At 33.4% G+C, this 69,349-nt stretch overlaps 10 protein-coding genes, 2 long non-coding RNA genes and 1 pseudogene across 14 annotated transcripts in view; 6 read left to right on the forward strand and 7 right to left on the reverse strand.

The window, feature by feature from the left end:
- Positions 1–1,218: 1,218 nt before the first annotated feature.
- LOC104706705 (G-type lectin S-receptor-like serine/threonine-protein kinase At5g24080) lies at positions 1,219–4,475 on the reverse strand. 2 transcript variants are annotated; one of them, XM_010422915.3, is made up of 5 exons: positions 4,158–4,475; positions 2,650–4,010; positions 2,383–2,563; positions 1,836–2,286; positions 1,219–1,742 (listed from the first exon to the last, which is right to left on the reverse strand). In XM_010422915.3, the coding sequence occupies exons 1-5, from the start codon at positions 4,433–4,435 to the stop codon at positions 1,371–1,373; spliced, it is 2,643 nt and encodes an 880-aa protein (XP_010421217.1). In that variant the 5' UTR covers positions 4,436–4,475; the 3' UTR covers positions 1,219–1,370. The 2 variants fall into 2 exon arrangements, with proteins under 2 accessions (XP_010421217.1, XP_087317544.1); XM_087461418.1 differs by having other exon boundaries at positions 2,650–4,050.
- A 2,567-nt stretch (positions 4,476–7,042) lies between these two features.
- On the reverse strand, positions 7,043–8,654 carry LOC104706706 (acidic endochitinase-like). Its single transcript, XM_010422916.2, has 3 exons — positions 8,280–8,654; positions 7,945–8,141; positions 7,043–7,685 (listed from the first exon to the last, which is right to left on the reverse strand). The coding sequence occupies exons 1-3, from the start codon at positions 8,583–8,585 to the stop codon at positions 7,280–7,282; spliced, it is 909 nt and encodes a 302-aa protein (XP_010421218.1). The 5' UTR covers positions 8,586–8,654; the 3' UTR covers positions 7,043–7,279.
- A 2,114-nt stretch (positions 8,655–10,768) lies between these two features.
- Positions 10,769–12,996, forward strand: LOC147939785 (uncharacterized; annotated as a pseudogene).
- An 8,087-nt stretch (positions 12,997–21,083) lies between these two features.
- On the forward strand, positions 21,084–22,487 carry LOC104706707 (F-box protein At1g47810-like). Its single transcript, XM_087461457.1, has 2 exons — positions 21,084–21,916; positions 22,062–22,487. Exons 1-2 carry the CDS (start codon positions 21,108–21,110, stop codon positions 22,315–22,317), a joined length of 1,065 nt encoding a protein of 354 aa, XP_087317583.1. The 5' UTR covers positions 21,084–21,107; the 3' UTR covers positions 22,318–22,487.
- A 2,443-nt stretch (positions 22,488–24,930) lies between these two features.
- Positions 24,931–27,670, forward strand: LOC104706708 (inactive leucine-rich repeat receptor-like serine/threonine-protein kinase At5g24100). Its single transcript, XM_087461423.1, has 3 exons — positions 24,931–25,096; positions 25,366–26,715; positions 26,854–27,670. The coding sequence occupies exons 2-3, from the start codon at positions 25,431–25,433 to the stop codon at positions 27,411–27,413; spliced, it is 1,845 nt and encodes a 614-aa protein (XP_087317549.1). The 5' UTR covers positions 24,931–25,096; positions 25,366–25,430; the 3' UTR covers positions 27,414–27,670.
- A 370-nt stretch (positions 27,671–28,040) lies between these two features.
- LOC147939786 (uncharacterized) lies at positions 28,041–28,792 on the forward strand. The gene is made up of 2 exons (XR_015563820.1): positions 28,041–28,138; positions 28,472–28,792. It is a non-coding gene; the product is annotated as an uncharacterized LOC147939786 (long non-coding RNA).
- Positions 28,793–29,420: 628 nt separating this feature from the next.
- On the reverse strand, positions 29,421–30,699 carry LOC147939787 (uncharacterized). Its single transcript, XR_015564291.1, has 2 exons — positions 30,210–30,699; positions 29,421–30,005 (listed from the first exon to the last, which is right to left on the reverse strand). It is a non-coding gene; the product is annotated as an uncharacterized LOC147939787 (long non-coding RNA).
- A 105-nt stretch (positions 30,700–30,804) lies between these two features.
- On the forward strand, positions 30,805–31,668 carry LOC104706710 (arabinogalactan protein 41-like). The gene is made up of 2 exons (XM_019229174.2): positions 30,805–31,193; positions 31,375–31,668. The coding sequence occupies exons 1-2, from the start codon at positions 31,076–31,078 to the stop codon at positions 31,446–31,448; spliced, it is 192 nt and encodes a 63-aa protein (XP_019084719.1). The 5' UTR covers positions 30,805–31,075; the 3' UTR covers positions 31,449–31,668.
- A 261-nt stretch (positions 31,669–31,929) lies between these two features.
- Positions 31,930–33,656, reverse strand: LOC104706711 (putative WRKY transcription factor 30). Its single transcript, XM_010422919.3, has 3 exons — positions 33,287–33,656; positions 33,037–33,171; positions 31,930–32,712 (listed from the first exon to the last, which is right to left on the reverse strand). The coding sequence occupies exons 1-3, from the start codon at positions 33,556–33,558 to the stop codon at positions 32,199–32,201; spliced, it is 921 nt and encodes a 306-aa protein (XP_010421221.1). The 5' UTR covers positions 33,559–33,656; the 3' UTR covers positions 31,930–32,198.
- Positions 33,657–36,275: 2,619 nt separating this feature from the next.
- On the reverse strand, positions 36,276–39,063 carry LOC104706712 (RNA polymerase sigma factor sigE, chloroplastic/mitochondrial). The gene is made up of 6 exons (XM_010422920.3): positions 38,848–39,063; positions 37,689–38,455; positions 37,447–37,593; positions 37,131–37,367; positions 36,777–37,040; positions 36,276–36,675 (listed from the first exon to the last, which is right to left on the reverse strand). Exons 2-6 carry the CDS (start codon positions 38,400–38,402, stop codon positions 36,478–36,480), a joined length of 1,560 nt encoding a protein of 519 aa, XP_010421222.1. The 5' UTR covers positions 38,403–38,455; positions 38,848–39,063; the 3' UTR covers positions 36,276–36,477.
- A 2,418-nt stretch (positions 39,064–41,481) lies between these two features.
- On the forward strand, positions 41,482–43,461 carry LOC104706713 (uncharacterized). The gene is made up of 4 exons (XM_010422922.3): positions 41,482–41,805; positions 42,047–42,161; positions 42,624–42,875; positions 42,960–43,461. Exons 1-4 carry the CDS (start codon positions 41,618–41,620, stop codon positions 43,296–43,298), a joined length of 894 nt encoding a protein of 297 aa, XP_010421224.1. The 5' UTR covers positions 41,482–41,617; the 3' UTR covers positions 43,299–43,461.
- Positions 43,462–43,620: 159 nt separating this feature from the next.
- On the reverse strand, positions 43,621–47,438 carry LOC104706714 (squalene epoxidase 4). The gene is made up of 8 exons (XM_010422923.2): positions 47,056–47,438; positions 46,353–46,464; positions 46,036–46,213; positions 45,287–45,455; positions 44,950–45,168; positions 44,509–44,796; positions 44,049–44,327; positions 43,621–43,939 (listed from the first exon to the last, which is right to left on the reverse strand). Exons 1-8 carry the CDS (start codon positions 47,251–47,253, stop codon positions 43,826–43,828), a joined length of 1,557 nt encoding a protein of 518 aa, XP_010421225.2. The 5' UTR covers positions 47,254–47,438; the 3' UTR covers positions 43,621–43,825.
- A 20,438-nt stretch (positions 47,439–67,876) lies between these two features.
- Positions 67,877–69,349, reverse strand: part of LOC104706715 (squalene epoxidase 5) — a 3,664-nt gene continuing 2,191 nt past the window's right edge. Inside the window, exons 5-8 of one of the 2 annotated variants that reach the window (XM_010422924.3) lie at positions 69,183–69,349; positions 68,732–69,010; positions 68,346–68,624; positions 67,877–68,210 (exon numbers count right to left, since the gene is read on the reverse strand). The exon at positions 69,183–69,349 is cut by the window's right edge and continues 52 nt beyond it. In XM_010422924.3, coding sequence (XP_010421226.1) covers positions 68,097–68,210; positions 68,346–68,624; positions 68,732–69,010; positions 69,183–69,349 — 839 coding nt within the window. In that variant the 3' untranslated portion in view covers positions 67,877–68,096. The remainder of the gene's footprint in view (positions 68,211–68,345; positions 68,625–68,731; positions 69,011–69,182) is intronic. The other variant, XM_087462634.1, reaches the window with a different exon arrangement.

The following is a 69,349-nucleotide window of genomic DNA, read 5'->3' on the forward strand; positions in this document are numbered from 1 at the left end:
TGTAGCAAAATAACTCTGAATTCAACTATTTCCGTAAATAGTAAAGAGTTAGTTGCCCTTCTGCAATTAATATAGAGAATTTAACAGTAAATTAAAGTAACAGAAAATGTCATTTTCAATTTCCAGTTTCAAATTCTATGATTATTGGTTGATTTCTCATCCGTTGATTACCTACAAGTATTTGAGTAGTAGAATACATTAGACCGTTCAATAATGTCCACCTGACTAGTACTCTATGATATATTCTAATCAATTAAAACACACAAAATGCTGAAGAGGGTAAAGGATCGATCGATAAATTTTACAGAATAATATTATCGAGACCTCAGCGTACGTATATATAGTAAGTAGATTAGGCCTGCATATTAACGCTATTATAAGAAAAATATGTAAAATTTTAAGTTGTATTCAAAATATTAATTTTCTTTAATTTGACTTTTTTTTAACCCGATTTAGAGTTCACACACTCCATCTTGCAATACAATTTCTTTGTATATTTACATGATAATAAAATTAGATTTTAATTCTATTCACTCAATCCCAATGAGTAACATTTATAATTTTCATATAAAAAAATATGCATTATATCATATTTATATCTTACTTAATATTTTTTAAAAACTAAAAGTTAATAAAACATAATTCTCAAAAAAAAAACTGAAAACTAATTTTATCTCATATTTGAAAAAATAACATTATCTTAAATATATTTGTTTCCCATTTTGTAATCTCATACGTAATAGTTTTACTACTTGTCCAACTAATTTTAAATAAAACTATACTAACATTATCATAAATTAATCAAAAATTCGAAGACGTTATCATGAAAAAATTATTTGTTTATGTAAAGAAGGTTAACTACAATCCTTTTTCTTTTAGGATTAATAATTGACAGTATAATTTATTTAATTATGGTATTATAGTAATTAGCTGTATAATTTTTTAATTCTTTTTCTGAGAGAATTAGTCATTTAAAATTAGAATTATTATTATACTAATAATTATTATTATGGTATTCCTATTGAAATTAGTAATTTTAAATTTTTTTTCACACACATCAAAATATTATCGATATACTTGACACACGTGTCGTGATTATATGAATTACTAACTTTGAAAACCCAACTTTATATAATAAGATAGTAGTAGCACTAAGATAATGTTAAGTTGAAGTGTTAACACATAATGTAAAATTATAATCTAACGATCTAACAAACAAAGTTAAAAAGACAAATATTAAGGAGCTGCAGAATAATCTTCCAATCGGATATCTTGCTTTTTAAGATATCTCCCAACATAAATCACATTTTTTATTAACCCTAGAAAAGAGAGATGATCTCAAACTATAAAATGTTGGAAAAAAAAAAAAGCTACCTAGGAGACATTGAAGAATAACTACAAGTAGCATGAGACCGAGAGGAGGAACGATAACTCTGAGAGGTTGTGATGGTGTTGATAGTCAAAGCACTAAGCTGATTATTAAACTCTCTCCTCATCGCTTTATACACATCCTCCAATCCTTCCTCTATAAGTTCTAGAACTGTCTGCGGCATCGGCGGCAAATTAATCTCGTCTGGCGTACCTTCTAGAAGCTTCACTACCTCTCCCATCGATGGCCTCACTGATACTTCGTCTTGTATGCACCAGAAAGCCACTTTAAGAGCTTTAACTACTTCTTCTTCCTCTGCTACTCCTTGTAGCCTCCTATCCACAGCTTTCAAAGCTGTCCCGTTCGTTAGTTCCTATACATTCAAAAGATCGTAATGTTCCAATCAAACTCCTAGCGCCTAGACTATTTGAACCCTTCTTAAGTATGTTATAAATTGTGTACTTACCTTGTAAGCCCATCCAGGGTAAAAGAAATCCTCAGCGTCGAAGGACATATCAAGATTTCTTCTACCACCTACGATCTCAAGAAGAAGCATTCCATAGCTGTACACATCCGCCTTCACCGTGATCGGGCGGTTACTCACCCATTCGGGCGCTAGATACCCTCTCGTACCTCTAATCATCGTGACCACATGCGAATGCTCTCTCCCCATCATCTTGGCCAGTCCAAAATCTGATACCTTAGGACAAAAATTCTCATCCAACAAGATGTTTTCAGGTTTTATGTCGCAATGAATAATCCTGTTCCGACATTGCTCATGAAAATACGCGATCCCTTGCGCAGTTGCAACCGCTATCGCAAAACGTGTACGCCAATCAAGCAGCCTTGCTGTCTGTTCTGAAGAGAATATCCATTTGTCTAACGACCCATTTATCATGAACTCATAAACCAGAAGCCTGTAGAGTCCCCCAAAACAGATTCTCAAATCTTGTTGCGTAAGAAACAGAGTAAATTTTATTTGTAATGTTATAAGGTTAATGTTTTTAGCTTACCGGTGTGAGTCTTCCGAGCAGTAACCACACAAGCGGACAAGGTTCATGTGATGCATTGAACCAATGGTATTGACTTCAGTGATGAACTCTCTCTCGCCATGAGATAATGCTCTGTCTAATCTCTTCACCGCAACTAGTGTTTCACCCGCTACTGTTCCTTTGTATACTGTCCCAAATCCACCTAACCACATCATAAAACCAATAATATAAGATTTCGAATACTTTAAAACTTGTTTTTAAATACATATGAAGACTCTTGATTCCGACCTGATCCAAGAAGTTGGGAGAAATTGTTAGTACAGTTCTGGAGATCGCGGTAAGTGAAACTCACAGGAGAGTCACAAAGGATAAGCGAGTTCTTTGCGGCTCTCTTTAGTGTTCTCTTCCTGTCTATATTATAGTATAATAACATCCCAAGTAGTGCCACAATCACAAGCATCCCCAACACTATAGGAATCACCAGAATCTTTTGTCTTAGTCCATGGCTCTTACCAGATATAGAATTATTATGGTTTGAGTAAGAGGGGTAAGATTCATTAGCTCTAGTCTTCACGAAAAGGGTCGAGCCAGGATCTCTAAAGCCGCCAAAATTCATACTCTTTAGAATCCAACAATAAGGCTTCTCTTCATCTAAACCGTAAACTGAAGCGACACACTTGCAATCTGACAAACACATCTCACCGCAACTCCTCACGTTGCTGATATCGCTGATATTCTCGATAACAGAACGTTCCGAGAAGTAGTAGTTGGTCTCTTGGACAGTGGAGATCTTGTAGGTACCGTTACGATTGATGTTGTGTTCACATTCTTGAACCAAAGATGAGTTGTCTGAACAGAGTTTAGCGTTGTCTTGATCAGGGAGCTTCACCGAACCGGGCAAACATAAACAGTCGGCGTTTTTCTTGGTTCGGTCCAAATTGCATACTCCGTTACCGCAAATCCCAGCTATATCACACGGGTTTGATACAGCTGCCCATTCAGGGACCCATTGGCTTGAACCGTTCATGTCGTTGTCCCATCGGTACAACCGGAGATTACCGTTATTCTCTAATACCAATCTCCGCAAAACCGATTTTTTCGAGAACCGGCCGGAGCTATTACTGTTGTTAAAGTTCCGGTTTTCGTCTACCGGGTTCTTGTAGACGTACACTGCTCCCGTTGAGGATTCTCCATAAACGATCTTGAAGCTTCCGGTATCATCAAGAACCGCAGTAACATCTCCTGTGACATTGGAAATCTCTGGTCCGGACCAGTAGGAGTAGTTTGCGTGAGGGTCAAGGTTGATGTTGTAGGTTAAGCCGAGGCTAAGCGAAGTGTGTTGCTGCAGCATTTTCAGAGAATAATGGCCGTGGCGCGACGGTGAAGGGTTAGAGGTTAGTTCTAAAGAAACGGTTAAGGGTTGGTTTGGGAGGAGTGTGTCGGACGGTTGCGAAAAGCTTTGCCATATGGCTGGACCAGCGGTAACTTCGGTTCCAAGGAGAAGGAAGTTTCCGGATTCGGAGATAACCGCTGCTTCAACGTCGTGGTTTGAGGTGTTTGAAGCCCATACGACGGTGTTTTGGTCGGAGAGTACGAGGTTCCCGGTCACTTCTAGCTCCAACACGGCTTGTTTTGTGACTGGGGAGTTTCTATATTTTAGATATTTGGATTTTGAGTGAAAAAAAAATTCTGATCAAAGGCAAATCAAATGTTCGTTTAATCAAATATTTATATGTATACTACTAATTACATAGATTATTGCAATAACTAAATATTAAAGGATTATATATGTGTACCTATTGGGAGACCAAACGATGGTTGGATCACCAGGAAGTTGTACGAACCAAATGCTGAGTAAGAACCGATCTGTTGGTTTAAACCGAGTAAACCCAATCGCAAAAGTTCCGTTAGCGGAAACCCATGCCCGATTCGGTTCACTAGCTTTTAACTTTGAACCCAAACCGATGTGCTGTTCGGTGGCCAAACCAACTTGAACTACCGAGCTAACTAAGTAGAAGCAAAATAATGAGAATGAGAGACTAAAAGAAGGAAAATAAAATTGAAATGAAGACATAGTGAGAATCTTGTAACAACAGAGAAGAGTCTAAAAAATCGTTATAACATATGCTTTAGTATTCTTTATATATCACCCAACTTTACAATTTGAACGCATTTAGAAAGATGGTTCGGTGGGAGAACCTTGAAGAATGAGAATGTGGCACGTGTCTTTGTGGTTGAGCTAAATTTTGACAAAAGGTCAATGTTTTCGTATATGGTCGGTTCTGAATAATTGACAATGTTGGGGATATTGGATATGGCGGCACCTGTTTTGTGCCTTTTGGTTAATTAGTAAATCTTTTTAAATAGTATGAATTATGAAACTACTCCAGCTACAATGGAAATTGGAAAGATGTGAGTATTTCTATAATTTAATGATAAATTTTATTTTAATACAAATATTTTTATGTTAAAATTTGTGTTCATGGTAAAGAGGTGATCTTGATGCATGAGGGTGGTTTTGGTGACAAAGCAGCTTGACAAGACTTGAGAAATTTATAAATAAATTATTATGGTTCCTACATTTTATTATGTAACATAATACAAACTAATTTAAAAATTATGGTTCTTACTTTTTAGTTCTTAGAGGTTCTCCATCAGTATTTATATCTAAGGCCATCTTTATTGCTACAACACATATTGTGTTCTTAAGGATTTTAAAATAATAAAAATGTTGAATAGTAGGTATAACTGTTCTTAAGTAATTGAAAATTGTTCTTATACAAAAACTGTTGAATGTGTGTTCTTAAGTATAGACTATTAATTAATTATTATAGTTTTTCAAAGATCACTACAACTGATCTACCGTTAAAGATGCCCTAAGAGACGATAACAAAACATTGACCAAAAAAAAAGAGACAATATCAACACAATAAAAAAAGATTAAAAAATAAAAAGAGAAAGTGAGAAACATATTTGCAGTAAGCGTTCTATCTAAAAAAACTTGCTACTTGTCAATTAACTATAAGACTATCTATTCAAACTCAACTAAAATAGATTATATAACTAAAATAATAATTTTTTTGAGATGCTCTCTTTCGTATGTGGCGATGAATATGCTCTTTTAATCTTTGGTTCGTATATTACAATAACTAAATATTAAAGGATAACTCCGATTTTAAAAGAAATATTATGGTTTTTATAGTTCATATTTTATGATTTAATTATGGAAATTATAAAATGAGGTTATAGTTGCTTTCATTTCATTATGTAAATTATAAATCGATGATTTTATGGTTTGTATTTTATCATTTAATTTCGTTATCTTACCAAAACTCAAAGACTCTATGAAACCACTCACTCATGATCATGATCATATAAAACTATTGGATTGATCTTAGAATTATGATTAGAGATTGTAGATAAGAGATTTAGAAACTAAACTTTGATATTCGACTCAAATAACCAAAATTCAATTTGAAAATTAGAAGGAAACCAATCATACCACAAAGACCTTTGAATAACTCCAATGTAGCAGCAAGACAATAAATATAGTGTAGATCATTGATAGGAAATGTGATGTGATGAGATATTGTATATTATGTTATATGATTATTCTTAGGATACAAATTTTGTACAATTGAAACTAGATGATTGTCAATGTGATGTGATGTATGCATTGCGTATTAATTTCTTTGTATTATTTATGAAAGATTAATTATGAGTATGTTTTTTTGTATGATTTATAATTTATAAGAAAGAATGTTATGTAACTATAGACATCAATTTTTCTTTAAAAAATCAACAAATTTAAGTTCTTAAGTTTGAATAGAAAATATATTAATTCTAATAAGAACTTAGATGGTCCTATCATGATTAAATATTTAGTGGGAAGACACTTAAATATTTAATCATGATAGGACCATCTAAATTATTATCTTTAAGTGTCTTCCCAAATATTTAAATATCATGAGTTGATCGGGTTATATAATATAGCCGTTGCTGATCTAGTTCTTTTAGAAGTGTTATGTTTCCTTTTCTATTTAGAACTTGGTATTGGCAATTTTACTTTTAGTTAGGCTATTAAGTCGGTTGTAAATGATCTATAAATAGGTCCCTAAAACATCAATAAGAATCAACTTCCAACATTAACCTAATTCTCTAGCAAGAGACTTGGGTTAAAGGAAGCTACTTTTAAGCATCAATAAGAATCAATTTCCAACATTAAGGTTCTCTACTTTTAAGCAACTTATGACGGGTCGTCTAGTTACTAGGTCAGTGGCAAAGGTTCAATAACAGATTCTTTTCTCCTCATAGACGGAAAAAGAAGGTTTTGATTTCGAATGCGGAAAGCCAAAGCGTGTGAATATTTAAATTAGCCCCCTTCGTTGATGGTGTTGGACATCTTCAGTGATTAATAGTCTTTTTCAATCACGGTAATACTTGTCATAAAACAAAATGTTTTCTACATGGCGAAATCATCCCAGTGTCTAGGAAAGCCAAGCTCGATACTGAAATCGAAGATACCATCATGAACAACATCACATGAGAGGCCAGGTAACCGAGTACAGTTTCCAATTCCGCCGCCAAGAAACATTACAACCTTAATACAAATTTGACAAAAGCATCAAAATAAATGTGATTTCATTAACTAAATAATAGGATCAAATTTGGAGGAAAAAGATAAAAAAAGTAACCATTATTTTATATCTCAGCAGAAAAAGTGCATGTAAACCAACCTTGATGCAGCTACATGTGTATCCTTGCATACTAAAAGCAAATCCTTAGTTTCATCAATTTGAATGTTGATGAAGTATATTGATAACATTCCAAATTAGAATACTAACACCACACAGACACAACAATTCTTCAAAAGGTAAACATGAGAGAAATTGATATACAATAGTCACTACGATTCCTTTCACACACTATCCAATATAGATGAACTGTATCCATTTTTATCATCCCAGAATTTAGACCAAAGCATTACACCTCCATACTTTCTAGACTTCTTTAGCATCAGAAGAATCTGCGAAGTAAGTACATCTGGTGGGATATACCCACTTCCCACGGCTTCAGGAGCTGCCGGAAGACCCAAGAAGATTTTTTGGGCTGTAATTGAAGTGGTCCACTTGTTCCACGAATCAAAGAGGTTTTGAGTATTACCAGAAGTGTATGAACATGGTGGATTGTTGTAGAATTGGATCCAAACATAGTCAAAAAGTTTAGTGTTGAGAGCAGTTCCCATTAATCTGTCTGGAAATGGACATTGAGGAGCTCCTGTTAGATATACTTTTCTTCCTCTGTGATTAAACTTTGAGAGAGACCTATCCAAACAAAATTAACAATAATAATTAAAATCTAGTTAATTTGTTATTTTCACACAAAAAAAATAGTCAAGACAGATGAGGAATTTAAACACCTATTATTACCTATATATCATATCTTTATCAAACTTTTTTTATATTGTAACCAAGAAGTTCGAATATATCCATAATCTTCTTATCATAAATATTTTTTTTCCAGTAACGATATTACTTGTCATAAAATATTTATTCAAAATGTTTCCGTAATTAATTACTATACCTGGCGAGATCATCCCAGTGTTGAGGAGAGCCAAGTTCAATATTGAAATCGATACCATCAAGAACAGCATCACCTAACGGACGTGACGATGATTTCCCTCCCAAGAAGTTGTTCCACAGGTACTTCGCGACCACTTTTGCGTCCTCTCTAGACCCAATGGAGTAGTTTCCGATTCCGCCGCCGAGAGACAACATAACCTTACAAAAGAATTGAAAAAATAAATGTGATTTCATTACCTGAATAATAGGATCAAATTTTGGGAAAGTAAATAAAAACCATTTATTTTCTATCTCAGAAATCAAATTTTTATTTTCTATAAAGTCATCTAAACCAACCTTGATGCCACGAGACTGACAATCTTTAACCTGAGAACCAATACGAGTACAAGTGTTGGCCGCAGGGTTGCAGTGGCCAGCGAGGTTGAGCTCCGGTGTTTGGCCATTGCCGAATTTCACAAGAAAGGCAACGTTGACGTAAGCATACCGGCCGGTCGCACACGTGGCTGAGAGATTACCTTCGTTGCCGTTTTGGCCCCAATAGATGGCGATGCCACCTCTGGATGCATCGGAAGGTTTGGTGAAAAAGCAGCTTATGAATAAGAGAAAGTATATAACATGCTTGACAAGATTTATGTTAGTCATGTTTTTTTCGTTAACGATGTTTTGTCTTCTTTGTGGTATGTGTTTGTTTGTTATTGCTTCTGACTTTTGTTTGCTTTTACTTTCTCTTTTATATATCTTATCTACTTATATTATAATGTCTCTCATACACATTGCATGACTTTAATTGGTTGTCTTTTATCGTCAAATTATATCGCTTTAGGACTTTATAGATACAGATCTCAAATTATTAAGCAGCCATCTAGAATCTCTGACCACTAACTGAAACTGTTTAATAAATCATAAAGAATAAGACATTTCCAAAAAAAAAAAAGGACAATCAACGATCAAATTGGTAATAAGAAAAGGGGGATCATGAACCTCACGTTGAGCTCGTTGGCGTCTCTTGTGGTGTCGACTTTGTCGCACGTCTTGCTGGTTTACGTACCATTTGGCACAACAATTCAGTTTATCTATAGACTCGGAAGTATGTAAACCATTATAATTTACTGAATCACATGCAGTATCCTCATTTTTCCCGTATATACAATCTTTTATAAATTAGTATAAAATTAGAGATACGACCAAGAAGTGTTTTAAAAATCTCTCTCTTGCACCGATTACGCCCCGCAAAATCGCGAGGCCCACTCTCTCCGCCTCGATTAATGATTAATCCCTGCCTAGCATCGATTATCCAATTATATCTGTCTAATTTGATTATAACATGTCTAATCCGATTACTTACCGCTTAATTTTATATATAATGATTATTTTTAAAGACAAATATAAATCAAATATGTATTTTTTGTTATTTAGATATTTAACTTAAGTGTTTATGATGTTGTACAATAACTAATATACAAACTTTTAATGAAAATCATAAATTTTCTTTGAAAATTACGTTTTTATGTTTTTGCCGTAATTTCAAAGACAAAACTATAGTGTTATATTTTATTTAATATTTTTATCTTAACATAAACAGAATTATATATATAAATAAAACTATATATATTTTTATTTTATTATTAATTTAATAAAATAACCCTAAAACTAGTCCCCGATTAATCTCCGTTTAATTTTCGATTTTCTCGCTAGGCGCTAGGTCCACCCCGACCGCCCGACTAGCGCCTAGCAATTTCTAAAACAGGGGTTCTCATCCAATGAGTGAGTAACCGTATTATTAATATTTGACTTAAAATATATTGGAAAAGTCTTCATTACAATTATTGATTTGACTCGAAAAGTTTCAAAGTCGAATGACAAATTCTCAGTATATAATATCTAAAAAAACTATCGAGTAATTCAAATATTTGAATTTTGAAGTATAAATGTTATATAGGTAATATGTGAAAAAAAAGTCATGTAATAAAACAAACAGGATAATTCGAATATTGGATGAAAGATATAATTTTTTTCCGTTGAAATACAAATTATGCTTAAATAAAAATCTCTATTATAGTAAAAGAGAAGTACAACTTCCCTTTCAGACGAAAATGCCTCTACGCCAACAACATAAAAACAAGTAGAACAAGGTTAAATATGACTTCACCATTTCTTGGGTCAGGTCAAAATTAAAAAAAATAACCCGAAATAAATAAGTCGGATAATTAGAGCTTCATTACTCGGTTTTGTATGGTTTTTGGATATTGTGTATTGGGTATTAACAATATTAAATGACCCAATAAATGACCCAATACTAATGGACTCCTTATCACGCTAAAATCGAAAATAAATACTTCCCCAAATTTAGCTCCTTATCACGCTAAAACAGCCGATAATTATTGCGATATCCTACTCAACCTCATCAATTAATTTTGTCAATATCAAAATCCTAACAAAAAAAGAATATCTTACTAAACTGCTTCTTTATACACCTACTACATTTCCTAAACAATATACAACCAATATATACAAAATATTCTCCAAGATTTTGCTTAATTATCGGCTAACACAAAATATTCCCAGACTTATACAACTAGAAAATACCTACTTTAGGATACGTCAAGCTATCTCTATAAATACGATGTTACGAAGCAAAGGTGCAATCATCATACCTGCAAATCTTTTCCATTATCTCTTCTATCAACTTTTCTGCAATGACTGTTGTCGTCGATGCTACCACAAATTTACTGTCAATCAAACCATTCAAAACAAGTTGGAGAATACAAGTCAAAATCATTCACTCTTGGAAGCAGACTACAGTCTTCTCGAGAGATACAATAGAAATGGTTTTAGCAGATATTTCTGTAAGCTTACTAAACTCTTTATTGTTTTCTATTCACTTATAGTTTATTGTATTCTAGGATAAATGCAGAAAAGTTTCGAATTCTAATACCTTCATTTGTTTAAATAGGGTACCCTCATCCATGCAACACTTAAAAAACCAGAGTTCGGAAAGTTCCAGAGGCTGATTATCCCTGGATAATGGGTAATCATTGAAACTTTCTCATTGACTAAATCAGTGGGGAAATACAGGGTACAAACCATGTTTATCGCATGTCTCTGCTCAACACGACCTCTATCTTCCCATGTGCGTCGTTGTCTGGTGACATATTCCTGAAACTGGTAGACTTTGAAGATATTAGGGACGATACTACAATGAACGAGAACATTTTGGTTGGTAAGTATGTTTCGATTTAAAAAAATTATATACTCAAATAGATATTAGATATTTATTTTTTATCTTTAACCACTATTATTTTACAGATGTTGTTGGACAAGTTGTTAATGTCGGCGAACTGAAAATCCATCAAGTCAATGAAAAGGACAAGAAGAAAGTTGATTTTGAACTCAGAGACATACAGTAGTTTAAATAACTTACTATAACGACTTATATTGTAAGGAGATTAATGCTTTATTTTCTTATATGTAGCGACGTACGTCTATCATGCACTCTTTGGGATGTATTTGCTGAGAGAATTCTAGCAGCTTGCCAAAACAATGGACAGACTATGGTCATTTGTCTCTTGCGTTTTGCTAAAATCAATTCTTTCAAAGGTAAACATGTTAATAGCTTATCTTACTAGAATACAATTGTAAACTTACACTGCTTTCTGTAATAGGTCAAAGATCTGTCTCTAATGCTTATGACATATCTTTAATGGAAATAAATCCACACTTGCCTTAGATTGTAGAGTTTCGTGAACAGTAAGTTATTATTCTTCTTTTACAAAGTAAGTTATTATTCGTGACATTGTTATTTGGTAATATATGTTTTAAACAACACATTTGGGTTCAATAGGCTGCCTAAAGATGGGCTTGCCTTGACAATCAAAGAAGCTGTACCTAAGGAGGAAAAAGCTGTGTTGAAGGCTGAATTTTACAAACATTTCGAAAGAAGAACAATTGCATAAATCATTGAGTACAATGAGGTATATTTAGTTTCCTTTTTTAATTTAGTTATTACTAGATATGACTTCATATTTATAGTTTGTAATTACTTCTTATGTATTTGTAGGAAGGTAAATTTAAGATTTTTGGATCAATCTATGCGATTGATACAGAGTTTGCGTGGTATTACTTTTCGTGTTTAAAGTGTACTGCCACTGTATACAAAGTTCCAAAAGTTGAGAATGAGGTTGTAAAAAAAAATTAAAAAAAACTTTGTTTTGGTGTGCTGGTTGTAATGAAAGTCATACTAATGTTGAACCCAGGTAAATAGATGACATGTTTTTATATCATAACGATTTCAATGAACCTCTCTAACAACTTATATTTGTTTAAATAGGTATAGGTTGACTGTTTGTGTAATGGATTCAACTTCCCATATTAAGTGTCTTCTTTTAGAGAAGCATGCTAAAATGATACTACAACAGTCTTCTCTTCAGCTTTTGGATGGTCATTTAGATGAGGTATTTTATTTCACACTGTACCATGTTATATAGTTTCAAAAGTTAAAAAAAAAAAAAATATATATATATATATATATATATATATATCATACTTTCATCAAATGTAGATTCAAGATCCAACAAACATCCCCAAAGAACTGAGATCTTTGGTAGGAAAGACCTTTGAGTTTGTTGTGAGTATTGGGAAGGATAACATCCGAGATGGAAGTGATGTTTACAAGGTTGCTCATGTCTGTGTTTGCCTTGATATTGATCAAGAGGACTCTATCGAACAATCTCAAGGTGTCGACGATTTAACAACCATTTTAAGTTGTGATCATGTATCATGAAGTATGAAAACCATTTTAAATTTCTATAAGATGTTTACCTATTTTATTTACTTTGTGTAAATAATTGTTGTAATCCATTGTTAACAGGGAACAATGGTGTTATCCAACAGTTCTGAACAAAATGATGCTTCAGCAACACCTTCCACTACTCCATCTTCTAAAAGGAAAGATGATGTTTCCGGTGAGAGTTCCGATCAATCATCTTCCTCAAAGAAGTTGTGTGTTGGGTCGATCAAGGGGGCTCTTGAAGATGCACATGTTGCGAGTGGCTAAGAAAACACTTTTATAGAAGGATTTATGGATGCTTTATTACCTTTTCTTATCTTAAATTTCAGTTTTACTCTAAATTTTGGTATTATTTATTTTCATATTTTGAATTTCTTTTCCTTTTTCTTATCAAAGGTTTTCATGATTTAAAAAATAAAAAAGCATCCTCATTGGTTATTACTATTTACATGTTTAAATCTCCTATTATCAAACACTAACTATATCAATTCAAATCTAAAAGGAAATATGCCATCTTATTATATATCTTAAATTTACGTTACACTGTAGTATCTAATAAGTTATCACAATACAGTAATGGCCTACGTTGTAAGAAAAAAAAATGAATTAGGAACTCATCTTTCTATTTTCGCTCAAGAAACATGGAATATGTGGTAAGAAACTGGTGTTGATGAAAATACATGTCACTTGATACCCTGAAACGTTTTGGAAAACAAGTAAAGCAATCAGTTTTGCCTCTTACAAATAAAACAAAATTTCCCAATTGAATTCAATACATATAGAAGATTAAGAATCTAAAAGTTAAGCAATTCTGAATGACAGAGAAATTACCAACCCAATCGAATTGATTACCACTTCGGTCTAATACTCATGGTTGAAAACCAAATCCGCCAATTATCGGATTTATCTACCCCAACACAGACATCTTGGATTCGATTCGACTTGGTGGGACTCCTCTTATTTCCCGATTTCGTAAAAACAGCGCGAAACAGGTTCTCGATTTTAGATGTAGACAATTTGATTAGAAGGTATAATTCAAAAATGAAATCTCGCAAATTAAAATCTGGAAATAAAATCAATCGAATGGAAGACTATTGACGACAACAATTGCAGTTGTTTCACTTAAGAAGATAAGTCAAAAGGACAATCTGAAAGGCGTTTTATTTTTTTACAAGAAAAAGGCCAACGAAACCTAACTACTCAATTTGCAGAAAAAACTTCCAAGCCCAATATTTTATACATACACAATTAAACATATAACCCAACTATATTTACTTAGAAGTTATAATATATTTTAAATTACATAAATTAAATTCATAAATTAAAAAATATATATTTACACTATGGTCATGTATATGATGTGTACAAGAACAAATACATATTAGTATATTTCTACTGACTATATTATTAATCTGTGCATAATATTTTCCTCTATTCGTGTTTTGACAACCACCTCTTAAGTTTATTAATTTTTTTGATTGTATTAAAATTCCATCTTATTATATATTTTCGTTTTTGTTCATTTTTCATTGTATATAACCTTCAATACTTATCTCTATATTAGTATTATTCCAAAGACTACAAAACTGTGGTAAAATTTACTCCGGAACAAAATTTGTATTCATTATAGAAATCTCATAGCAGCGGTAAAAGGTAGATTAAAACACAAATAATATAAACACATGATTATATAACACTACAATAATATGCGGTCCTAGTCATCCTGGTAAAACAAACACCAGTAAATTTCTTTTTGTTAACATATTATACAAATATGGCATAACTTTCAAATTTCAATACAATATTAATTTTTTACGAACTGGTGGTCTAAATACAGCAAAATATTTTATGCTAGCGGAAACTAGAAAGTATATATGTAAATCACAAACACTAGGGATTGGTAGTCTCATATCAAAATCCAACCTATAATCTGTAATTAACCTTTGTAAACTTAGATATCTTTTCCATTATTTAAGGTATATTTAAGACGTTGAGAAACTGTTGATCATTGTATTTTGGTGGAATGTGTATTTTGGTTCACGAAACCGAATACTGAACCGAAAGCACCAAGTGAGTTTTCATCTTGATCTATTCTTCTTCTATTTTATTTTATTTTATTTACTTCATAAATTTTTGAATTTCCAGATTTCTAATTAAATAATTGATTTTATTGTGAGATGTTTCGGTTTTGTTTAGTCTGCATCACTAATATATTTGCTATTCTTTTGTTTGGCAATTTAATTTAATTATAAGAGATCATTCATACCAGGTTATCCCTCACTTTCGTCCATCTTTGTTTTTTTTTAATGTGTTTTTTTTTTAACTTACCATATATGCTATTTGTGTATGATGAAAGAAATCATTAATCGAATGGCACCAAGTAAGTTTTTACCTATATTGTTTTTTATTATATTTAATTTTTATTTTCTTTTTATTTCATACATGTTTGAATTTCAAAATTTGTAATTGAATAGTTGTTGATGTTATGAAGCGTTTATTTATTATGATATGTACTTGCTATTTTTTTCAGTTCAATTGTAAGCGACCATTCAAATCAATTAAAAGAATGATACATCACAAAATATTTTTTTAGTATACTTCAATGTTAAATTGGGTTTTAGATACATTATAAATGAATAATATATATTGCCAAGATCACATATACATAAGAGGAGAGACTACCTATTGCCCACTATTTTGTCTGAAAGGAAATAAATCTTTGGAGCATAAGATATTAATGACTGTTTTATATTATATAAACAAAAGTTATTACTCAGTGGAAGGAGAGTGTTTTTTTTTGTGAATTTTTTGAAACTTCAATTTTCAATATTCGATTTATGATGTGTATAAAATTAATTAGTGGAAGTTGAGAGCAACATAATATTTTTATATAAATCTTTAATTTGTATATAATGTTATTATTTTTGTCGTGATTTTATGTAGCAAATATAAATTATTACTTTGTAATAAGATTTATAGAGCATCAAATTAATCTATATATAATTATTATTTTTATGTAAATTATTCTCAGTTATTTCTTATGTAAATTAACATCTCTTAAAAATTTGAGAAAATAGTAATTTTTAATATCTCTAAATAGAAAAGGATATTTAAAACCGATGTCATTTTTGTTTTAGAATAACTATGATTGATTAAGGTAATAAAATATTATCTCATAAAAAAAAGTTAGTACTAAGGAAAAAGTTTAAATTTCAGATACACAATTTTTAAAAATATAAAAATCAGTTGTGTTATAAAATCAAATCTGGTAAAAAAAATCATAAATTTAACTTGACGTCCAGGCGAGACATATCAAACTGATGACCTCACATATCCTAAACCATTTTCTTTGACCACCAGAAAAACGAAACAATTTTATAATCATGAATTTAACTCGTTTTCATATTTAATTGATCGCTACCATCTATGTTTTCGTGTTTTTTATTTAATGTTTTCTTATTTTTCATATTATTTCTTGTCATTTTCATTGTCAAATTTTGTGATAATTGTCATTATTACTTTTACCATATGGTTTTTTGTTATACTCTTTTTCTTCTTCTTCTTCTTTGTCAACTTCATGACATTCTTCCACTGAAAAACCTTTTTTTAGACTACCACACAACTTGTTAACCCATCAAACTCCAATAACAAAATCATTTCTTTTCTTATAAAAGTAAAAAATAAGATAAAAAAAAATAAACGAAATAATATCAACTCATCTATATAATCATACACAAAAATATATTTTACAGCTCATAGGAAATAAAAGCAAAAACGTAGATAAATAAGATAATTTATGTTTTACATCAATATTTATAATACTTTAATCTTTTAAAAGGTTTCGAAATATAAAATTTGAACCTTTTAAAAAGTTTCAATATTTTTAATATTTTAATCTTTTAAAAATTTTAAATATTATAATATATTTTTTTGAAACTTTTTAAAGGGCTAATTTGATCAAATAAAAAATTAGATCAAACCGAATAAAACTTTTAAACGTGGACGCTTGATAAATCAAGCTTTCCTGCTCATTCGTTGTTAGAAGCATATTAATCTTATTTATACTGGTTCTTAACCATTGTCTAAAAAATTTCTAGCCGATTGTACATAGTTCTTTTATTTCCATAAATTTAAAATTTTCGTTTTTCTAAAAAATTCTGGAAATTTAAAAAATGTTAATGAATGACATGTCAAATCCTGATAGGTTGTTTAAAATAATTCTTAATATAGAAAATTCTAGAAATTTTTAAAAAGTTAATTAGTGAAGTATCTAATCCCTATTGGTGGTTTTGAACTCACGCGTAGCGTGGGTTTATTTGATATATTTTGATGAAAATTATATATAATTGATGATGGTAATAACATATTATTTTATAAAAAAATTTAAATTATTATTAAGGAAAAAAAATTAATTTCAGATACACATTTTTAAAAAATATAAAAATCAGTTGTGTTATAAAATCAAATCTAATAAAAAAATCATGAATTCAACTCGACGTCAAGGCGAGGCGAATCAAACTGATGACCTCACATATCCTAAACAATTTTTTTGACCACCAGAAAAACGGAACAATTTTATCATCATGAATTTAACTCGTTTTCATATTTAATTGATCGCTATGACCTATGTTTTCGTGTTTTTTATTCCATGTTTTCTTATTCTTCATATTTTTTCTTGTCATTTTTATTGTTAAATTTTGGGGTAATTGTCATCGTTACTTTTACCGTCTGGTTCTTCGTTATACTCTTTTTATTTTTTTTTCTTGTCAACTTCTTCACATTCTTCCACTGAAAAACATTTTTTTTAGATTACCACACAACTTGTTAACCCATCAAACTCCAAGAACAAAATTATTTCTTTTCTCATAAAAATAAAAAATTAATGAAAGAATATCAACTCATCTATAAAATCATACACAACAATATATTTTACTGATCATAAGAAATAAAAAGCACAAACGTAGATAAATAAGATAATTTATGTATTACATCAGTATTTATAATATTTTAAATTTTTAAAAGGTTTCGAAATATAAAATTTGAACCTTTTAAAAAGTTTCAATATTACAACTTTTAAAAGTTTCAATATTTATAATATTTAAACTTTTAAAAATTTGAAATATTCTAATATATCTTTTGAAACTTTTTAATGTTTTAGTTTGATCAAATAAAAAACTGGATTAAACCGAATAAAATTATTAAACTGGGACGCCTGATAAATCAAGCTTTCCTGCTCAGTCGTTGTTGAAAACATATTAATCTTATTTATAATGGTTCTGAACCATTGTCTAAAAAATTTCTAGCCGATGTGAGAAATTGTACATAGTTCTTTTATTTCCATAAATTTAAAATTTTTCTTTTTCTAAATAATTCTGGAAATTTTTAAAAAATATTAATGAATGGCATGTCAAATCCTGATAGGATGTTTAAAATAATTCTTAATATTGAAAATTCTGAAATTTAAAAAATGTTAATTAGTGAGATGTCTAATCTCTATTGGTGGTTTAAAATCCTAGGTGGACAGCTTAAGAAGCTTATAGCTCTTACTTTTTATTAGTATAGATTTATTTTTATAATGATTTATTTTTTAAATGGTCCATCTTTATTCCCTATATGGACCAACTCTTTCTGACGCTGATCGGTTGTAGGCGAACCGAGAGAAGGATTGCCAACCCTCATGAAATAGATGAAGAAGGAACACTCGCATATGAGAGAGAAAATTTTGAAAAGGTCCGAGATTCGTGGTTAGCTAAATACTTTAGGAGGGTGTGATGCAATTCTGTTGGGTATAAGCAGCTAAATACTTTAGGAGGGGGTGATGCAATTCTATTCTGTTAGATATTAGTAGTCTCTCATGTTTTGTTATGCACTACTTGGTTCGCACCGTATTTTTCTCTCACCCATCACTTTGTTATTTGACTTGAGTAGTTTCGGTTTTTATTGTCTGGATTCAGAGCTTTTCTTGTTTGAGCAATGTGATGTGATGTGATATTGTATAGAACGTTGTCTATATGATTATTCTTAGGATACAAATTTTGTACAATTGAAACTAGACGATTGTCAATGTGATGTGATGTATGCATTGCGTATTAATTTCTTTGTATTATTTATGAAAGATTAATTATGAGTATGAGTTGGGGTTGGGTTTCGACGGTAGGCAGGCCCATAGGAGAAGCCCAATAAAGGTCGATTGTAGTGATCATTGTTGGGTCCGTTATGAGTCCAGGAAAAGGATACGTTTTGGAGGCGCGTCGAGTCAACTGCGAGACTGTGGGGATCACGAGCCAAGATCTTCGGAAGGAATAGTGGAAATAGTTAGAAGACTGTTTTGTGTTTAAATAGGGGAATTTAGGTTGAGCAAAGACATGTAACTTTGATCAATTAGAAGAGAAATATTCAATACAAAAATTCAGTTCGCTGTTCTTCATTGTTTTTATTGATTTAAACTGAAAGTCTGCCCAAATCTCATTTCATTTCCAAATCAATATATTTGTTGTTTATCGCATCAACAATATGTTTTTCGTATGATTTATAATTTATAAAAAGAATGTTATGTGACTATAGACATCAATTTTTTCTTTAAAAAATCAACAAATTTAAGTTCTTAAGTTTGAATAGAAAATATGTAATTCTAATAAGAATTTAAATGGTCCTATCATGATTAAATATTTAAGTGTCTTCCCATTATATATTTAATCATGATAGGACCATCTAAATACCCTTTATAATAAAACGGAAGTACATAACATTGTTTTGTAGACTATATAATTTTAATAAGTTGGTTACAAATAGGTTATACATTAATGATAGATTATTAGTTACAAATATGTTATACCGAAAATCTTAAAGAGAATATTATAAAGAATCATATCATCTAACTTACCATATTAATTTCTTTTATTAAATTATTCATCAAATAAAATCTTTTGATATCTAACTTAACATATTAATTTGTTAACTATCATTATACTTCACCTTTCATTTTTATATATGAGTCTATTATGTGAAATAAATAAATTATCATATTATTTACTATAATTAAAAAATAGTTTTATTTCTGGATATACCATAAGTTGAATTTTTAAAAACAAATATAAATTGTTCAATCTATATTCAAGCTTTAGTAATATTATTCTTTAAATATAATATCTATTGAATTAAAAAATTTACTGAGTAACGAGTCAAAATTTAAATATTTAAATTCAAATTTACAAAATTATGTCTTATAAGGACATCAAGTCATGATGTAGAATATACATTGTTGAAATAATTTCACCTATATAACCTAATACAACATATTAAAATTTTATTTTAAAATATAAAATATACAGATTAGTAGGTTTTGAGTAGAGAGGGCGAGAGACGCAGAGGGTTTTTGATTGATTAGAGTGATGGAGCACAAAGACGTTTTGAAGAAGATGTTCACGAAGCTATCATCGGCCAAATCAGTGGGTCGCTTTAAGTCGATCTTCAGGGCAGTTCGACGTGTGATCGATGCAAGTGTTTTCAAAACGGTGGCGGAGCAGGCGAGAAAACCCAATAAGATTCTGATACACGCTTTGGCATTACGTATCATAAGTGTCTTCCCATAAACGCACTACTTATAATTTAGATGGCACACAAACAAAATGTTTAGCTTTTTTTTTTTTAAGGTTTTTACCAATGTCGGTTAAGATGCCATGTGATCCTCTATCATTACCAATATTTTGTCACCATCACGCCCCAACTAATTGTGTTTTTAATAATAAACCAACTTCCGAATCTTTCATCTGAAACAATGAAGCTCCTTGTCCTTGAACAAAGAAATGTGGTCAAATTAAACGAGTATAAGACTTTATGCATGTATTCTCGGTTTGTAGTTAACCAATCAATGTGTATTTGACTTTCCTAAACCATAGTTATCTTTTATGGCTTCAATGTGACTCATCTTTCTTGGCTATGGCTTCTTGGAAACTGGTTACATTTTCATATTCAGCCACATGCTAAAAAAACCATTCTAATATTTTAAACTAATCGATGAGCCTAATCTTATCCAACTATGGCCCAATATCTATGCTATGTTTTTTTTTTTTTAATTTAAAAAAACGCTGTTTTCTAATAAATACTCTTGCTGTATTAGAATAGAGGATTTTCTAAAATTTTCACTAAAATTAAGAAAATAATCAATGTTTAATCATAAATATATTTTTATTTTTAATAAGTATTTTTTATAATTATTAACCAATAGTAATTCATCAAAGTTTAAATTCTCAATTAATGAATCTTGAAATCTACAATTTCATATCATTAATTAATTAAAAAATATAAAAAATAAATCTTTGTGATACAAGTTAAATTTTATTAATGAAAAAAAAAAAAAAAAAGCGGAGTTGGCTGGCATGTCGAAGAAGAATAAGCAATCTCGGGATCCAATTCCGGTGGACGTGTTGTTCGAGATCCTCTTGAGGTTGCCTGCGAAATATGTAGCTAGGTTCCTTTGCGTATCGAAGTTTTGGGCAACAATCATCGGTGGTCGAGAATTCATCAGATCCTACTCGCTTCAGACTTCCCAGCAGCCTCGCCTCCTCTTCGCTTTCAATAACGAAATAAAGGGTTATCAAGAAAACTGGTACTTCTTCTCCAAATCAACTCATGTTTCTACTCCACTGTGCTCATGTGAGCGTGAGCCCGTGAGACCGGTTTTGCGTAGGGATGCCCGGAATGGCCGGTTTAGACAAGGGCCTGGTGTTGCTGACCTAGTAAATAAAGTTGTTGCTGTTGTGGAGGAACCACCTGAGTTTCTATCAAGTACGGTGTGTCACTTGAAGAAACTACGGTACAACAAGCCTAGTTATGTCCGTGGGTTGATCTGTTTCTTATATGGTGAAGAACAAGTCGTAACTAACCCCGTCACAGGCAAGTCCATAACCTTACCCACTGTCAAATCCACTGAAATGATCGTCAGATCTTTTTTAGGATATGATCCAATCGATGCCCAATACAAAGTGTTGTGCTTGACCAATGTTACTCGGTTTTGTGAACATCAAGTCCTCACATTGGGAGGAGCTCAAAGCTGGAGAATGGTCCAGTGTTGCATTCCTCCTCACTATCCTGGATATGATTCTGTTTGCATAGACGGCATCTTATATTACAGTGCTTCCTCTAGTTATGCCATGAAGAAGCCATTCTTGGTGGGGTTTGATTTGAGGTCTGAAAGTTTAGAAGTTGCTTCCCTTATTCCTGAGAACCTTGGATCATTGAACGAAACAAATTTGATAAACTACCGAGGGAAAGTAGCTCTTGTCACTCAATCTAATGGAGTTGTCTACGATTTCTATTTGTGGGTTTTACAGGACGCCAAGAAACAAGAGTGGTTCAAAGAGCACCTATCTTTTCATACAGGTGTTACTGGGAATCTCCATCGCCGCCTTGAAATCTTGGGCGTTTCTGATATGGGAGAGATTGTATTTGCACCCATCAGGTTTGAAGAGTTGGTTGTTTATTTTCTGGATCACAAAACTAACCGGATTAGAAGAGTTGTCCTTGAAGGAAACCCCAAGCATAAGTTTAGAGATTTTAATCAAGTATTTACTTTTTTGCATAATGTAGAGAGTGTTCTGTTTCTTTAAAGAGAGAGGGAGAGACATTTTTTGTTTGTTGCAAGTGTCTTGTGGCTCTTTTATTTTATTTTTTCCAACTGAAAGAACAATTTAAACTTTATGATTTCTTGTTTTATTCTCTGCTTTGACGTTTGATTCAAACAAAAAGACTTTGTTGTATTCGATTGCTTGCAGCTCTGTTTCACTTGCACTAACAAATCACAGCATTGTAGTCTGCAGGATATGTAATTTTTTTTATCAATCTCTGAATCATTCTGGATATTATATTTCCAGAGATGATAACAAAGAATGAGATGAGAAAAGCGATAGTTTGGTTATGTTTGTGAGGCAATATGAACAAGAAAAAAGGAGAAACAGAAAGATGCACTATTAAACAAAAATCGCACTCATGAATCCTTTTTATATAAAGATGAACAAAAAGGTATATATATATATACATCCGCTATCCACATCACACTCATAGACTTACAGAAACCAAATTCAAGACACTTTGAGGATGAAGAGCTCACATCACGAGCTGTCCGATCATTCCATGAGTCCAAACTGCAATTTCCTTGAGGTGTTCGTCTTCTGATTGAAAACAGTACATTAAACCATTCGCCACATAATGTGAAGTTCGTGAACAATTGCTTTGTGTTTTGTCCCATGCGTCTTCAAGATCTCCCATCGCTGCCAGCCTGCCACCACCGCTTTCACCACGCTCTAGGCCCTTTGGGCATCTTTTCATACGTGCTCAATGAATTGTAAGAAAAGTTGAGCGTATGGCATCATGAGCTCGACCTCTGCATCTTTAAGCCCTTGTAGTATCCTCGAGTAAGCCTCGAAGATGCTCTTTCGAAAATTATAAGTTTTAAAATTTTAATTAATCAGCTTTGATGTTTTCTTTTTGCTAAGTAACTTTGATGTTTGAACTGATTAATTAAAATTTTAAAACTTATAATTTTTCGCATTAGAAATATATCTGAGCGTTTCTGATCAGTTATGAATGTTGTTATAATTTAGTTGCTAAACAAGGATTTATACTTTATTTTTACTTAGCAAAAATAAAATAAAATAAAAACATTTTGTTTACATCGAAATTTTACTCCAAGTCGGGAATCAAGATTATGTAATGCTTCCGTAAATACTCAAGTGTTGTATTGTGACTTGTGAATTTACTGTATTGAGTAAACAAACTTACTAAATATACTTTACCTGTATGAATAATGTTGGTGAAGTTTCTCTAAGATTATTACAATCGCGTACATTAGTAGCAACTCTTGTCACTTTCTCGTCGACGTTTGAAATTTTAATGTTGTATTTTGAGATAAGTTTTTGCTTATTTAAATAGTGCGATGACTGTATTAAGCAACTGGGGACCGAAAAAAAAAACTATTAAGTTCGTAATGAAGATAAATAATAAGCTGCAAAAACAATTCTCCGTTTTTTATGGTTCGTCATCGTTACTTGGCCGCACATGTAACTAATAATAATATATGCACAAACAAACAACATATCTTAATAAGATATACATCAACAACTATTAATCAAGCAAAAACTTTACGTCAATGATTATAAGATGCTCGCAGATCATGTGAAGTTACATTGCGAAAGATATGATTTAATTTATCAATATGTTATATTAATCACTAGATATACAAATGTTTCGTGCAGGTGCAGGTGCATGTGCGTACGGTACATGTATAGACTTTAAATACACTCATATATATTGGCTCATATAGCGAAAAGGTCCTTACCTTAGAAAGTTTTCTACTTTGGTTTCCCCTTAATTTTAATTTGGAAAACATTGCAATTCTAGGGTTAAAACTAAATAAGACATAGCGTAGTGGTTTATCAAAAAATTGAAGAGCTTGTTTGTTCCGTGGTCGCACATACCTGCGACTACAGCAACCGCAAATACGTTTGTTCGTTTGGTTGTCAGAGGACCTGCATCATGACGCGGCATGACCTACGTATAACATTTTAAAACGTTGTTTCAATTCAACGGCCAAAAACGCTGCTGTCATCTATCACAACCAAACGAACAAACAGAGTTAAAAAGATGAACAATGAATTCAAACTCACAAAACATATGTTGTTACGTTGATTATTTTTTTCTTTTGTTTTTGCAGTTTTAGAAAAATTGATATATGCAAATCGAAAATTCTATCTTCGAAAACCTTTATGAATTTATATAATGTGAAGCATTGCAATATGCATGCAAAACTCAAACTACGCAAGTATGTACAATATTGTTTAGGCTTCATATTAGATTTGGGGAAAAGGTTAGAAACTTAAAAATATGAGGGGGTTTATGTGAATTAAAGAAAATGAATTAACAGCTCATATTGCCTTTAATGATTTATAAGTTGTAACAATCCTCTATCATTACCAATATTTTGTCACCATCACGCCCCAACTAATTGTGTTTTCAATAAACCAACTTCCGAATCTTTTAATCTGAAACAACGAAGCTCCTCGAGCCAGAAATGTTACCAAAGCAAACGTCTATTAGCGTTTGTGTATTCCCGGTATGTAATTAACCAATTATTGTGTCTCGATAACCGGTTTGACTTTTCTAAACCATAGTTCTCTTTTATGGCTTTCTTCAATAATCACTAGCTTCCATTGCCTATAGTTTTGCAGACCAAACTTCTTTTCTCTTCTCTACTCTCTTCTCTACTTTCTAAATTGTCATAAGTCATATATATCTTTTACATTCTCTTTTCTCAATTCAGACTAAATAAACCGGAAATTTCAGTTAGTCAATGAGATTCCACATTTGAACGGTAAGTTTTTTTTTACGTACATCTGAATTCTGCTTGGGTCATATATTTGATAAGTTAAACTTTTAGAATGTTTCTATTCAAATGTCATTTTAGCCATGAAAGTAGTTATAAGCATAATGATGGGAAAACAAAATATTGGGAAAACTAAAGGAATGTTTTTATTTATTTGTTTCTTTTGCAACATCTTTAAAAACTCCATTTCTCATCAAATAGTATCATTGATTTTAAAAAAAGATTCATTTTTAACTTCTATAAGTTATTTAATGCAGAAATATACAGAGAAAATTTTCGTCACAAGGGTTGAAATCAATAACTAAGGAAAATTATTAAGAAGATGAGTACAAGATTATCCATCTTTTACTTTATTTTATTGCTCTTCTTTGCATCATCGGCTCTGTTTTCTCCGGTCACCGGTGACCTCGCCGGCGACAGACAAGCCCTTCTCGACTTCCTCAACAACATCACTCACCCACGGTCTCTAACGTGGAACGCAAGCACCCCTGTATGCGCCACATGGCCAGGCGTCACATGCGACAAAGACGGCACACGTGTCACTGCCCTTCACTTGCCCGGAGCGAGTCTTCTAGGAGTGATCCCTCCGGGAACTATCAGCCGTCTATCGGAGCTTCAGATCCTCAGTCTCCGATCCAACGGCCTACGAGGTCCGTTCCCAGTTGATTTCTCGCAGCTTACGAAACTCAAAGCAATTAGTCTCAGCAACAACAGATTCTCCGGCCCACTACCGTCCGATTACCCCACGTGGACGAATCTCACCGTTCTTGACCTTTACGGTAACCGGTTTAACGGTAGTGTTCCCGCGGGATTTGCTAACCTGACCGGACTCGACTCGCTTAACCTAGCTGAAAACTCGTTTTCCGGTGAGATCCCGGATCTTAATCTCCCCGGCCTACGCAGGCTCAACTTTTCCAACAACAATCTCACCGGATCAATCCCAAAGTCTCTGAGAAGATTCGGGAACTCGGCTTTTTCCGGCAACAACTTGGTTTACGAAAATGCCTCTCCTCCTCCGGTGATCCCTCCTATAGAGAAAGAGAAAGAGAAAAAGGGGATCTATATCTCGAAACCTGCGATTCTCGCGATAGCGATAAGCCTTTGCTTCGTTATATTCTTCCTAATCGCGGTTGTGATAATCGTTTGCTATGTGAAAAGGCAGAGGAGGCAAGAGACAGAAACAACACCAGAGAAGTTGAAACCAGCAGCACAAAAGATGCCAAGTGAGAAAGAAGTTTCTAAATTAGGAAAGGAGAAGAATATTGAAGACATGGAGGATAAGAGCGAAATTAACAGAGTTATGTTCTTTGAAGGAAGCAATCTAGCTTTTAACTTGGAAGACTTGTTGATAGCCTCGGCAGAGTTTCTAGGGAAGGGCACTTTTGGTATGACGTATAAAGCGGTTTTAGAAGATTCTAAGGTCATCGCGGTTAAGCGATTAAAGGACGTAGTGGTGTCGCGGAAAGATTTCAAACATCAAATGGAGATCGTTGGAAACATTAGGCATGAGAACGTTGCTCCTTTGAGAGCTTACGTGTGTTCCAAGGAAGAGAAGCTTATGGTCTATGATTATTACTCTGAAGGCAGTCTCTCTCATCTTCTTCATGGTAAGTTCTAAAATGCTCAAACGCAAATAGTATACAAAATAGTTTTGTAAATATAAACGCAAACAAATTTAAAACTTATTAGACAATGTTAGTTTCTTGCATCTGAAGAAAGTTTTTTTTCTTTTTCTTTTCCGGCAGGCAAGAACGGCGAGGAGGGACATGTTCCATTGAACTGGGAAACACGATTAAGATTCATGATTGGAGTAGCAAAAGGACTAGCTCACATACACACATACAAGCTCGCACATGGCAACATCAAATCTTCTAACGTCTTCATGAATTCGGAAGATTATGGATGTATATCAGAAACCGGTTTAGCTGTGTTAACCAACCCGGTTACGAGGGCTAATGCATCAGCCAGACGGTACCGTGCCCCAGAAGCAACCGACACGAGGAGGTCGACGCCTGAATCAGACGTTTACGGGTTTGGAATCTTGATGCTGGAAACTCTAACCGGAAGATCAAGTATGGATGATGCAAAGGAAGGGATAGACCTGGTGGTTTGGGTAAATGAAGTTATTGCAAAACAATGGACAGGTGAAGTGTTTGATTTAGAGCTTGTGAAGACTCCTAACGTTGAAGCAAAGTTGCTTCAGATGTTGCAGTTAGGGACAAGTTGTACCGCTAGGGTTCCGGCAAAGAGACCGGAGATGGTGAAAGTGGTTGAGACTTTGGAGGAGATTGAGAGGAAATTGTAGAATATTTATTTTACGGGGGTTATATAAAATTTTAGCTCCGTTTCTCTACATTTAGATAATTTTAAATTTAAAACGGTGTTTAACATTTAGATGGAACTTAGGAGGACTTGCTCCATCAAAAATTTAGTTCCATAAGTTTCATAATCTTGAAGATTTAAACTTCAACATAATAGAGATGAAGTTATGTTTGGATTTTAAAATGTATTTTTGTAATAATTTGGATTTTTATCTTTATATATTAGTGTTGACAAAAGAAATACTTGAGATGATTCATTTATCAAAACAACCATATATAATAGGGATTTAATTCTGGTGTGCCCCTATCTCAAAAAAAAATTTCTCTATTATCCATTTTAATTCTACATACCTCTGTACTTTCACAATAATTCTAGTTCTCAATTTTGCCCTTTTTATTTTTGTATTATTTAAATAAAAGATTTAATTCTGGTGTGCTCCTATCTCAAAAATTATTTTCTATATTATCCACTTTAATTCTACATACCTTTGTACTTTCATAATAATTCTAATTCTCAGTTTTGCCCTTTTTATTTTTGTATTATTTAAATAAACTAGAGATAAATGGATATATTAAAAAAACAAAAACAAAAAACTAACCAATCACAAGTCATCTATTTTTCTAATTCAAAATCATTCGACCCACAACCCACAAAAGACAAAACTTCCACCATTGAAGCTCCATTGAAGCTCGATCCTTTGCTTATTGGGTAAATCTTGTTAATTCTCTTTTGTTCAAGTCTATTATAGTCAAATTACGTTTATAATTTATGTAGCTATTGGTTGAATCGAACTAGATAGAAATTAGGTTTTCTCGTTTCTGCAGTTATAGATACAACATATATTAACTGGTACAACTAGGACAACTGAAAAAAAGCAAGAACTGGTACTATGAATTTCAAGAGAAGATGTTCGTCACGCTCTTTTGATGAAAGCACTTATTGAACATGTTACTTATTCTGCATTGGCTGATTAAATATATATCTTTGATGATGATGATCTTTTGTGTTATCTATAATGGAATCAAACTGAATTTAATGTAGTGCATATGGAGCTGGATAAAGATGACGAACAAAATCAAGGGTGTGAACAAAATTGAGTTGGTGAAGCTTGTGAAGTTGGAAAAGTTGCAGGAATTTGTAAAATTGGTGACTATGGTGCAAGTAATGCGGAGGAGTTGATTTCAAATGCAAAAACTTGTATTTGTTATGATATCATAACAGTTTTCCTTGATTAGTTTCTATGTAAGTGATGTTCGTAACAGTTTTTGTTTTGTATTTGGTTATAAGACTCGATTGCTCTGTTTTTGGTTGTAAGATTGATTTCTGCAGTTACGGTACAACTAACTGTAACATGTACAACTATAGGGTACACCTACAATTTTTATACTCGTGGTACAACTACGGTACAACTATGAGCTTTATAAATACTACAATTTAAAATTCAACTAAATACATCTATTTATATGTTAGTGAATACAAACATACACAAAACAACTATAGAGCAAATATTATGGTCACTTTGACCATGTAAATTTTATGGTCACTTTGATGGTCCTACATAGAGCAAATATTCCTAATACTTTGATGGTCACTTTGCTATTTTCATCCAAGTAATTATGTCAAAACATGTAAATCAGTTATTTTAGACATAATATCTTCTGAAATTGTATAAAATGTATTATAATTACCTAATATGAAAAGTACCACTATAAAAATTTAATTTATTATAAGGTACTACTAGTAATAAGATAAAAGTAGTAATGTACAACTATGTTCATGCTTGTACAACTATAGGTTTGAAGTACAATTACATGTGTTAAATGAGATTCATTTTATTATTTTTTTCACTTACCATTTAAAACATGGGGTAAATGAGTTAAATGAGATTCATTTTCATCCATATTTAATTTAGTAATTTCATTTTAATTCATTTTTTACACAATTTTTTTAATCCATTCAAAATTCAATTTTAATACACGTTTTAAATAAATTTCGGTAACTCATTTTTATTAAATGGTCTTAGTTGTACCTAAAATATCTCAGTTGTATCTAAAATATCTCAGTTGTACCTAAAAATCTCAGTACCAAAAACATCTAAATAGCATCCAAACATCTAAACTAACGTCAACCAAAAGAAGTACCAACATTAATCCATTACAAAAAATACCAACAGTAATATATCATGCACACACAACTATGATTTACTTTGCAGGTTCACCTTTCTTATTTCCCCTCTTTTCCTTTGTAAACAGACTCTTAAGGTATTTTGAAGGTATGCATGTTCTTCATTTTCTTAGTACAAGTCTTCAGCTTCACCAACGTTTATCCACCGCTTATATTTTCAGTTTCCATCTCATCAGTTTCTTCCCCTGTTTCTGTTTCATCTTTTTCACTAGCCACCTCATAATTTCCTGCTACTGCATTTGTTGAAGCTTCATCAGCTTCTTCTCTAGTTGCTGCTTCATCTTCTTCACCAGCCACCTCGTGATGACTAGTTGTATTGTACCCATAGTTGTATCAATTGTTGTACAAGAAAACTTATTTGTACCAAAACACAAAGGTCTCTGTTCCGCTCCTACACATAAACCAACCAAAATTTCATTCGGGAGGATTGTTCTTTCTCCTTTTCTGACAATTTATATTGTTTCTCGTTTTGGGTGGTATTGATATAGGTGGGATTAACAAAAGAAACACAGAATTTTTAGAGATTTTGACTCTAATTTTGAACTTAAATCATAGTTTACAAACCCTAATTTCAGATGAGATTTTAGAGATTTACCTTTGAAAGAGAGAAGAAAATAGAGAAATAGATCAGATTTAATTAAGATTGTGAGAAAACATATGGGATTTTGACCAGAGAAGAAAGGAGAGATTGTTCAATTTTTTTTTGGTTCACCGGAGAAGAAAGAAAGAATCGAGAGAAAGAAAATTAAAATATAAAATTTAGATCCGATTTTAATGGGTAACGGGTGGATAACCCGAATTAAACTGGTTGGATCAGTAATTAAAGAAATTTTTTCACCAATTTTTAACCAATTAAAGAAATAGATGTGGTAGTCTTTCACCAATTTTTTTCATTAAAATAAAATAGAAAATAAATAAGTTATTATGAAAAAAATTGGTGAAAGACCATAAAACTTGTAGAAATCCTAAAATAAGCATACACTACCACAAAAACAAAGATGAAACGACAAATTATAGATTAACGGCAATAATAGCGAGAATATTATTGCATGTGACCAAGCTGGACATAAAAAGCTGGAAAACAGCTTAATCTTTCTTGTGGACCAACCACAATTTGTGAGTACGAGATGAATTCAATCACATTCACAAGTTTCATTTCCCGTTTCTAAAAGCATCAATAATTGTGAGGCAAAAATGAGTTGTTCCTAGAGATGCGGGTCGTCGACAAAGGAAAGAATAATTTTTCAATAAAATCCCAAAAGAAACTCTCATAATTCTCATTACCTCTTCTATCGCTCTGCCTAGTTTTTTTTTTTTTTCTTGCATTTTCCTCTCTCCCTTGTTCTTCCCTCTCTAAAATCCTTCTCCCACAAATCAGGGAGTTAAAGAGAGGGAAGAACCTTAACAAAAGAAGTTAAGAACTGAAGATATATATTGAGGGAGGAAACAAAAAAAACTGAAATGTCGTTCTCGAGGCTTTTCTTCGTCGTTTCGACAATCGTATGGATAGTTTTCACCATTTTGTTGCCAATGACACATGCTCAATCCGCGGCTCCTGCTCCGGCTCCAACAAGCGACGGTGAGTAGTTTATAACATATTCTTTCGTAATCAATTGTTAAATGCAAACCAATGAGGTTTATATGATGATCATGACTAATGTGAAACTAACATTTAAATAAGGTTTCTTAAAATTTGTTAGATGTGTGACTATAATATTTCTTTCGGAAGATTAATTTTTGTTTCGAACAAAATATTGCAGGAACAGCGATAGACCAAGGCATAGCATATGTCCTCATGTTGGTGGCTTTGGTCCTCACATATCTCATCCTTTAATGATCCTTTTTTCAATTAAATCTTGGTCTCTATTTAGTTTAATTATTTATTTATTTTTTGCATTTTGATTATAACTAAATAGAGAGACCAGAAAAGTTTTTATGTGTGGTAGAGATCATCAAAGAGGTTTTCTAATTTTTTGAGGATACAGTTAAGAAGTTCTTTTGTATAAAGTCGATGTGCATTCAATTGTTGGAAATATATTTCATCGATTTACATCTTTCTTATTCACAGATTCAATATCGTAAATGACATTTTTTTTATATCAATAACATATGTATTATACAAGTTTAAATTCAGATTGTGATATATCAATAACAATAGTACAAAGTACAAACCACTATAATAATCAAATGATATTCTTCCACGTTAAATTTTTTTAACTATAATATCTCCAAGCATTATCAATGCCAGTGTAAAATTTGCAACGCCTGTGAAAACACCACTTGGTGAAATTCAATCTCAAATATAGGCTGATAAATATAATAGCCAAAAGAAGACTCAAATTTGCTATAAAAAAAAAAAAAAAATGTGTTACAACAACATATGGTAAAAAAACCATGGATTATAAGCTAAATAACAAGGATCATACGGAGTATAAATCCATTTATTTCAACATAGACCTGAAAAGAAGGCTTGAATAAGCAAAACCAAAAAAACGTGAATAGAAAAGTAATTAGGATATTTGAATTGGAAATTGATTAGCTATTATGAAAACTCCAGTCACTCCTTTAAGTGGATAACTAAGAATTAATAGAATCCTCCAAACCCTCCTCCGTATGGATGATTAGGATCATAGCTATCAAACGGGGATTCCAAAGGGATGGTGGATGGAGAGTTTGATGTAGAGTGAGAAGCCGAGCCAGACGCAGGAAAATTGTAGTTGATATTAGTTCCTAGATCACTAGAGAAACTCGTAGATCCGAAAAAGTCCATGTTGTGATCTCTCATTTGAAGCATATACGGGTTATCACTCTCAAGATTTGGGGTAGAGGACATAGGATAGTGAAGATTGTGATGCAAATGTCCCCCATGATTGTAGTCGTCTAGACTGTCCTTCACAATGTCAAGATTTTCGTGTTCTTGGGTCTGGTTCGGTTTGGGGTTTTGCACCGGGATGGTTGAACCGACATTTGCAGCTTGAGAGCAAGAATGTATTCCTCGGTAACTGATCTCAAAGAGCATCTGATTTTCATCAGATCTTTGGACATGTTTTGTAGCTTCACATCCTTGAGATTTTCTATACGTGCATCTAAAGTATCCTCTATAGCACACAAAAAAAAAACATTAGTTAAACTTTCTTTTCTTGTATATTTTGTGACTTTTCATACACACACATATATATATATATATAGTTACATATAAGATCTATATTACATCTCCATATAATTTTTTTCCTTTTGTTAAGTAATTTAAATTGGTAAAATAATATATATATATTTAAGATACAAAATAATAAAAATAAACTATAAGTAATAAAACAGGGACTATGTCCCTGTCACATATTTAGTAGAAAATACATAATGAAGGGCTGAAATGAGAACATTGTAATTTAATTTTCGTAATTAATTTACATTACGAGAATAACCTTGGAAATTTGGCTCCGAGGATATCCTTCTGGCCGTACTTTCTCCAACTAAAACCATCGTCAAGTGTTCTGTCGATACCAGCTCCAGGGGTAATTATGACTTTCCGAGTCCACTTTGGCATTGACTTCTTCGAACTATATTTTACATTTTTAAATATTATATGAGTCTATATGCAAAACAAAAACAAAAACAAAAACAAAAACAAAAACGTTATAACGTTACAGTTTATAGATACGGAACAGTGTGTACCTCTTGGTAATGACAAGTGGTTCTTGATCCGAATCATCACTCTTGGGGCTTCCTCCACCACCGTGAGCATGCGGCGAATCTTGCTCGCCGGAGTAGTTCATAATGGTGAGGGACTTGTGGTAAGATTCAAGAATCTTCTTGGCTAAATGTTCACGTGTTTCTTGAGATGAAGCCGATCCGAACTGGTGTGCATAGTCTCTTCCTTCTGTCATTAGCTCGTTGATCTCTTTCTTCATCTTCTCCCAATCTCCATTACTACTCTTCTTCTCCATTACGATCTAAAAAGACTGAAAAAAAATATGGATTATTAAAGTAGTTTAAGGTATTGTTGGTTGTTACTATGTTTTTTTTTTTTTTTTGCATGGCTTCTGGAAACTGCGAAAGAAAGAGAATATAAAGAGGATTATGTGTGAGAGCGAGAGTTTGACTTTTTGACTGAAAAACGAAGAAAGCTGATGTGGAGGAAGTGAGACCGGTCTTTGGTCAATGAATTTGGAAAGTCCAACATGTTGACCAGTTCCTGGCTTCCTGCTTCTCGATCCTCTGTTTTTAAATTTCATATTTTTGGAATTTGTTTTACTTACTCGATCTGATTTTTTTTGTTTTTTAAGATTAGAGTCATAATCATTTATTGAATATTTGTAAAATTATTTTGTTAATAGCTGTCATTTATAATTGAGAAATATACTATTGTTATCTATTGTAGATTTACGTTTTGCTATAAATTAGTATTGAATTTAGAAATTTAAAAAACCAGAATGAGAATCGTATTTAATATGTTGTTTAATTTTCTTGGAGTATTAAATTTAATTGGATTGAGCTTAGTAATATAGATCTATTAGATTTTAATTTGCGATAAATCGCAAGATAATTTTTAATCATTATTAAGAAAAACATATGTTTCGATTAATTTTTAGATTCTATAATTTTAGATGGATAGTATTTTTTGTTTGGTATTGGTTAGGATTGGCGTAATACTTCTCGTTAATTTATTTGATATCAGACTAAAATATTTTGTGTATTTTAGTAGACCAATCCATAAAAATTATAGAAACATATTTATGTAAACTCTAACCCGTTTCATAACATGATTTGTACAAACTTAATTTTTTTTAGCAAGTTAAAAGTATCTAGAATATTTAAATTATTGACACTAATTTCTTTTAGAATTAGTTTGAGTATGATTTTTGAATATTACAAATAATAACTTCAATTTTTTATATTTATTCAAATGGCAAGAGATTAATTATGTAAATCTTACAAAAAATGTTATTTTACCAAATGTACTTCCAAATTAATAATAGGGCAATGATATAATTAAATTTAATCGTCTGTTCCAAATTATAGGATTTTTTTAGCTTTTTTTTCTTGTTTCATTTTACAAGATCTTTTTTCCGATTTCTTTACATCATTTATATTTATTTAGTATGTTATGACAATTTGTATTCACCAATACTTTTTTCTATTGGTTATTTTTTTTTTGAATAAATGTTTAGTAATATATTTTATGTAAAACTAAAAAAACATTATGATTTCTTAAACATTGTGCTTTTTTTTTTTTTTGAGAAAAAAAAAACATTGTGCTTTTAGCGAGAAAATGTAATAAAAAGGACAGATGGAATATTATATCCAATTTTCCGAAGAATAAAACACTAGACTTATATATGAATGATAATCCATAGCTAGTGTCTAGAACACATAATAAAAAATTAGATAACTTTAAATGGTTTAAGAATTTATAATATGAAATATAGTCTAACATATGAAATATAATAATTTATAAATAAGTAAAGTCATATCTTCTACTCCCTCCATTTCCAATTAATTGTCGTTTTATAAGAATTTTTGTTTTTCAAATTAGTTGTCGTTCTATGTATAATACATTTTTTCAATTTTATCCCTATTTTCTTAGTTTATTAATTGATAATATCAACTAAAACAATACATTAATTACAGATAAACAGAAAAATTAAATGTTCTATTAATATGCTTGAAGAAACATTAAAACAACAACTAATTTAAAAGGGAGAGAGTAAATTTAAAATAATGCTAAATACAAACGCAAACTATAAACCGGACCCAAAAGCACATAAATCTTAGTTTAAAAAAAAATAATTAGGTATACAAGTTTTGAGTATGAAAATTATTAGATATGGCCTTGCCTTGGGTCCGAACACAGCTTTATTCTTTGAACTGTTTCTACTCTAAATGCAAATGCTAATTAAGCAAAAACATTAGACACAACCGCTAAAAACTAACTTAAAAAGTAATCTTCAAACACAAACACACCCCTTGATCAAAATACAAACGCTAACCTTAAGAAAATAGATGTCACATTTACATGTTATGACGGCCATTCAATGACATCATTATCATTAGAATGATAATTGGAAGTGTGACTAAGATTTTGTGATGATAATGGCTTGACCATTCTCTAGTGTCACCTAATGAAAATTCTTAATAAATTAGGGGGAGGCAATTGTCTCCCCTCTTCTGCTTAAAAAAAAATAGCTACTGAAAATTCTTTGTATCAAAAATTGCGTGTTAAAAGGACAAACCTATATATTAAATTTATTTTTTAGGTACATTTCACATTTAATATATAAGCTTCACTTCACATTCACCATGACTCGAATAATTAACTTTGTAATTCGAATTGTCTATATATACGGCAGGAATATTATGACTAGACAAGAGCAAAGACCAAAAGGTTCGTTCGTTGCCGTGTAATAGACTTCAAGAAGGCGAGAATCAACGGTGTAACACTATTGTCAACTCTTGTAAGACTCTTTAGCACCGTTCTAAACCGGTTTTAAGTTTAAGCTATTCGAAGTTCAATCAAAGCGGGGTCAAAACTAGTAGAATTGTATCTTTATTTCACACCGGTTCAGTGTTCCTGCAATACTTTTTGAGTAAAATTACTATACAAAACCGGTTCCATTGATTCCGGTTCCATTGATTCTGCTTTCTTAGGAAACAACCGGTTAAGTTTTGTGAAAATAATGCATACCATGTCTCAAACTTTACATGTATAACTTTTCAGTATGGGTAATGTATACTAATGATATAATACAACGATTGTGATTCACTTAACGCAGCTATAAGTAACTCTGATAATACATACACAACTATACAACGGTGATAAGATGGTTTGATTTAAAGTAGCTCGGGGGGGGTGGTTCAGCTTGGTTTCAGACAATGTATTGACGAAGGTAATCAACTCGGGCCTGATGCTTGAGCTTCATCAAGGCCTTGACTTCATGTTTCCTCACCATTTCTCTAGAGATGTTGAGATTTCCAGCTATCTCTCCTAGAGTCCTGTCTCCTTTCCCATCAAGACCGTATCTCTGTCGAATAACCAGACTCTCTTTCGGCTTCAATGAATCAAGCTGAATACGAAATGTAATCAGTTTCCAAGAAACATGAGCCAAATAAACTAACATAAGTCCGGATGATTGTGTAAGTAAGTAGATGAAAGAGTGAAACTTACCACGTCATCGAGAGCAAGCCTGAGAAGAGCAGGTTGTCTCCTGTTATCAGCTCCAACACCATCAACATCTGTGATTCCATTGATGAATTCTTCTTGAGTAACCGCATGTTTTGAATTTAGTGAGAAAACAGGTTTTGCAGCCCTCAATACTTCACGGTATCTCTCAGGTGTTATCTTGAGTTTCTCAACTACCTCTTTCTCTGTAGGGAGTCTCCCCAGCTCAAACAATAGCTCCATCTTCGCTTTATAGATCTCAACTCTAACCTGAATTGGTTTCAACAAAGAAAAATATAAGTAACGTCCCTGCAGAACAATCTGTTTCTGAGAAAGAGCTTAAGAGGGTAACATATATACCGATTCAAGTCCAAATGGAACACGAGTAAAGTTTGAGGTTGTCATAGACCGTATGATGGCATGTCTTATCCAAAACAAACCATAAGTCGATAGACGAAACTTCCTTTTCGGCTCAAAGCGGTCAATTGCTGTGATTAGCCCTTTCATGCCAGCTTGACAAAGGTCTTGAAACTTCGGTCCATTGGTGAAATCTTGAAAATATTTGTTCATAACAAACAAGACAAGTCGGAGATTGTGCTGCAATGTATAGAAACAAAACACGATAAGCTAAAAGAGTTATATCCATAGATAACAATAAGGTATCCAATACACTCACCTTAATAAGTTTGTTTCTTGCAGCTCTACCAATTTCAATTTTCTTTTTAACTTCACCAGTGGTCATTTTGATCTCTTTAGCTATTTCAGCTTCCCTCGGCTCTCTTCCCAAGCTCTTTTGCAGTTCATCTTTCACTTCAAGTAGAGCCTGAAAATGTTATAAGCCCCCAAAACTGTTAAGCATAAGTTGCAATATATAACCAAAAACATGTTCAATGCTATATTCAAAGAAATGAAAAATACCTTCATAGGCTGCATCAACTTAAACAACCAAGCATGTTCAGTAGAAGAAAGAACAGGAGGTATCTTCATTTTTTTCCAGTCCAAGCTCAATATATCATTAGAAGCTGAATAGTCCCGCACAAGCCTCTCGATCTTCTCCTCTTCTTGCTGCCTCTTTGTTACTTTCTTCTCAGCAGAAGAAACAACAAATGGTTTCTCTTCACAGTTTCTCTTCAAAGCTATCCGTTTATCAAGACTCAAACGCTTATCTTTCTTCACATTGTTCCTCACTACCACTTTCTTCTCTGCCTCACCACTCTGTTTCCGTTTTCTCCTCCGCGGAACTTTAGCTTTGGATCCGCCATCAACAACATCATCCTCAACTGTTGCAGGACTAAGCTTGTATATGTTCTCAAGCCTAGCAGCAGCTTCGTTGTAATAGTCAACTCCTAAAGAACACGAAGGAGCTGCATTGTGATCATCCAAAGAACTTGGTTTTTTCGGGGTTTTACACGGCTTCCTCTTCGTGACTACTCTCTTTTTCTCATTAAGCTTTTCAGCGGGGATCAAAACTTGTTCTCGAGGAGGAATGATCAAAGCTGAACTGCTTGAATCATCGGCTTTGAATGCGACAATGGATGGTTTTTTAAGGGAAGAACGATGTGTTGTCAAAAGATCGGTGCTTAAACCGAGTGGTGATCTTGCTGCTGAACTTGAAATAAACACAACTCCCATCACTATCTAAAGGCTGAAACTTCTTTTCAAATTTTCTGAAAAGCTCAATTGTTCTGCATTAGAAGGAACATGTCTCGTATAAATTACAAATAATGTCTCAAAATGTTGACAATAACTACAGTAGAGTTTTACGACAGGACACACTATTGATCTAATTTGGGGCAGATATGTAATAAACTTGTTTGACAAAAAAAAATGTAATAAACTTATTCTACCATGAAGAAGGATCGGGAAAAACCTCAAATTCTACATAAAACTGGAAAATTTAAGAGCGATCGGGATATCCAAAATTCAGTTTTTTTTCAATAAACGCAAAGACAAAATCTGGCGTGGGCACAAACACTGATCGACAAAATTGTACTAAGAAAGATCGAGCAGCTCTTCTTCGACTGTTAAAAAAAAAATTGTGTTCGATATCGACGCAGCAAAATCGTTTTGATCATACCTTTGCAGTATCGCGGAGAAAAATGTTGTTTTTTTTTTTTTTTTCTTTTTCCGAGCGAGAGATTCTTCGTTTCGATTTTAGATTCTGGTTCACGAATTTTAAATATAAAGAGAAGAAAAAGAAAAAAAATTGGAGTGGAACACGGAAATGTATGTGTCGTCTAAATGAACTACGTAAATTATGGTGTCCACAAGTTAATGACAAATATGGTATGTCATATTTCTAGAATCTATTCATTAAGCCCGACATAATATATTTATTCAATTTAAACCCCCTTATGCTGTCGAGATTATGGGTTTGAACGGTGACAGCAGTTAGAGTGGAAAAATTCATCAATGGATTAGACCAGTTTTTTTTTACCATTCATAAATTTATTTGGCAGTAGTACGTTCGAAAAAATTGATGCGCAACAACTGTGGACTATTTTTGTGTGTAAATAAAATTGGTCCGCAGCGATCTGCTGTCTGTCCTATTTTTGGGGTGGACTAAACCGCTGACAAATTTGGCCGTCCCGACCGCAGTTATTATTCATTCCTATGTTTTCGAATAAAATGTTACTAATCCGGCCAATTCGATTATGTGCAAACTTACGAATCATTCAAGCCTGAAAAATTCAACGCCCTAATCAAATAATAATGTTGTTTACAAAACTAATTAAATTCATAATTTTATTCAATTTATGCTCACAAATTTAGATTTTTCCACTCATAAGTATTTGCATATTTCATATAAAATAGCTTGTTATAAAAAAAAAATAAAAGATACTTCGTAACCATTTAATTTTACTTTGTTTCACATTTCCTGTTTGATCTTTGTAAATTATGGCCTCTTTGTTAGTTTCCATTTAAGCTGCGGTTTAATTCGTTTTTAAAATAGTTTGCGTAAATGTAAATGTAGAACTATATAGCAATATGTGCAAATAACTCGAAGATATAAGTCAAGATGCCAATAAACTACAAGTTTGGCATCTCAGGAAGATCCAACGGCCACCAAGGCTTTAGAAAAAACCAACGGTTGCGAGAATGCACAAGCGGAGATGGCGAGAGAGAGACGACGTGGCCAGTTTATAGTGGAGGAGAAGATATTTCCTAAATGGTTAACAGGTTAAGACTTGTGGTTGTGGATCAGGTTATAGTTTATACACACGTGGATGGTCTTCTCAGCAACAGTATGACCCATACTAAAAAGTGGTGGCTCGAGAAGCATTTACGTAGCTTATTATAAACCGATTACCATATATTTTTTTGAGTTTTTTATAAGTCAAATATATTAATTCTAAACATTACGCCAAAAATTCCAGTTTAGAAGATAATTATTTAGTTTTCTTCCCCTTAAGACATTTTTTGTTCTAGTTTCATACCATTCCATTCCTTTTTTTTTTTGTCAAACCATACCATTCCATTCCCAGAATTACGGAGATTTGTGTATTGTTGAAAAAAATGTTAATGGCATTGGTATTCTAAACAATACTAGATTAAGATCCGTGTTAGAGCACGGGTTGAAATTCATTTTATTTTTATTGTAATTTTTATATAAAATATAATTTATATAATTTTTTTTAATTTTTTTGGGATAAAACATTATGTAATAAAATCATATGCTAAATATGATGACTTGAAAAAGACACCTATTTTATAAGTTTTATATTGTTAATGATTCTAGATTAACAAAATAGGTGTCATTAACAACAAAATATGTGCTCTAGCATGGGTCCTAATCTTAGCTCTAATACACCATGAATTTTTGTAGGGTTTGAGACAGTTTAGTATTGTATACTGAAAAACCATTGTCATTTTTATATTTTGTGAATATGAGAAATGTATTCTGGTAAAAGGAGATTTGCATGTTTTATATTGTAAGTTGGAAAATTGTCGTTAAGATTTGATTTTTAATTTCAGAATAAGATCTCAGAGATGTGATCATCTTGCGCAGATTTTATTCTTTTTTTATGCTTGAGAGTATATTTTTATTCTCTTTTAAAAGTATATTAACAATGTTGTATAGCAAACAATTCTGCCTAAAATAAATTTGTAATATTGTGTTTTTAGATGTTTGGAAAGAATGTGTTCTAGCATACAAATCTTCCAAAAATAAAGTTTGTATGGGATGGTACAAATTCATTTAACAATTTGGAATATATTCTTTAGCATGATTTTCAGAAACAATTAAGGTTGCACCCAGTTATTATTTTGTAACTAATGAATATATCATTTAATCTATAACCTATTTGTAATCAACTTATAAAAATAATAAAGTCTACAAAAATAATATTGTGTACTTCCATTTTATTATATAGGAGATATGACATCAACAAATTAATACAATTTTCATAGTTCTTGCTTCCTTTGGTTCTCATATATTTAAAATTTTCATTGAATAGTAACTAAACTTGAAATATTTTAAAGCATAGTTTACAGATATATCAAGTTTAATAAATACAAGATTTTAATGAATAGTTTGATTATCCTTTTTTTTTAACTCATAACCCAATAATATATATATTTTTTATCAAGACCCAATAATATCCTAAACATTGAATAACCCCCTATTTGTTAGTTAGCTGAAGATAGCCCAAGTTTGGCCCAATAATCCCAAATTATATATAATACCTCAAAGGACAGTTTTATGAAAGTCAACATTGTCTACAATATGCCACGCGTTTCACTGAATAGAACTCCATGCACAAAGCCACGTAAAAGCTCTCTCTCTCTCTCCCTCCCAGATCTCTCTATCTCTCAAGTCTCTCTCTAGACGAAAATTCTCCAACCAGATGGTGAAACTCGCGACGGCGCGTGAGATTAGAACGTACGGCCCTCGGCTCGGGAGGAGCAGAGCCGAGTACATCAACGCAGGTCTATACTTGTTCGCCACCGTTGTTCTCCTTGGTGGTTTCACGGCGACAGGATTCTCGTGGGAACCAAGATCCGGCCTGGCCCATCTAGCTGGAATTGATTACCGGTATGTTTTATGCCATTTGAATGCATGAAAGCTTGCTTAATTTAGCTATTTTTGACTATTATAGCTTCCGGAAAATACTGTTATTATTGGTATAAATTCGCCTATAATATTTAAAATTTTACCAGAGTTTGTAAGCTGGAATGCATGTGTATTTGTAATTTATATATATATTTGTATTCACAAATGGTGGGGAAGTAAGAACAGCATTTTAGTTATGAGTCAATATTCTTTTTCGTAACAGGTTAAGGTTAATGGAGTATGATTTGCAATTGGGTCTAGTGGAATTTGCAGTCCCTCTGGTTAATGTAGCAGGCTCCGTAGTCTTCTTCGTGGGAATCTTGTTCGTTTTCCATCAGGTAACACTTTCATTGTCATAACAAAAATTAAGGGTTCATCATATCAGTGACAATTAATGTGTCTGCCCCCTACGTTTATTACATTAAGTTTGGATTATTAACGAAAAGTTACACATATATGTGCCTCCGTATCTTAAGAAGTACTAGAGAGAAGAGAACTGAATAGGTTATATTCCAGTATAGGTGACCACATTTGTGCCAATTAGTAGCTGCTATTTGAGAAAGGCATGGAATAGGTCATAAACGTATGTATTCAAGAGTGTTTGTGGCGTATTAATCTGACATTTTCAATTATGCTCATTGTGGTTCATGTCACAAAACACAAGTAATAGAGTAAAATAGTTGTGTTCTGACAAAAAAAAAATAGTTGTGAATATATAACTTTTGGTGTGTCTGGCTAATTACACGTAGTACTAGTCACGTTCCCATGTGATATGTTTGTTTTTCTCTGGAGTATTTTAGGCTGAGAAAAAACTTGGATACAGTGGAAAAGAGAAGCATACATTAAACATGCTTATTGCGGGTCCGTTGCTTTGGGTGATAGGATCGCTTCACAACTCATGCCAGATCTACGAGAGAGCAGACAGTCACGTTCAAATTCTACAACAATCTGTTCACATCCCTTTCTTGGTTGGATCCCTTCTATTCTTGGTTTCCGCAGTTCTCAATAGCCTCGACCTATCCGGGTCATCACATAGTGGCTTGAAGCTTCTTGTAAGTACTTAAAAAAAAACAAATTTACCGCATTAAATTGGGTTTTCTTAAAACCACTTCTTACGGTAAATAATAAATTTTCAGGGGGAAAGATGGATCTGGCTTGGGATTTCCGGGGCAATATGTTTTTTTGTGGGAGGATTGATGAACGTTGTTAAGGTTTTTAACTTCGTTCAGATCACTGGGCTTCGCCTAGAGAAACTACGAGGCGGAGCACAAGACCGGCTTCTCGAAGAGAGAGAAGGATATCTCCCTCTTGTTGCTGAAGAAGAAAGAATAAGGAAAATGGAAGCTGACGAAGCTAGTAGAGCTAAACCGCGGACCCATTTAATTTCCAAGGCCGGAGAGGGAACCGGAGCTGCTGAGACCGTAGTGACATCTTCTCCGACACCATACAAGGATGTTCTCGTCCGACACAGCTGAGGAATGTTAGTCATGTTTAAATGTTGTTTTTGTACTCCATATTCGTTTTTATCTACGGAGACCACAGATTTTACCGTTCAAAGAATGCTACGATTAGTTTCCTTTTTTGGTCCTGCCTTTATGAATATTGGAATGGGTTACAATACATGAAGCCTTTTAAATCTAGAGGTTGAGATGCAGAGGCACGTACCATGCATTGAACTAGAACAGAGAAACCTTACATGCTTGTAACTAGTTTAAAAAAGGCCCTACCTAAAGCATGCAATGCCTAAAATTAAATCAGCAGAGAAGCAGGTTCAGGCATTAGACAATTCATAGCATAAATCAAGAATTATCAGATATATAGAATATAACAAATCAGCATGTAACATTTCAATGTTTGGTTACAAGATAATTTAATAGAATTAAATCAAAGGCGCAACTTGATATAAACCAAATCCCTTATTTAATAATAAAAAGTTAAAAAAAGTATTTATTTCCTTTTTCTCGGAGTAAATAGTCTTTGTTACGGATCGATCAATCAACGGTCAAACAGTGGCTGTGGCGATGTAGGTTCTTCGATATGTAGCTGCGTTTGTTGGAATCAACATCTCCTTGAAGCCTTCATCCACCAAATGAGCACCCAACATTTGCAACGCCCACTGTTGACTCGCATTAAAAAGTCATTTATTATAAGAAAAAGTTAAATATCCGGTAAAAAGTTTAGACACATATATGTGTGTTAAAATAGACAAGAAAATAGAGTCATACGGCCAAAATTCTGAGGCTATGCCAAAAGCGACGAGGCGAAGGAAAGGGATAGAGCAAGTGGCCCATGGAGGTGAGGGTGATGGCCACAAGATGAATTACTAGAGTAAGAGGATGAGGGTTCATGCCTCCGAGAATAGTCATTAGTCCAGTTGTTTTAAAATCACCACGAGATAGGTAATTGTAGCAGCCTTGTCGCATTCCCTCTCTTGCTTCGTCCGTTGTAGCAACAAGCACTTGTGAAAAGATACTCCCTAGCGTGTTCACGGTCGCTGACATTGGCTTTTGCCATAAAAAATCAACACAAATAAAATGTATCATACCACTAGTCTTAACACAAATATTCCAGTCAATTTGTTTTTAAAGACAAATCTTTGACCTTTTCACTAATTAAAGTTATGTACTTATATATACCTCCCTAGTAAAAAAACTAAGTATGTCGGTCATAAGACTCATAACTCACCTTACGGATGATGTAGAAGGACTTGACTAGATCTGAGACCTTCTTAGTATTGCCGAGGTTAGGCAATGGTCTAAGAAGATTGCGTAGAATGCAAATGTCCGAGAGTGCAACCATCATCCCTGACGCAATGATAGGATGACGCATATTGAATGCATCCCCCAACACAATCACTCCTCTCTTATCACACAATTTTGATGACATACTCTTAGTCGCTGTTGTTTTAATCTCTGGTAGTCCCTCCTCTATCCCTTTCAAAAATATATCCCGGAGATTTCCACGTTCTGGTATCTACAACAGGAAAGTGATAAATTATACAAACTAAATTTACAATACTTCAAATCAAATACATTCCTTACGAACACCTTGCAAATACTAAAACATCCCTAACTATATATTCTAAAAATTTGACTTTTATTATCAATACTTTAATTTGTTTCATACCTGAGGAGCCATAGTTTTCTTGAGGTAGGCAGACATTTCGCCATTCGCAATAGAAGGAATACTATCAGCGGGAACTTCGGCAACACAACGAACTTCATCACTGGTTATTTGATATATAACACAGACCAAAGGTTTAGAAAATATCAAATGTAGACTTTGTGGATCTTCAAGTCGGCTATTCTTCGTGACATAACCCACCATGTACGAGAGCACTTCCTCCTATACATATAAATAAGATCATGATCCTCAAATTCTAGTTAACGACGAGACCAATCTTTCATTGTAGTTTATTGCGGAAATAAGAGTGTACAATGCTTGCAAAAATGTATGTACTCACAGTATTATCCACGAGTGACCGACGAAGGTTTGAGTAGCAACCATCGCATACCACAGTGAGAGGTGCATAGACCGTTGTTTCCTCGCCTGCGCTATTCTTGTATGTCACTCCTTTTACTACTCCTTTTTCTTCTATCAAAGACTTCACCGTTCCTTCTTCTAATTGTACACTGTCATAGTTCATTAATTTCATTTCATTAAAAAGATGACACTGAATTCTTGTATATCTATATATATATATAAGAGTTGCAAGATTAGTTTACTCATTTTTAATTAATTTTACATGAGAGCTCATGAAAACTTTTTTTATATCTGGGTAACAACCAGCATATACATTTTTTTTTTGTCACTATACATTTTTTGCATATACGTATTTTCCTACTAATGGTCTGCATCATCCATGGCTAATTAATAAATTGCAATCATATATATAACAAAGTTCAACAAACATATATCTATATATTGCCATGCATGTGCTAGACCTACAAAATATTACGTACGTAACGTACTGATAAGAAGTTTTTTTTTTCCTTTAGAAAACCAAAAAAAAAAAAAAATTAAAAACTATGCGGAGTCGTTGGTATGATGAAAATGATATAGTACATAAATGAAAATGATGGTGGTTCACTAGTCATCAGCCTGGTGGCTAGACTAGGGATCAATTTCCATGCGATGAATTGACTACAAGTTACAAAAAGTAGTCTTGATTCGGTTCGAAATCTCCTAGATACAAAATATGGAAGTACGTACTTGGTAAGAGAAGCTGCTTTTTGGCGTAGACGTTGTACGAATCGACCATTACGTAAAAGTCTACCGACTGGTTCAAGAGGAAACGCCTTGTCATTTGGGAAAGGCAATGTCGCGTGTTCTCCATCCTTGTAAATTGCCAAAGACTTGGCTTCTTGAGCGTCTATCTCCTCCAAACAATCTAATACATATAAAACCCCAAAATCACATATTAAACGACACACATAACATATGTTTATATGCATATAATGCGTTTTTGGCAACTCGATCAAGCGATGTGTAGCAATGAATGTAAATATGAAGTGAAGAAATAGAGAGACCTTCCAGGCCAAGCTGGGCTAACATGAGGCGGCCTCCCGCTTGCATCAGCTCTCCCATGAATCTTTGTGGCTCTTTCAAGTCCCTCTCTATCACATGTACTCTTCGTCCATCCTGAGTCCGCATTCAAATAATTAAATACACATACTGAGTAGCTAATAACTAGGGACAAAATACCAAATAACAAATTATTTATCAACAACTACGCTGGAAATTGCAAAATAACATTTCTGCATCCGTATATATATATTTTTTCTTTCAACCATGGATACCTATCTTTAAGTCCATTAATTTTCATATTTTTGTGCTTTCGGGTTGTGACAATCTGACTGATTATATATATACAGTGGCGGATCTAGGGGAGAAATGTATATAAGGCACTAGCCATGTGTAACTAGTAAAAAAATTCTTTAATAGCATAAGGATTGTGGAAAGGTAACAAAAGGTTTAGAAAAATATGGAAAAATATTGTACCAAAGGGGAATCGAACCCTTCTCCCAAGTTATAAAACCTATGTTTTTTAGATCACCTAATAAGAACATAAGTATAATAGCTTATGTAGGGTTCAAAACATTGAGTTATATTTAAAACTAGAAGCAATACTGATCGCCACAATTAGCATGCACGGCGGTTCTAAAACATCTTAGTTACAAAAGAAAACCGACCAACTTATGCAAAACCGTCACTTGCAAAAACTATATATACCTTGGCAAGAGCATAAGCAAGAGAAGCGCCTGCAATACCCGCCCCAACAATGATAACATCAGTGGCACCATCTCTTCTCTCTTCTACCTTTGCCTCTGCCTCCTCTATTGCCGCCTTCTTCGTCTTGATGAGGTGAAAAACCATCCATGTCAGAACAAAAGCGAAAAGCGTCCATAACCACGCATACGTCGTTGTCATTATATACCACTTTTAGTAATGATATCTTTGTCTTTGTCCCTAATCAGTGATACCCTTAAATAGGAGAAACCCAAAGTGTCAAACAAATAAAAATATGTAATAAACCCTTTAACAAAAACAACAATTTGCGATAAACTTGAGTTCCACAGCTTGGAAAATTCATGTACAGTTAGTCATTGGCCGACATGAATTCACATCACACTCACATGGTATTTGTAAACCACCTGTCTTGATAAAAAATAATTACTAAGTCATTAATTATCCTACCTTCGTTGACAAAACATATATATATATATATATATATATATATGATTATTTATCGATTCTAAAATTTTGTTTAGAGAATTGACAACGAATAATGTTACTTAAAAAATATATATATATTTCTTTAGAAAGGACAAAAAAAACAACAGCGAATCATGATAATTAGGCCGGACAAAATTCATGTCCTGTCCCGTGAGTCCGTCCTTTTCATGGTAATTAGGGCCGGACAAAATCAGGCCGTACTTGAATTCATTTTTACATGGAAATGCATTCCAATGGCGGATAAGATTTTGATTTCCGTTAGGAACGTCACGGACTGAAACATGAATTCTCAATTTTGAAGAAAATAAAATATAAGTTATACACTGTTGAAGATAAGTTTTAGTTCTTTAAAATCAATCCATAGTAGTTCGACGCATGATAATTGAATGACACCAAAGCACCTGAAAACATGAAACGTATTAATGTTAAGAGATTGTTATTAGAATATGGTTTAACTCATTGCGAGAGCTAACTCCTAAGTTCAAGCTTGTCACATTCCATATATATATAGTGCAAAAGTCTTTGGATCAACTATATATAGACTTTGTCACTTTGATACCATTTTAGGAATGTGGTCAAACTCATCCCCAAAACTAGTTCATTTGTTGAGGCTTGCCACATCTGTTACATATTGTTCAGAGATCTTTTATCTTAACAAATGTGAGACATATTTTGATTCAAATAGTGTTTTTTCACATCAGTTTATAGAAAGAGGCACACAGTTGAGCAACCGAACAAGAAATCTAATTAGCTCACGAAATCTAATCTACAGGGGCAACTCACTCCTTACACGTTTGCATCACATATATCTTTGATTCGGTATTAATAAGAAGTTTATTTTTCTTAATAAAATTTCAAACATTATCGATTTAGAATATCCCTAAATTGATATGAATCCACACACTCGCTGGCTTTTCAAGTTATGGAGAGTCTGCGTAATGGCTATAATATATTTTTATATTATGATAATATGATATAGTATGTTTCATTATTAATATAATATTATAAATTCTTATGTTTCAAATACAGACGTGGTGATCAGTTTGAGAACTATAATATTTGGCTCATTTCCAAAATTATTACAATACCTTGAATTTTTATTTGGTTTTATTGATGTTCATGAAAATGCTAACAAATATATTATTTTTATTTTTATTTTTATTTTTTATAACAAGTATACTGTATCGTTCCAATTTTATCGGATGTCCCCAAAAGGGACTATAACAAGTATACTATACACCGTATATTTTAAAACTTTGTAACTGTAACTTCTATTTTCGGAATGTTTTGTTTTACTTTTCTATAAATAATATCACATTTGTTTGTTTGTGGCTATTGAGTAAAGATTTTGATAATGTGCGTGTTTTTTTCCCAGTCGCGCGACTAGCGACGTCGACAACAAAAATACACTATTACGACAACAAATAACAATTCCAGCGATTCATTTAAAACCTAACGCATCGGTGAACACTGTCGCGCATTATCGATTAAGTCGACGCTGATTTTTTCAGCGACTATAAAATCCTAGATTTTTCTGTCACAGCGTCTAAATTTTACATGTTTCTGACTATTACGATGGAGTACATAAGAGCATAATTATCGGCATGGGTTCTTAAATTTTTTATGAATTAATTGTGTATTATTTGGAATATAAGAATCCATGATCTCTTAGATAAAATTTTCTCTTCCATTGATAGGTTCTTATTTTGGGTCTCTTATTTTTGAAAATATTGTTTTTTAAAATTTAAAAAATTTAAATAGAATAGAAGTGGTATAAATGTGTAAACATTTAAGATTTTATAAAATTAGAAAATATTGCATTTTAATTAATTTTCAAACATACAAAACATAATAAAAATATTAATACATAATACAACAGAAGTGCAATTTATAAATGGAGAGAATGATTAATTTTAATACTGATTTGCTCCAAATTTTACCCAAATATTCTCAACCAAATCATCTTGCAAGCATTTATTTTTTTCTCGATCACGAACATCCTTTCGATTCTTGAGCTTAGTAGCAACACATGAAGGCTTGGGTGTTGGAAGCGTGTAGTCAACTTCTGAAGCTCTACTTGACTCCATTTGTGTGAATTCAGTTTCATCAAACAGAGTGTACCCATCTCGTTCGTCTTCTACTATCATATTGTGCAGTATGATACACGCTCTCATTATTTTCCCAATTTTTACCTTATCCCAAATAAGAGCCGGGTTTTTGACTATGGCAAATCGAGCCTGCAAAACTCCAAAAGCACGCTCTACATCTTTACGCACAGCTTCTTGTTGTCTTGCAAATAAAGAGGCTGTTGGAGTTTGTGGCAGTAGAATAGATTGAATAAAAGTAGACCATTTTGGATAAATACCATCCGTCAGATAGTAAGCCAATTTATACTCATGTCCGTTGACACTGTATTTAACTTTAGGAGTTCGACCATGCAAAATATCATTAAAGACTGGAGATCGGTCAAGAATATCAATATCGTTTAATGTACCTGGTAGTCCAAAGAAAGCATGCCAGATCCAAAGATCATAAGAAGCCACCGCCTCTAAAACGATTGTGGGCTTTCCAGATCCGCGGGTGTATTGACCTTTCCATGCGGTGGGACAATTCTTCCACTCCCAATGCATACAATCGATGCTTCATATCATGCTGGGAAATCCGTGAAACTCGCCAATGTCGAGTAGTCGTTGAAGATCTGCTGGTGTGGGTCTTCTCAAGTACTCATCTCCAAATAAATTTACGACTGAATCTGTAAAATTGTCCAAGCATGATAGCGCCACGATTTCAGAAAGTCGGAGGTATTCGTCAAACGCATCAGCTGCAGAACCATATGCCATCATACGAATTGATGCTGTACACTTTTGCAATGTAGACAGACCCAACCTTCCGGTAGCATCTCTTTTTTGTTGAAAATAGGGAACTTCATTTGCTAGCTTATCCACAATACAAATGAATAATGGCTTGTTCATTCTAAAACAGCGACGGAAAATATTGGGAGGATAAGTAGCATCCTCACTGAAATAATCATTCCACAAGTGGTCATGACCAACTTCTCGATTTCTTTCAATGTGAATTCGCTTTTTTCTTGGTTTAGGTGGTGGTTGACTTTGGATTGATGGAGTAAGAAGATTTTGCCATACATGATTGGTGATTTGATCGCATGTTTGATTAAAACATTCATCAAGTATGTCATCAACATCATTTTGGGAAGAAGAATGGGAAGAAGAAGCCATTGTAAGAAAAAGGAAACTAAAGAGAAGGAGTTTTTTTTGTTGGTATTGAGAATAATAGGAAACTGCTTGTGATACATATTGTTATGAAGCGTTGATCATTATATAGAAAAAGATGGTAGCTTGAGTTCTTGAAATTTGTGGTACACAACCATTGGAAACAATATGTGGTAGAAGTTAAAAATGACAAAAGTACTTGTACAAACATGTGGTAGAAGCACAAAAATACAAAAGAACTTGTAAAAACATGTGGTAGAAGCACAAAAATACAAAAGAGCTTGTAAAAAAATGTGGTCAAACACCAATGTTACAATAGTATGTGAGAGAGTTGTTGTGTGTCACGGACAACCACACATTAAACATCTCACAACCAACTAACACAAAACTTCAATTTACAACATCAATGACTGACTAGACTAATAGCTACACTAACAAGTACAACATCAATGACTGACTAGACTAATAGCTACACTAACAAGTACTAAACACATTTATCACTGCCAACTAACACAAGCTTTAACCTCAAAACAAAAGAGAGACATATATCACAATTTCGCAAATTACTATGAATATCAAACAAACACAAGGAGTGGATACAAGAACTATACTTTGTTTTTTTACAATCATGTCTAAACAACACAACCTAAATCGAACAAGAACTATACTTTGTTTTTTTTACAATCATGTCTAAACAACACAAAACATCACTTATCAATCGGTACACAAACACAAACAACAACAAGTACTAAATACAAACACAAACAATGACTAACTAGACTAAACACAAACACAAACAACAAGTACTAAACACAAACACAAACAACAACAAGTAACTCAACTCATACTTTAACTCACATCAAATAAATAAAGAAAGAATAGACTGATAATTACCTTCTTTCATGGCCGAATAGGTAGCACACTCTATACTTCTCAATCCATCAATCCACTTTTGCCCATTTAACCTCAAAAAAAAAGAGAGACATATATCACAATTACGCAAATTACAATGAATATCACAAGGAGTGGATACTAATACAACCTCAATCGAACAAGAACAATATACTTTGTTTTTTTATAGTCATGTCTAAACTACACACAAGATCACTTATCAATCGGTACACAAACACAAACACAAACAACAAAAAGTACTAAACACAAACACAAACAATGACTGAACAGACCAAATCGGAACACATGCACACCAAGTTACCCTAATCCGTTTAAAGCCTCAATTATCAATCGGAACACAAACACACCAAGATCCCAATTTCTCGAACAAACATAAAAACCCCTAATTTGCGATCCAAAATCAAATAAACCTAACAGTTTACCTAATCATACTATTGTACTGAGAAACTTACCCTCTCAATCGAATTGATCCACTCTCTTCCGATTGAATCGCCTTCTCCTTCAATTCGCCTCTGATACCATCTCCATGACGATTCAAATCGCCTGCCCTACAGTCGCCTCCGATAAAATCTCCGCCGATTCAAATCGCCTCCGACCCAACACTCCATTGATTCTTTAACCTCCGATTCATGCAGAACTTCCTTTGTCGGATCGAGAATTTGATCGCGACACCAAGAGAGAAAGAGAGAAAGAAAGAAAGAGAGAAAGAGAGAAAGAGAGAAAGAAAAAATTTTCTGCGTTAATTTTTTATTTTCCTTTTTTTATTTTACTCTCATCCAACCAAACAAAGACACGTAGCGCCTCTTACATCCGAAAAAGTCTATTATATAAGAAGATCTCTTCTGTTTTTTCTTTCTTTCTGATTTATTTTTTCTCTACAAAACACTAAAAACCCCACTAACAACCCCCTATAGTACTACCGATAAAGAAGGTCTAAGCATCTTATCCTTCTATTTTGCTTGTCGCTATCGCTAGTTGAACTACTAAGAAATCAACACGCCCAATGTACATTTTTTTGAAATGAATATGTTTGAGGCATAATTTTATTTTTGAACATCATTGTTTTTATTTTGGTCCCATATTAAAATTTAAATGGACTAAAAATGGGTGAACAAAAACAAAATTACTTTGAAATTAACGTTTTTGTCCAGATAAAATTATCAATTAGAAATGCCAGAAAGAAGTAAATCTCGTAGAGTTATTTAAAAAACTGTTTATCATGATATAGATGAATTAGTTGGAATGTCGATATATCACCATTATAATAAAATAGATATATAAAATATCTTTAAGAATAATATAATAAATGAAAACAAAATATCCTCTTTATAATAAAACGGAAATACACAACATTGTTTTGTAGATTATATAATTTTAATAAGTTGGTTACAAATAGATTATACATTAATGATAGATTAATTGGTTACAAATAGGTTATACCGAAAATCTTAAAGAGAATATTCTAAAGAATCATATCATCTAACTTACCATATTAATTTCCTTTATTAAATTATTCATCAAATAAAATCTTTTGATATCTAACTTAACATATTAATTTGTTAATTATCATTATACTTCACCTCTCATTTTTATATATGAGTCTATTTTGTGAAACAAATAAATTATCATATTATTTATTATAATTAAAAAATAGTTTTATTTCCAGATATACCATAAGTTGAATTTTTAAAAACAAATATAAATTGTTCAATCTATAAAATAATCAAGCTTTAGTAATATTATTCTTTAGAAATAATATTTTTATTGAATTAAAAATTTTACTGAGTAACAGGTCAAAATTTGAATATTTAAATTCAAATTTACAAAATTATGTCTTATAATGACATTCAAGTCATGATGTAGAATATACATTGTTGAAATAACTTGTGACAACCCGTCCCGCGGATCCCACTAGCCCACCGCTAGCCGCCCCAATGGATCCCAAGCTGGCCCTACAGGGCATCGATCCTAACCCCTCACCATGGAATGAAACTACTCATCCAAATCAGATTAATTGGTGACAGCTTGTCCTGTGGGAAGGTTGTTAAAGGGTGGAGACCAGGGTTCGAGGAACGCCTGGCGCACCAGTAACCTACTAGTGGATATGGATGAGTAGTTCCATTCCACGGTGAGAGGTTAGGATTGATGCCCTGCAGGACCAGCTTGGGGTCCGTTGGGGCAGCTAGCGGTGGGCTAGTGGGGTCCGCAGACGGGTTGTCATATAAAAATCATTCCTAACCCCTCACCGTAGAAATAGAAGTATTCATCCAAATCTACCAGTAGGTTATTAGTGCGCCAGATGTTCCTTGAACCCTGGTCCCCACCCTTTAACAACCTTCCCACAGGACAAGCTGTCACCAATTGATGGATATCCACCGTGATGGTTTAGGATCGATTCGCTGGAGGGCCAGCTTGGGGTACGTTGGGGCGGCTAGCGGTGGGCTAGTGGTGTCCGCAGGACGGGTTGTCACATAACTTCACATATATAATCTAATACAACATATTAAAATTTTATTTTAAAATAAAAAATATTTAAAATTTTGTATAAAATAAAATTTAACTAGTGTTATAGCACGGGTACTTATCTAGAATCATTAACAATATAAAACTTACAAAATATATATTTTTTTTCAAGCCATCATATTTAGCATATGATTTTATTGGGAGGATTATACCACTGAACCAGCGGCAACTTTCGAACATTATTGCAACTTACTTGTTTTTATTATATAAGTGCACAGAATTAAAAAAAAAAAATAATCAGAGTTTATCGACTTTACCAGACTTTGTCGTCGAGAGAGAGAAGAAGACCGCGGCATAGAGCAAACAGGTTAATTTTCAGTTTTTGGAACTAACTTGCAGGTTTGGTTTGAACAATTCTAAGTTTTGGTTTGAACAATTCTAAGTTTTGGTTTTGTAAGTGAGTAGAAATTGCAGTTTTTCCTTATTGTAGTTGGTTACTTTGCAGGTTTTTGTTAGTTAGTTTCCAGATTTTGGTACTAAATTGCAGGTTTAATCTGAACAATTTTAAGTTCTGGAAAAGAGTACAAATAAAATTAGTTTCAACAAAAAAATCAATCGAGTAGATTTATGTCATCTATTAATTGAAGGTTGAAAAGAAAAAAGAAAAAAAAATCGACCTGCTTGCTTTACGGCAAGGTTTTCTTCTCTCTTGACGTCGATAAACTCTGATTATTATTTTTTAATTCCGTGTACTCATATAATAAAAACAAGTAAGTTGTAATATTGTTTGAAAGTTGCCCCTGGTTCAGTGGTATAATCTTCCCTTATGTACCCTCAAAACACGAGTTCGACCCTTGGTGATGCATTTTTTTTTAAATTAAGAATTTGAAAACGACATCGTATGATTTAAGCCCAACAGTTAACGTGTGTTGTTAATGATGTTAAATTTTTCTGTTAACTTTATAAACAACGTGCTAATTTTGCAAGGCAATGAAAAGTTTGTTATTATATTTGAAAATCAACAAAAGTTGAGTATTTATTTGGTTAGACCAGAAATTCATGTTTTTTTTTGGCAAATTCTAGAAAGTTTGGATTTTTTTTAATTGAATTCTGGAAAATAAATTGATATGAGAATATAATTGATTTTCCTGATAAAACCTTTTGATGAACAAAATTACTATCTTCAAAAAGATTTGATTTAGTAATTTTATGAACAATCTAAACCTGTTTTTAAAGCTGATTTTTAACCTAGAATTTTACAAAGAGATTTAGATTTTATGGTTTTAAATTTAGATAATATTTGCAGTGAGAACTGATTTATTTTACAAAAAAGTTTAGAGTTCTAGATCTGATTTTAGTTGCTTGAATCCTAGCTTTTTAATCTCTTGAATTTTCACACCTTTTATTTAATATTTTATATTATTTTTCTTATTTAAATTAATTTGTTTAGCGTAATTATAAAACTCAATAATTTATTGTGTAATCTTGAGTCCTTGATTCCTTATGGAATTCGACTCCTAAGTACTTTAGCGATATCTTAATTTAAGAGAGTAGCTCTAGGGTTTTAAATTTGAGTTTATCAAATAATTATCGTATGCTAACTAAATCTGGATTACTCTATTAATCAATAGCAGAAAATGGTTGAATTCCTAAATTCATAAACTGATTAATAAGTGATAAGCGTGATTAGCAGAAAATGGTTGAGATCGTAAATTCATAAACTCATTAATAAGTGATAAGCGTGATGCCCATGGTTACAAAATAAGGAAAATGATCAAATCTAGCTGGCAAAAAGGGAAAATGTCAGAGATAACCTCGTAGCCGCATATGTCAACCCTATTTATAATTAATAATAAAGGATAATTATTAGGATACATATTTGTAAAATAACAAAATATATCTAGTTAGATTCACAAAAATGTTTTTGAGATTCAAAATTAAAATCGTATTGCAGTATTGTTTGGATGAAAAATTTGCGAGAAATCATGTTTTCAAGGTTTGGAGAAAAGAAGAAAAAGAAAACAAAAGAAAGAAACTAGAGAAAGAGATAATTTGTGTGAGGAACTTTCTTTTATTCATGTCTATAGTGGCATTAAGCCATAAATAAAATTTAAAGGCGTGGGCACAATGGCTTTATCAATCACATATTAATTAGGATAGTCTGTGTTTGGAAATCCAAACAGAAAAAAAAAAGACTTAATAAAATATGTTTAATTGACTAATTTTAAATAAGAAACGGTCTAAAATTTTAAATAAATTCAACAAGAGTCTAATTTATCAATTTACTTTAGAAAATATATCTTACACAATATATTTCACAATCACAATCCAACCTCACATCGTCGAAGCCAGCAAAGGTAAATTTGTCTTTGTATGCATAACGTTAAAGGTCGAATTCAAAGATGTTTTGAAGGCCAATGAATGATATTACTCATCTTCATTAAAATTCTCCTTATTTGATTATTTCACTATTTGATTTCAACCAAAATTCTCCTTAAAATTTGATCCGTCGTCTCGTCTCGTCTTCCTTTATATATCCTTTTATAATAAAACGAAAGTACACAACTTTGTTTTATAGACTATATAATTTTAATAAGTTGGTTACAAATAGGTTATATATTAATGATAGATTAATTTATTACAAATAGGTTATACCGAAATTTTAAAGAAAATATTCTAAAGAATCATATAATCTAAATCACCATATTAATTTCCTTTATTAAATTATTCATCAAATAAAATCTTTTGATATCTAACTTAACATATTAATTTGTTAATTATCATTATACTTCACCTCTAATTTTTATATATAAGTCTATTTTGTGAAACAAATAAATTATCATATTATTTATTATAATTAAAAAATAGTTTTATTTCCGGATATACCATACGTTGAATTTTAAAAAACAAATATAAACTGTTCAATCTATAAAATATTCAATCTTTAGTAATATTATCTTTAGAAATAATATCTATTGAATTAAAATTTTTACTGAATAACGGGTGAAAATTTGAATATTTAAATTCAAATTTACAAAATTATGTCTTATAATGACGTTCAAGTCATGATGTAAAATATACATTGTTGAAATAACTTCACATATATAATCTAATACAACATATTAAATTTTATTTTAAAATCGAAAATATACAAAATTTTGTATAAAATAAAATTTAACCAGTGTTATAGCACGGGTACTTATCTAGAATCATTAACAATATAAAACTTACAAAATATGTTTCTTTTTTCAAGCCATCATATTTAGCATATGATTTTATTGCATAATATTTTATCTAAATTTTTTTTTGAAAACAATCACATAAATTATATTTTATATAAAAATTACAATATAAATAAAATGAATTTTAATCCGTGCTCTAACACGGATCTTAATCTAGTATATGTTAAAAATGGAAAACTTATTTACCAGAAATTATGGAGAATGGGAACATACGTATGAGTTGGATGCGAAACTCATCTTTTCTTTATTTTGCTATAACTCCCGTTTTTGGCTGTTCTCCAGTGAACACGTCAACACAATCCTTGCCACATGCTTTGTCAATTATAGGGATCGGCTGCACTAAGATACTCTATTTTCATCTTTTTTTTTCTCTGTTTATATAGAGAAATTCTATTTTTTCCTCTATAAATAGAGATGAATTAATTTATTTGCAAAATAGTCCTGTTAATCTTTAACTTCTTTTATTTATAACCAAAATAAATAAAATAAGTATTTTTAAGATCTAATAATATAAATTTAAGTATAAATATTTATCCTAAAATATTGAGACTACCATTTACAAAAGATAATATGACGAAAGTGTTACAAAATTTAAAGTAAAATGGATTAGTTTGCAATTTTTTAAAATAAAAAATGTTAATTGTAAAATAAAAATAGAATCTATTGGGAATATTTTTTTATAGATGAAAAAATAGAAAAAACTATTGGAGCAAAACTCATCTCTATTATAGAAATCTTTTATTATAGAGGAAAAAATAGAGAAAACACATCTATATTATCATTGTGAATAAGTTTCTTTGATTAATTTAACATAAATATTTTAAATTTTAGTTTTGGTTGGAATTTTTCTTTTTTGGGACCGACTTTCAATTTTTTTTTTTGTAAACCGGTAACTTCTGCAATAGTTTCTTAATATTTACGTTAAACTTCTTAATTACTCTATAACAAGAAAAGGAAAGAAAAACAATCAATATCACATCATTAACAAAGCCGAAATGGTGAAGGTTGAATGCTCTATCTTTGCATAACCCTAAAGATGATCAATGATTATGAAATTACGGCTTATCTGAGGAACTTTCTTCTCTTCATTCATCGTAAGTGTTACTTTTTTTGATATTGTTGTTGGTTAGCTATACAATTGGGACGACTACACTATTATGATAAGTGTCCACAAATAAAATTTAAAGTAACTAATATATATATATATATATATATATATATATATATCTTTATATATATTAGCCCTATTCGTCTGTTATTGCTGCAATAGCGATAGTGACTCCGACGAAGACAAAAAATATAACGGAATTAAGAAAACATCGAGCGATGACATTATTAATGAAGATAAAAAATCGCGGTTATTTTTAGGGACACGTGTACATGCCTTCGACGTTGTCGTTATAACATCAAGCGATTCTTCTCCGCACAACTTTTAACAGATTCTCACATATTTATGTGTAAAACAACTGTTTTTTGGTCGCTGGATATAATCACAACAACTGTTTTTTGGTCGTTGTATGGCTATTGTACACAATACAAATAATATCTTCTTTACTAAGCGTCCATAGCTCAACTGATAAATATTTTCTGGTAAAGTCTAGAGGTCACCAGTTCGAGCGATGGTGTTTAGGAAAGGATCATATAAAATATTCTGGTCCCTGGTCTGAGATTAGGCCTAGGAATAATATCCGAATTCAAAAAAACCAATCCGATCCGAACTGAAAATTTAGAAATATCCGAACGGATTCTAAATTTAAGGATCCAAAAATCCGAACCTGATCTGAACTGAAATCGGAATGGATATCCGAACACGCCTAAAATATAAATGCATAGTAATAATATCTTAGTAATACTTACAAGTTGTAATAAATTAGGTATCTAAAAGTTTAAAGTTTTGGATATTTTAAATATTTTCATGTTTTACAACTATTTTTGAATATATTTAGGTAAAAAATAAGCGTAATTTGTAGATATTTTGGTTCATTTCAAGCAGTTTGAATAGATTTGGACTCAAATTTTAGTTTTTTGAGTACTTTGGATAACCGAATCCGAACCCAAAAAATCCGATCCGAATCCGAAATTTGAAAATATCCGAAACGGATTTTAGAATTATAAATCCGAAAAATCCGATCCGATCCGAACCGAAAATCCGAACGCCCAGGGTTACGTGAAAGGATGTACGGGCCTAGTTCCGAAACCTCTTAGTAATTCAAAATAATAATAATAATAATAATAATAATAATATCTTTTTAGAAAAGTTTAGAAATAAATATAATTTCTTGATGTAAGAACGGAAGCTGAATTACCGGCTGTAGCAGTGGCTGAAGTACTACTTGACAGACTTCTTGATGTACAACCTGATGAACTTCCCGATAGACTGCCTAAAGTACTTTTTTGAGAGAACTAGCTTGTACCAGTTAAGGAGAACTATGATATCCTTCCGATATGTGCAAGAATCAGAAACAAACATATTTTGGAGCTGCCTAGTGGAACTAGAAGTGATGCGGACCTTCAAGAGCTGAAAGATCATATCGTTGGAATGGGACCGTAGCACTCTTTTTCTCTTATCTAGGGTTTTTCCCAATGGGTTTACCTAGAAAGGTTTTTAATGAGGCAACATCCTTCCACATATCTTCCTACACATATTCTATGGAGGATGGTCATGGAAAACCACCCTTGTTTCGAGCTAGTTCAAGACATGGTTCAAGGAACCTTTTCACAAGTCAATTATCACTCAAAATGAATCTTTCCATAAATGGCTCAAACCAAAGCATCCCTTGGCGTCCTGGAGAGTTTCTATATCACTTGGAGACTTCACCAAACATCTTAGGAGAGTTTCTATATCACTTGGAGACTTCACCACACATCTTAGGATGCACCACACTTTATTTTAACATTTAGAAGTTGTACTTGAGTCCCTTTATAAGCTCTATTACTTTGTACTTTGGGAGATACGTTTTTTTGATTAATAAGAAAATTCAGTTTGCTTCAACACTTTGTGTTTTGAATCAAATTATTGTTCTTACGAGTTTTAGGTAGTTTGTGGAATCAAACAACTTAGATTTCGTGTAGAGTCTCTGATCCTTGTTAGGAATAGCCCTTGGATCATATTTTCTAGCCCTCGGTGTTTTGGATTCTACATCAAACCGGTTACTCTCCATCAGATTGCTTCCGCCTAAGCTTCTAAGTCTTTGAGTCCGTGAGCCTTGTCTTGGTGGATTCTGAGGCTTGTATCATTGGTATCAGAGCTTAAACGCTCCTATGTTACCAGGTTATTTCGTTCCTTATTTTGTTTTTATTATTTTTCAGTTTAGTTTCAAAATTTCTTACAAAAAAAAAAAAACCATAAAAAAGTCTGTTTTTCGTCTGTTTTATTGTTTGAATTTTATAAAACTTGAAATAAAACTCATAAAAATCATTTTCTTTCTGTTTTAGCTTATATAAAGTCTTGAAAACCCATAAAAAATTGTTGTTAATTTTAAAATTCGTTTGCTATTTCTGATTTGAATTATGTTCCGATCTGTCTCAGTTTTTTGTTGTTTGGCTTGCTTAGTTGGGATATCTATTGATTTCTCTTGTTTTTTTTGTCACAAATTGATTTCTCTTGTTTATCTTTGAATTTTGCAAGGAACTATGGGTGACGAAACATCCTATCACACTAGAGACCATCATGACTACGCTCACACCCATGAACGTCAACATGACAACCATGTCAACACGGCTCATCCAACTGGAGCAAATGAATCAGAATGCACCAACTCGGGCCAAGGAAGGAACCTGCAGCCTGAAGTTCAAGGAGGCAACTATGATCCTCATCAAGACGAGGATCCACCAGACTTACAACCTCAACAGCACCACGTGGCCTTTGATCAACCCAATCGAAGAGCTCAAGGAGACCGAAACCGTGTTCGTGAAGATGAGAGAAACCTACCACCTGAAGTGAAGCTCACTGCACCTACCTTTGCGGGAAAAATTGATCCCTCAGCTTACTTGGAATGGGAAAAGAGGATGGAGCACCTCTTTGAGTATTATCACTACACGGAGCCAAAGAAGATAGCCCAAGCTGTTGCAAGTCTCACGGATCATGCCCTAGCATGGTGGGACAGAGAAGTAGCTGAGAAGAGGAGGCTTAGATACCAACAAATCACACGCTGGCCTGACATGAAGCTTGAGCTTCGCAAAAGGTATGTACCACCTCATTACCACCGCGATTTACTAAAACAATTTCGTGCTTTGTTTCAGGGATCTAGGAGTGTAGAAGAGTATTATGAGGAATTTGAACTCATAGGAAGCCGTCTCAAGCTTGAGGAGACCGAGGAGTCTCTCATGTCCCAGTTTGTAGATGGTCTCCAAGATCGTATACAACACAAAGAGACGCAGCCCTACCACTCCTTACAAGAAGTTCTACATCTCGCTATGCAACGTGAGCAACAAATTAAAAAGAAGATAAACCCTCGGACTAAAGCCAAAAACACCTTGTGGAGCCAGCCACAACCCACAACGGTTCAAGCACCACCTCCGCAAACTATAGACAAGGGAAAATCCATTGTTGTTGATTCTCGTTTCAAATCAAATGTTTACCGTGCTGAACAAGGTAAGACCTCTAATCCTCAAAGCTCACATGAAATAATTTGTTATAAATGCCAAGGCAGGGGACACATGGCAAAAGAGTGCCCCAACAAGCGAGTCATGGTGATCACCTCCGACGGTTATGACTCACAAGATGAAGTTGACCCAATTCAAGCCGATGTAACCACCATCTATACCGATGAAGGCGAGATAATAGTCATACAAAGAGCACCCTCAGCCCAACAAACAACGAATGAGCCCGAACAAAGAGACAAATTGTTTCATTCTCGTTGCACGATCAAAGATAAGGTATGTCACTTGATTGTGGATAGTGGTTCATGCACTAATATTGCTAGTGTTACTCTTATTGAGAAGCTAGGATTCGAGACCACTAATCACCCGAGGCCGTATAAGCTTAAATGGCTTAATGATAAAGAGGAGATAAAGGTGTCAAAACAAGTCGAAGTACCATTCTCTATCGGACAATACCAAGATCAAGTCTTGTGTGATGTTGCACCTATGGAAGCTGGGCATGTTCTACTTGGTAGTACTTGGCAATATGATCGTGAGGTCCAACATAACGGGCGTACCAATCACTATTCATTTTGCCTCAACAACTGCAAGTTTACTCTTGCTCCATTAGACCAAAAAGAAGTTCATGCGATGCAAGCAAAATCAAAGGTATGTGCTAATACACGGTTTAGTTGCTATGTCGATAAGTCCTATTTTCCTCCAATCACGGATATGACGCACTTGTTTTTGCCAAAAGACTCACTTCCAGATTTTGGAGCTAAAAAGGAGCAAATTATAACACCCCATGGTGTATCTATCACGGTGAACCACACACCTACACTAGAGCTGAATGCTGCAAAAGGAGTCTACCACTCAATGCTGCCCCAAGATGAACCACCTGATGCACAAACCCACTATCAAACAAAGCAATACCAAGGTAAGACTTTAGAGTCGCAAACACGCATGAAAGCTAACTTGCTTTCTCTTGGTGCAGGTCAAATAGTTTCGAGGTCGAAACTCATTAAAGGGGGAGGGGATGATGTAAGAACGGGAGCTGAATTACCGGCTGTAGCAGTGGCTGAAGTACTAATAGACAGACTTCTTGATGTACAACCTGACGAACTTCCCGATAGACTGCCTGAAGTACTTTTTGGAGAGAACCAGCTTGTACCAGTTAAGGAGAACTATGACATCCTTCCGATATGTGCAAAAAATCAGAAACAAACATATTTTGGAGCTGACCACTGTAACTAGAAGTGATGCGGACCCTCAACGAGCTGAAAGATCATATCGTTGGAATGGGACCATTGCACTATTTTTCCCTTATCTAGGGTTTTTCCCAATGGGTTTATCTAGAAAGGTTTTTAATGAGGCAACATCCTTTCACATATCTTCCTACACATATTCTATGGAGGATGATCATGGAAAGCCACCCTTGTTTCGAGCTAGTTCAAGACATGGTTCAGAGAACCTTTCCACAAGTCAATTATCACTCAAAATGGATCTTTCCATAAATGGCTCAAACCAAATCATCCCTTTGCGTCCTGGAGTGCTTCTATATCACTTTTAGACTTCACCACACATCTTAGGATGCACTCCACCTCACTTGATTAGGCGGATCAAGTTAAAGTGCAACTTTCCTTATTTGGAACTGTTTGTCTTTATAACACAACGACTTCTTCCTTATTCAGTGTTGCGCCTTTGTGAGACTCTTAAGACCATCCAGAAGTTTCCTAGAATGTATCTCGACATACCAAGAAACCACAACTTCGGCCCCAAGTTATCAAGGCTCAAGGTGCATCACAACTTTCCGAATTTGGCCGATATTCTCATTCAGTTTCCAAAGGTCATGGTTTTCATTAATTGTTGTGATTTCTTTCTTTATTTTAGCATTTAGAAGTTGTACTTGAGCACCTTTATAAGATCTATTACTTTGTACTTTGGGAGTTACGTTTTTTTGATTAATAAGGAAATTCAGTTTGCTTCAACCCTTTGTGTTTTGAATCAAATCATTGTTCTTACGAGTTCTAAGTAATTTGTGGAATCAAACAACTTAGATTTCGTGTAGAGTCTCTGATCCTTGTTAGGAATAGCTCTTGGATCATATTCTCTAGCCCTCGATGCTGTGGATTCAACATCAAATGGGTTACTCTCCTTCAGATTGGTTCCGCCTAAGCTTCTAAGTTTTTGAGGCCGTGAGCCTTGTCTTGGTGGATTATGAGGCTTGTATCATTGGTATCATAGCTTAGACGCTCCTATCTTACCAGGTTATTTATTTCCTTCTTTTGTTTTTATTCTTTTTCAGTTTAGTTTCAAAATTTCTTACAACAAAAAAAACCATTAAAAAGTATGTTTTTCATCTGTTTTATCGTTTGAATTTTATAAAACTGAAAAAAAAACTCATAAAAATTATTTTCTTTCTGTTTTAGCTTTTATAAAGTCTTAAAACCCCATAAAATTTTTTTTTGTTAATTTTAAAATTCGTTTGCTATTTCTGATTTGAATTCTGTTCCGATCTGTCTCAGTTTTTTGTTGTTTGGCTTGCTTAGTTCGGATATCTATTGATTTCTCTTGTTTTTTTTTTTTTTTGTCACAAATTGATTTTTCTTGTTTATCTTTGAATTTTGCAAGGAACTATGGGTGACGAAAATCCTATCACACTAGAGACCATCATGACTACGCTCACCACCATGAACGTCAACATGACAACCATGTCAACACGGCTCATCCAACTGGAGCAAATGAATCAGAATGCACCACCACTCGGGCCAAGGAAGGAACCTGCAGCCTGAAGTTCAAGGAGGCAACTATGATCCTCATCAAGACGAGGATCCACCAGACTTACAACCTCAACAGCACCACATAGCCTTTGATCAACCCAATCGAAGAGCTCAAGGAGACCGAAACCGTGTTCGTGAAGATGAGAGAAACCTACCACCTGAAGTGAAGCTCACTACACCTACCTTTGCGGGAAAAATTGATCTCTCAGCTTACTTGGAATGGGAAAAGAGGATGGAGCACCTCTTTGAGTATTATCACTACACGGAGCCAAAGAAGATAGCCCTAGCTGTTGCAAGTCTCACGGATCATGCCCTAGCATGGTGGGACAGAGAAATAGCTGAGAAGAGGAGGCTTAGATACCAATAAATCACATGCTGGCCTGACATGAAGCTTGAGATTCGCAAAAGGTATGTACCACCTCATTACCACCGCGATTTACTAAAACAATTTCGTACTTTGTTTCAGGGATCTAGGAGCGTAGAAGAGTATTATGAGGAATTTGAACTCATAAGAAGCCGTCTCGAGCTTGAGGAGATCGAGGAGTCTCTCATGTCCCAGTTTGTAGATGGTCTCCAAGATCGTATACAACGCAAAGTGGAGACGCAGCCCTACCACTCCTTACAAGAAGTTCTACACCTCGCTATGCAACGTGAGCAACAAATCAAAAAGAAGATAAACCCTCGGACTAAAGCCAAAAACACCTTGTGGAGCCAGCCACAACCCACAACGGTTCAAGCACCACCTCCCCAAACTATAGACAAGGGAAAATCCATTGTTGTTGATTCTCGTTTCAAATCAAATGTTTACCATGCTGAACAAGGTAAGACCTCTAATCCTCAAAGATCACATGAAAGAATTTGTTATAAATGCCAAGGCAAGGGACACATGGAAAAAGAGTGCCCCAACAAGTGAGTCATGGTGATCACCTCCAACGGTTATGACTCACAAGATGAAGTTGACCCAATTCAAGCTGATGCAACCACCATCTGTGCCGATGAAGGCGATATACTAGTCATACAAAGAGCACTCTCAGCCCAACAAACAAAAAATGAGCCCGAACAAAGACACAAATTGTTTCATTCTCGTTGCACGATCAAAGATAAGGTATGTCACTTGATTGTGGATAGTGGTTCATGCACTAATATTGCTAGTGTTACTCTTATTGAGAAGCTAGGACTCGACACCACTAATCACCTGAGGCCGTATAAGCTTAGATGGCTTAATGATAAAGAGGAGATAAAGGTGTCAAAACAAGTCGAAGTACCATTCTCTATCGGACAATACAAGGATCAAGTCTTGTGTGAAGTTGCACCTATGCAAGCTGGGCATGTTCTACTTGGTAGAACTTGGCAATATGATCGTGAGGTCCAACATAGCGGGTGTACCAATCACTATTCGTTTTGCCTTAACAACTGCAAGTTTACTCTTGCTCCATTAGACCAAAAAGAAGTTCATGTGATGCAAGCAAAATCAAAGGTATGTGCTAATACACGGTTTAGTTGCTATGTCGATAAGTCCTATTTTCCTCCAATCACGGATGTGACGCACTTGTTTTTGCCAAAAGACCCACTTTCAGATTTTGGAGCTAAAAAGGAGCAAATTATAACACTGCATGGTGTATCTATCACGGTGAACCACACGCCTACACTAGAGCTGAATGCTGCAAAAGGAGTCTACCACTCAATGCTGCCCCAAGATGAACCACCCGATGCACAAACCCGCTATCAAACAAAGCAATATCAAGGTAAGACTTTAGAGTCTCAAACACGCATGAAAGCTAACTTGCTTTCTCTTGGTGCAGGTCAAATAGTTTCGAGGTCGAAACTCATTCAAGGGGGAGGGGATGATGTAAGAACGGGAGCTGAATTACCGGCTGTAGCAGTGGCTGAAGTACTAATTGATAGACTTCTTGATGTACAACCTTACGAACTTCCCGATAGACTGCCTGAAGTACTTTTTGGAGAGAACCAGCTTGTACCAGTTAAGGAGAACTATGATATCCTTCCGATATGTGCAAAAAATCAGAAACAAACATATTTTGGAGCTGACCACTGGAACTAGAAGTGATGCGGACCTTCAACGAGCTGAAAGATCATATCGTTGGAATGAGACCATTGCGCTCTTTTTCCCTTATCTACGGTTTTTCCCAATGTGTTTACCTAGAAAGGTTTTTAATGAGGCAACATCCTTCCACATATCTTCCTACACATATTCTATGGAGGATGATCATGGAAAGCCATCCTTGTTTCGAGCTAGTTCAAGACATGATTCAGAGAACCTTTCCACAAGTTAATTATCACTCAAAATGGATCTTTCCATAAATGGCTCAAACCAAATCATCCCTTGGCGTCCTGGAGAGCTTCTATATCACTTGGAGACTTCACCACACATCTTAGGATGCACTCCACCTCACTTGATTAGGCGGATCAAGTTAAAGTGCAACTTTCCTTATTTGGATCTGTTTGTCTTTATAACACAACGACTTCTTCCTTATTCAGTGTTGCGCTTTTGTGAGACTCTTAAGACCATCCAGAAGCTTCCTAGAATGTATCTAGACGTCCCAAGAAACCACAACTTCGGCCCCAAGTTATCAAGGCTCAAGGTGCATCACAACTTTTCCAATTTGGCCGATATTCTCATTCAGTTTCCAAAGGTCATGGTTTTCATTAATTGTTGTGATTTCTTTATTTATTTTAGCATTTAGAAGTTGTACTAGAGCCCCTAAGCTCTATTACTTTGTACTTTGGGAGATACGTTTTTTTGATCAATAAGAAAATTCAGTTTACTTCAACACTTTGTGTTTTGAATCAAATCATTGTTCTTGCGAGTTCTAGGTAGTTTGTGGAATCAAACAACTTAGATTTCATGTAGAGTCTCTGATCCTTGTAAGGAATAACACTTGGATCATATTCTCAAGCCTTCGGTGTTGTGGATTCAACATCAAACCGGTTACTTTCCATTAGATTGCTTCCGCCTAAGCTTCTAAGTCTTTGAGTCCGTGAGCCTTGTCTTGGTGGATCCAAGTTTCTACACAAGCTAAAAATATGATAAATTTCTAAACTTATATCATATTTATTTATTCTAATATGTTTACTTGCAAGTAATAGATGATGTACAACACTATATTATATTTATTAAAACATCATAAAGTCACTAATTGTACACAAACATTCAGCAATACGAAAAACGCGTTATATTATTACAATTTTTTTGTTTTTTTTTGGCGTAGCATGACTCCCATTCATATGTATATATTGATAATTGTAAGAAGACAATAAATGCACAAAGAGTGTTGTGCTTCATATTTTGCGGTTTAAGACATGTGCTCTTAGAGAGCGCTTGCGGCCAAATAGCTTTTGCGATACGCGGCTGCGTTAACAGGAAACAACATTTGGCCAACTCCTTCGGTCTTGAAATGAGGAACCAACATTTTCATAGCCAACTAGAGATCCACATGAAAAACCATAAACAAAAAAAAAATATCAATGTCAATAATAATCTAATAGTAGTGGACCAGTGGTAAACCAAAATCAGGATTAACAAACATGTAAAACAGTTATGTAGACAAATGACTTACACCAAAAAGTCGAAGACTATGCCAAATGCGAACGGGAGAAGGAAATGGAGAAAGAAGATGGCCAATGGAGGATAAGGTTATACCACAAAGATGATAGATGAGAGAGAGCGGACGAGGATTCATGCCGCCGAGCAGAGCCATCATTCCTGACGTGCGAAACCCGCCACTACAAAGGTAATCATAGCAACCCTGTCTCATTGCCTCTTTTGCTTCGTCCGTGGATGCAATAAGCACTTGAGAAAATGCATTTCCTAGTGTGTTAACCGTCGCTGACATTGGCTTCACCATAAAAAAAATTCATGTATTTTAAAAAACGTTTGTGGTTATATATATGTTTTGATCAAATGTTCATGTTTTAGACTAGTATATATGTCGCATATGCTCACCTTGCGGATATCATAAAATGACTTGATAACTTCTGAGACTCTGTGCGCATCGCCTAGGTTGCTTAATGGCTGGAGAAGACCTCGTAGAATGAGAATATCAGACAGTACAACCATCATTCCAGATGCGATTGCTGGATGACGCATGTTGAATGCATCTCCCAATAAAATCACTCCTTTCTTCTCACTCAAAGAAGCGGACACGCTCTTCACAGGCATCGTTTTTATGTGTGCTCCTTCGTCGATCCCTTTCAAAAATATTTTGCGGAGTTTTAATGGTACCTAGAAAATAAATGTTAAAAGATTTTAGATGCGCATTCATGCATATCTGCATGGACTTACAAATGTTAGAACGGGTGTATGTGTGGCTTATCTATGTACACAACTTAGTTTTATATTTTATATATTGAGTTTTTATTTTTATTAATCAAAGACTAATCAGCCTATTGTTTACCTGAGGAGCAATAGTGTTCTTCACGAAATTTGCCATTTCCCCGTTTGAAATAGAAGGAATATTGTTGGGGAAAATCTCAAAAACACAACGAACGTCGGTGCTGCTGATTTGATACAACATGGTATAGGAGGGTTTACCCATTATCAATTTTAACTTTTCAGGTTCTT

The sequence above is a fragment of the Camelina sativa genome, chromosome 8 (genome assembly GCF_030686135.1).
Source record: "Camelina sativa cultivar CO46 ecotype springtype chromosome 8, ASM3068613v1".
Classification (NCBI taxonomy): Eukaryota; Viridiplantae; Streptophyta; class Magnoliopsida; order Brassicales; family Brassicaceae; genus Camelina; species Camelina sativa.

Bases quoted from the DNA above. Each gene is read 5' to 3' on its own strand.
- LOC104706714 (XM_010422923.2), bottom strand. From the start codon at position 47,253: ATGACAACGACGTATGCGTGGTTATGGACGCTTTTCGCTTTTGTTCTG. The intron at 46,465-47,055 runs GTATATATAGTT...ATGCGGACTCAG, and splicing joins TTGCTTATGCTCTTGCCAAG to GATGGACGAAGAGTACATGT. The intron at 43,940-44,048 runs GTATGACTCTAT...GCGAGTCAACAG, and splicing joins ATAGCCTCAGAATTTTGGCC to TGGGCGTTGCAAATGTTGGG.
- LOC104706707 (XM_087461457.1), top strand. From the start codon at position 21,108: ATGTCGAAGAAGAATAAGCAATCTCGGGATCCAATTCCGGTGGACGTG. The intron at 21,917-22,061 runs GTCTGAAAGTTT...TGGGTTTTACAG, and splicing joins TTGGTGGGGTTTGATTTGAG to GACGCCAAGAAACAAGAGTG.
- LOC104706705 (XM_010422915.3), bottom strand. From the start codon at position 4,435: ATGTCTTCATTTCAATTTTATTTTCCTTCTTTTAGTCTCTCATTCTCA. The intron at 2,564-2,649 runs GTCGGAATCAAG...TGATGTGGTTAG, and splicing joins CTCCCAACTTCTTGGATCAG to GTGGATTTGGGACAGTATAC. The intron at 2,287-2,382 runs GTAAGCTAAAAA...GGGACTCTACAG, and splicing joins TGCTCGGAAGACTCACACCG to GCTTCTGGTTTATGAGTTCA.
- LOC104706712 (XM_010422920.3), bottom strand. From the start codon at position 38,402: ATGGGAGTTGTGTTTATTTCAAGTTCAGCAGCAAGATCACCACTCGGT. The intron at 37,368-37,446 runs GTGAGTGTATTG...TATACATTGCAG, and splicing joins CAAGAAACAAACTTATTAAG to CACAATCTCCGACTTGTCTT. The intron at 37,041-37,130 runs GTATATATGTTA...AAACCAATTCAG, and splicing joins TTCCATTTGGACTTGAATCG to GTTAGAGTTGAGATCTATAA.
- LOC104706711 (XM_010422919.3), bottom strand. From the start codon at position 33,558: ATGGAGAAGAAGAGTAGTAATGGAGATTGGGAGAAGATGAAGAAAGAG. The intron at 33,172-33,286 runs GTACACACTGTT...TGTAAAATATAG, and splicing joins CCACTTGTCATTACCAAGAG to TTCGAAGAAGTCAATGCCAA. The intron at 32,713-33,036 runs GTTATTCTCGTA...TGTGTGCTATAG, and splicing joins CTCGGAGCCAAATTTCCAAG to AGGATACTTTAGATGCACGT.
- LOC104706713 (XM_010422922.3), top strand. From the start codon at position 41,618: ATGGTGAAACTCGCGACGGCGCGTGAGATTAGAACGTACGGCCCTCGG. The intron at 42,162-42,623 runs GTAACACTTTCA...GGAGTATTTTAG, and splicing joins TCTTGTTCGTTTTCCATCAG to GCTGAGAAAAAACTTGGATA. The intron at 42,876-42,959 runs GTAAGTACTTAA...ATAAATTTTCAG, and splicing joins ATAGTGGCTTGAAGCTTCTT to GGGGAAAGATGGATCTGGCT.
- LOC104706708 (XM_087461423.1), top strand. From the start codon at position 25,431: ATGAGTACAAGATTATCCATCTTTTACTTTATTTTATTGCTCTTCTTT. The intron at 26,716-26,853 runs GTAAGTTCTAAA...CTTTTCCGGCAG, and splicing joins TCTCTCTCATCTTCTTCATG to GCAAGAACGGCGAGGAGGGA.
- LOC104706710 (XM_019229174.2), top strand. From the start codon at position 31,076: ATGTCGTTCTCGAGGCTTTTCTTCGTCGTTTCGACAATCGTATGGATA. The intron at 31,194-31,374 runs GTGAGTAGTTTA...AAAATATTGCAG, and splicing joins TCCGGCTCCAACAAGCGACG to GAACAGCGATAGACCAAGGC.
- LOC104706706 (XM_010422916.2), bottom strand. From the start codon at position 8,585: ATGACTAACATAAATCTTGTCAAGCATGTTATATACTTTCTCTTATTC. The intron at 8,142-8,279 runs GTTGGTTTAGAT...TTCTTTTGTAAG, and splicing joins GTCAGTCTCGTGGCATCAAG to GTTATGTTGTCTCTCGGCGG. The intron at 7,686-7,944 runs GTATAGTAATTA...TTGTTTGGATAG, and splicing joins CACTGGGATGATCTCGCCAG to GTCTCTCTCAAAGTTTAATC.